Source organism: Balaenoptera musculus, chromosome X, assembly GCF_009873245.2.
Source record: "Balaenoptera musculus isolate JJ_BM4_2016_0621 chromosome X, mBalMus1.pri.v3, whole genome shotgun sequence".
In the NCBI taxonomy this organism is placed as follows: domain Eukaryota; kingdom Metazoa; phylum Chordata; class Mammalia; order Artiodactyla; family Balaenopteridae; genus Balaenoptera; species Balaenoptera musculus.
Window position 1 is genome coordinate 96,992,104 of NC_045806.1, and position 72,089 is coordinate 97,064,192.

Consider the following 72,089-nt stretch of genomic DNA (forward strand, 5'->3'; position numbering starts at 1 on the left):
GTATGCACTAAGACTCTCCACCCCTCTACCATGTATAGACATCCTGTAAGATATAGCCTTAGCAGCCAGCTAGCCTCTTTCTGTGCCATCTTATATAAAACATACTTGAATTGTTGCTCTGCCATTGAGAATAGACTTCTATAACTCCACTCAAGAAAGATAGTCCTTATTTTCAAAAGGTATTAAAGAAATGAAGAGTATCTTACATTGGTACAGCTATTATGAAAACAATAAGGAAGTTCCTCAAAAATTTAAAAATAGAACTACCATATGATCCAGCAACCCCCCCCTTCTGGGTATATATCCAAAGGAAATGAAATCACTATCTCCAAAAGATATCTACACACCCATGTTCACTGAAGTATTATTCACAGTAGCCAAGATATGGAAACAACCTAAGTGTCTGTCAACAGATGAATGGATTTAAAAAATGATATATATATATACAATGGGATATTATTCATAAAAAAGAAGGAAATTCTGCCACTTATGACAACATGGATGGACCTGGAGGACGTTATGCTAAGTGAATAAGCCAGACACAGAAAGACAAATACTGTATGATGACACTTACATGTAGAATCTAAAAAAGTTGAACTCATAGAACAAGAGAGTAGAACAGTGGTTGCCAAAGGCTAGGGAGTGGGGGATATGGGTAGATGTTGGTCAAAGGGTACAAACTTCCAGTTATAAGATGAATAATTTCTGGAGATTTAATGTACAGTATGATGATTATAGTTAATAGTACTATACTGTATTACCAGAAATTTGCTAAGACAGTAGATCTTAAGTGAGGTGATGGATGTGTTAATTAATGTCATTTTGGTAATTGTTTCACAATGTATATGTATATTAAATCATCATGTTGTACATCTTTTAAAAAATCACATTGTACAACATAAATATATACAATTTTTATTTGTCAATCATACTTCAATAAAACTAGAAAAATTAAATAAATAAATGGATCTTACATTTTATGTATGAAAAATCAATAATATATATAAACAATGACACCAAAAACAGAAATTAGGGAATCAATAAATTATTTTAAAAGTCTTTTTCTTATAGATTCATTATGTGTTTATTGTAAATAATAAATTGCTCTGATAGATTTCAAATGTGAATCAGTTATATATGCAACTTTTTAGAAATGTTTCTAACACTTAAAGTGAGGAATAACTTAAGAACTATGTAGAACATTTGACGATCTTGATATTTCCATTTCTCTCACACTCCACGTCCAATTTTGCTCCTTCAGTATATACTCCAAATCCAACCACTTTACACCTTTACACTATACTGTTCCAAACAACCATCATCTATCACCTGCATAACGGGTCTCCCTATTTCCTGCTTCCACTCTTGCCCTCTACTGTCTTTTCTCAAAACAGCAACCAGAGTGATTCATATTTAAAACATAAGTCAGGGTCTTCCCCGGTGGTCCAGTGGTTAAGAATCTGCCTTCCAATGCAGGGGACGCGGGTTCAATCCCTGGTCCAGGAACTAAGATCCCACATGCTGTGGGGCAACTAAGCCCGCGCACCACAACTACTGAGATCACTCGCCTCAACAAGAGAGCCTGCGAGCCGCAAACTACAGAGCCCGGCGCCCTGGAGCCCACACGCCACAACTAGAGAGAGAAGACCCGCACATCACAACTAGAAAGAAGCCCGAGTGCTGCAACGAAAAGCCCACACACTGCAATGAATAAAAGATCCCTCATGCCTCAATGAAAGATCCTGCGTGCCGCAACTAAGACCCGACGCAGCCAAAAAAATTAAAAATAAAAAATAAAATAAGTCAAATCATCACTTCACTCCTCTGTTCATAACCCTGCAAATGGCTTCCCATCTTAGTCACATAAAAAGCCAAAAATTTCATGATAGCTCCTTCCTAGCCATGCACAATTTTCCCACCTCCCCGCCCCCAACCTTTAATACTCTGGCCTCCTGTTCACTAAGACACCAGCCACTCTCCCAACCTCAAGGCCTTTGTATTTGGTTTTCTCTCCCTATGACACTTTTCCACCAGCTTTCTCCATAGCTGATGCCCTCATCCCCTTCATGCCTTTGCTCAAATGTCGCTTCTCATCAAGGCATTTCCTGACCATCCTATTTAATATTACAACCTCCATAAACACAACTTCTTATCCCCCTTCATATTTTTTTTCTCCATAGCACTTATCACTTATACTATTTATTTTACTTACTTATTTTGTTTATGGTCCATCTTCCCTCACTAGAATGTAAGCTCCATGAGGGCAGGGATTTTTGTGTTCTTTATTCACTGCTGTATTCACACAACCTAGAACAGTATCTGGCTCAGTATGTGTTTATTGAATAAGTTAATGAATGAATGAAGCACATGAGATGACGCTTCTGACTAGGAGCACTCCTTTCCACATATGTTAATATGGAAATATTCTCTGGGTTGTTCTTTCCCTCTATCACTAGGCATTATTCTTAAGCATATTCCTGAAAAGTGTCTAAAAGTTTCCAATAACACCAGACACAGCAGCTTGATTGCTTTTAGGCATTGACCATGGGAGCATCTAACAACTGTGAACTATAATGAACTCAGTTCACATACTTGCTTCTGATGGCAATCCAAAGTGCTGACTTCTGTCTTTACAGAACTATGTGGTCCTATATTTTGCCTTCCTATATTAATAATAACAAATTAAATAAATGTGCAATTGTAGTGTCAACTACAAATTGGCACTCGCCATTGGCACTTGCCATCTACCTCTACAAGGATTAAGTCAGGTGCTGCTGCAGATGCTGATTTTCAACACCCCCTGAAAGGAGTTCAGGGGGGAGAGCAGAAATGAGGCACTCTGTGCTCTGGGAAAAACTGTCTGAACAGGTTTTCAGATAGTTAGATATTTTTAGGAGCCAATTTTATGAGCCCAATTCTTGTATCTCCTCATATCCAGAAAAACACTAAAATCCTTCATGGTGATGACTGCTCTTCGTGACTAGCAGAAACCTTCTGCAAAAAAATATGCGCTCGATTGCAGGTACTCCCCCTTCACCAAAATCACATATATACTGACCTTCCCCACTGCTTCTTTGGAGCAGTTTCTCAGAGCTATCTGGGATGCCATCTCCCAGGCTGCAGTCCTCATTTTGCCCCAAATAAACCTTAACTTGCAACTCTCATGTTGTGCATTTTTTTTATGTTGACAGTTATTATGGCGACCACGAAGGGACCCAGAGTTGACATCTCGCCTTCACCTGAACTCTACGAGGAACTGGAGCCTTGGTACCAGCAGAGGCCACTTGTGCCCACCTGCCTCCTTGGAGAGTCCAGACGAATTTGGGTAAGTCTCTCCTGGTTCTCAGATCTCCCATATTTGTTGATGATCCTGAGTTTTATTTGGCGGTGTAGCAGGTACCTGCCTCCTCCCAGTTGGAAGATATTGGGGGGCCCCTGGTTGAAAGATACGAGGGAAATACCCAGTGGAAAGATACTGGGTAGGGCTTGGTTGAAAGATACCAGGGAATACCCGCCCAGGTGAAAGATACTGGGGGGGGGCTGGTTGAAAGATATCAGGGTTTGCCCAGTTGTAGGAGACTGAGTGGTCTGCGCTGAGTGGTTAGGTAAGAGACTGATCTGATGCTTTTCCTCAGTTCAGCTGCCTTAATAGAATTTGTCAGGATAGAAATGAAGATATTACATGAGAGCTTTGCTCCAAAGAAAAGGGACAAGACCCCTCCCGGCCGGTTACAGCTTTCTCAGGTGACTGAGAAATTTACAGGAATGGTGGAGGCAGAGTCCTCATACCGTGCAGTGGTCCCATAGGGAAACCCATTCATTAATTAAACACTTGCTCGTCCAGAGGTTGCAGATAAGAATTAGCCACTCAGCGATCCGAGCACCCGCGGTGGTCTTAGACCACCAAAGGGAGAAACTGAGACAAGTAAGAGGGCTGAAACGACTCTGGGGTGATGCCTAGAGGAGTTAAGCCCACTACACAACTTCATTAGTAAACTTTATCCCTGAAAAATTCAACTTTAAGATAGGAAATAGAGCCTCTCAAACACAGAAACAAGGGGCGTCAGAAAGCCAGCCTCTGACTAACACTCCAGCCAGGTTTATGTAGGTACAAAAACTCATACTTGCAAGTACCTACTTAATTGGGGAACTTATACTAAAGGAGATCTCAACCTAAAAAGACCAGATTGGGGTTCTTTTGATATTCCAAAATTAATATTTTTGCACACACAGTTAGGAAAAAAAAAAAAAGCTGGACGTAAGATCAAACAGACTGAATGGAATGCTTACTTTGATTGGTATCTAGAAGCTTCTAAAAGAGGAAATGATAGAGTAACTTCTTTGCAGGAAACCGATAATTAATTACTTGAAACTATGTCAGACCAACTTTTCAAAACCATTAAAAAGAAAGCAAAGGGGGTATCTACGAAAATTATGAACCTTCAATTGCACCAGTTAAGTACACAATGCCAGTCGAAGTTTAACCGACCCCCATTTAATTCCCAACCAGTAGAGAAAGCTAGCTTGAAGGAAAAAAAAAAAAATTCTCTTCAGAATTCTGACCCTAAGGGAATAAGTCCTACTAGGAGAACCTGATTTTCTCTCCCTGTGCCTTGAGACCAGAGGTCTCAGGAACACTTGTCTTATCTAGACCATCTCTAATTCCTGAGATTGAGAAGAAAAAAAAAACTGGAGGAAGCCTTTTAAAATTGTTTCTTATTCCAACTGTTATTTATAAACTAGTGAGTTTTATATTATGATACCTGATTCATGACTAAGATAGAAAATGCAGCTAGATCTCTTGTGTCTGTCTGGATATATGTATGTCTCAGTATGTGTCTTTGTCTTTGGATAATATTGCTGTGGTTAATTTGTAAATGAGCTCTATTTAATTGGCTTAAAGAAAAGTAAGCGCTTACAAATCAAACAATTCTAAATACAAGAGAAATTAAGCTAAATAAATTTCAGGTTCACATGAACTGGGAAATATTCAGTATTAAATTAATATTTGGTATTAATGTTTAAGTTTGTTGATCTAATTAATGTAGACATGTTTCTAGAGTCATCAGCATTAAGTATAATACTTTTATTATGCCTAGGTGTAATATAAACTAAATAAAATCTTGTTATATCTGTTACAAATTTGTCAGCAAGGAAAGTAACTTGATGTGAAGAAACTTGTTAAGGAAAGAAAACGTAAATGAGATAAGAGCTTTCAGATAAACTCTATTAAGAATAATTTTGCTTTAGGAATGTCTATCTAAAATAGTGTCTCCAGATTCTGGTAACTTGCAATTCTATAGTTGTGCTAAATTAAGTGATGGAAGCTTATTGAATAGCTAGGTCATTCCCAAATAAAATAAGATACTGAAACATTAATTACTGAACATTGGCTTACTTTCACAGAGAAACAAAAGGTATTTAGGACTATTAATGAATATGTTTGGTGCCACTTTCTCTAAAGAAAGCAAATGTTTTTAGAAAATATCACTGGTATTTATGTTCACCAATCTACAGAATGCTAACATAGAAGACAGTTCATAGTTGCTTAAGGAAAGTAAGATGTGTGTTTTCAGTAAAGAAGGCATGAAGAATGGAATTACATTTTATTAAGGGAAAAGGAAGTAGGTCTGACTTACAGGTGGCTGTTTCTGAATGGGAAAATAAAATGCTGGATATAGAAAGTAACAAAGGGTTTGTGGAAAGAGGACCCTGAGAAAAGAGTTTTGTGCATGGTCAGGATTGACTAAGTTTAAAATAAATTTAACTGAGTAAATTAATTTTAAAAGTAAGCTCAAAACTTGAATTTGGCTTCCCTCTCTTTTAAGAGAACAAGATTTCTTAAAATGTTGAACTGCCTTTGATAACAGATTTCAAGTTTTTTTACCTTTTAAGTGATCTGTTCTGTATTTGCCTTTGAAATCTTTTATTGTTACTTTGGCTAAGTGAATAACTATTGTTTCACAGTGACCTGTGACCCTACCTGACTGAGTGTTCTAAATCCTTTTTTGACAAAACTTCCTAAATCAAATTCTAATGAAGTCCTTTTGACCTCTAGCTAACTTTAGGATGCTTCAAAGTGCCCCTGAAACATCCCAAAGAGAGATTATAAACTAGGTTCATTTGGTACGTTAAGTTACATGGGAAGTATTGTCAAATGAGTAATAAATCTTCTTAGGTTTTAGTGTAAGGTAAATGTTATTAATATAGATATTCTAGAAATTACATGGAGTTCCTAAAATTCTGACATATCCTGGTAAAATGTTATCAGTCATAATTCTAGTTATTATCTTAAAGTGTTGTATGTCACAGCATTAACCAAGTTGCTTTGTCAGTTGCATTGCATTGTAAGCAGATTTTAAACATGCCTTAAGTCTTTTGTCATTATAGACACGGTTTCACTCTGATGCCTTTGCAAAAATGCTTCCTCTTCAAGAAGATTTATAGAAAGGACTTTTGAATAAATACAAGTTTCTGACTTTCAGACCATAATGCTGAACTGGGTAAGAGACTAAAGAATTCTAATGAAAAACCTGATGGCTTCACAAAGCTGTTAACGAAAAGGATTAGTTACATAGGACTGAGTGAACTGGTGAATATGGTTATAAATTTTATGGCTTCTATCTGAAAAATTACTGGTTTAAATCTGCGTTTTCCAGGTGTAAGGAAAACCTTCCCCTCAAACTAATTATGACTTACAGTAATTGGTAAATTATACCTTTGTAAGCAGAATTGAAACATTTATCTTTTTTATCTGTTCCCTCCAGACATTGGAAACTCTTAGGTTCCCATCAGCTTTATCAGATAAATTAGGAAGGCTACCTCACTAGTAGGTATAGAAATCTCAAGGTATTTTGGGGACCTTGAAAAAGGAGGAATTCACCTAGATTTGTTAGGTGAAATCTGTGATAAGCCCTTGGTGTGACTTTCCTAGCCCTGAGAGGTCTTTTAAAAGTCCAGTCTGAGACTCCTTATAACAGTTTCAGCAAGCAAAAAGCCTATATGATCAATTATAGTTATATAAATCATCAGGCCAAGTTTATTGAGACCAGACTTATTTTGCAAACAAATTAGTCTTAATTTGGTTATATTTGGTAGAAATGAGGGTAATTTTAGAGAGAAAAAGATGTTTCAATGAATGTTAAATCCCAGTTTTGTTAATGGAGGTCTGTATTTACTAACTTCCCAGATAGTTCCTTGCTGTTATGTTATATTGATGTAAAGTTAAATTGAATTATTAAAAGGACACTCTAAGTTTGTTTCTGAAGCTTATCTCAGTAATCTATCTTTGGACGAAAATCAGAATCCCCGTGACTTGCAACCAGGGGATTATGCATACTGGAAGAGACATAATCTAAAGGACTATCTCCAACCTAGATGGAAGGACACTTATCAGAGGAGAAATTACACTCACACTGGGACAAGAAGAAGATGACATCAGAAGTAGACAGGTTGCCCAAGATCCTAGACCTGACTTGTATGATCGTTTATAATATTTTCTTGACTTCTTAGAGCTTTGTATATGAATCAAATGTTTTCCTATCATGGGCACGATCCTATGCTAATTTTAAAAATCAATCCACACTACTGGGTATATACCCTGAGAAAACCATAATTCAAAAAGAGTCATGTACCACAATGTTCATTACAGCTCTATTTATAATAGCCAGGACATGGAAGCAACCTAAGTGTCCATTGACAGATGAATGGATAAAGAAGTTGTGGCACATATATACAATGGAATGTTACTCAGCCATAAGAAGAAACGAAACTGAGTTATTTGTAGTGAGGTGGATGGACCTAGAGTCTGTCATACAGAGTGAAGTAAGTCAGAAAGAGAAAAACAAATATCGTATGCTAACACATATATATGGAATCTAAAAAAAAAAAAAAGGTTCTGAAGAACCTAGGGGCAGAACAGGAATAAAGACGCAGACATAGAGAATGGACTTGAGGACATGGGGAGGGGGAAGGGTAAGCTGGGATGAAGTGAGAGAGTGGCATGGACATATACACACTACCAAACGTAAAATAGATAGCTAGTGGGAAGCAGCCACATAGCTCAGGGAGATCAGCTTGGTGCTTTTTGACCACCTAGAGGGGTGGGATAGGGAAGGTGGGAGGGAGACGCAAGAGGGAGGAGATATGGGGATATATGTATATGTATAGCTGATTCACTTTGCTATACAGCAGAAACTAACACACCATTGTAAAGCAATTATACTCCAATAAAGATGTTAAAAAAAAAATCAATCCAATTGTTGGGTTTGTGGCCAATTACCTGTGTCTAGTACTTTTGGGTTATCTTGGTGGATTTCTCCCCTCCAAGGCTCTAATTGGATGGCCCTTAGGAAATTTATTCTAGAGGAAAGAAATTATAGTCCTGTTCAGCAGATTCCCTCACCTAGCCAATTAATAATACCTGCTCTGACCCTGGCCATAAAAAATGAATTTTCCTCTAAAGTTACTCAAGCTCAATCAGAGCAACAAGCAATATTTCAGCCAAGGAATAAAACCTCCCACAATTATGGGATGGATTTATGTGTTAACAACAGGCTGCAGTCATTTAAGTTTTAACGCCCCCCTTTATCTTGGGAACAATCAAATTATACTAAGGATAACCAGCCTAGTAACACTAGGAAACTGGGCTGGGAGCATTATGGACCGTGTCAAAATATAATTTCCCTTAAAGATAAGGATTGGTACAGAACAGACTAAGTCAGACGACCTGAGGATATACTGGGCTGCACCTAATGGAAGTTCTTGGCTTAATTCTTACTTATGACTTTAATAATACTGCTAGCTATGTTATTTGTATTTTGCTTGTTTTACAAGATTGTTGTTTCTGGCATTACCAAATGTGTGACTGAGTCTCCAACAAAAATACATAGTTTTATATGAGATCAATGATTGTAATAGTGTAACTCTGGATATGGAAAGATACAACAAGAGGGAATTTTTCTTGGACCATAACAGATTAGTAAGACAGGTGGTCCAGAGCTACCTTTAGCAATTGTTTATAAGACCTAGTCCAGTAATAGCACACTGAGTGGCCTATCTTCGCCAGACCTAGGAATGAGCCTTCCTAGCACTGTGGGATGAAGTGGTCATGAAATACCTCCCAAAGCATTGTCGAATTTATGACCATGAGGGAGCCCTGTCAACTACAAATTCGCACTCGCCATTGGCACTTGCCATCTACCTCTACAAGGATTAAATCAGGTGCTGCTGCAGATGCTGATTTTCAACACCCCCTGAAAGGAGTTCAGCGGGGAGAGCAGAAATGAGGCACTCTGTGCTCTGGGAAAAACTGGCAGAACAGGTTTTCAGATAGTTAGATGTTTTTAGGAGCCGATTTTATGAGCCCAATTCTTGTATCTCCTCATATCCAGAAAAACACTAAAATCATTCATGGTGATGACTGCTCTTCGTGACTAGCAGAAATCTTCTGCAAAAAAATATCCGCTCAATTGCATGTACTCCCCCTTCACCCAAATCACATATATACTGACCTTCCCCACTGCTTCTTTGGATCAGTTTCTCAGAGCTATCTGGGATGCTGTGTCCTGGGCTGCAGTCCTCACTTTGCTCCAAATAAAACTTAACTCACAGCTCTCACACTGGGCGTTTTTTTAAGTCAACAGTAGCTTTACAAGTGTGCCATAGAGAGGAATCTGTGCCAATGATTCCTTCTTATTCCTAAGTGTATATACCCAGAGAACCTGCTCTCTGTTACTTCCTGATAAGGAGCAATGGAGAGGTCTGAGAGCTGAATTTCTGTTCATGGGGTGCAGTTCTATCACTAATTTTTTTCTTTTGTCACTGAAAAACCTGGTATACATACAGTGATTGTGTATGTGTATACAGGCTTTTCATTTGAACATTTTGTAACATATTTTAAATTGAGTATTCAGTTCAGAGACTAGTCAAATTCTACATGTAGAGTTAAATAGACTCTGAATTCTCCCACAGGAACTAAGGTAGTGAAGTGTAGCAGAACATGCCACCCCAAAATATGCCTCTTTGGCATATAAATTATTTTGAGCTAATTATTTTGACAAACAGCAGACACAGGAGATGCTCTGAAAACAGAGAAGTTGCTCTTTTGTAAGGGAAATTTACATTTATAGAGTAAATCTCCACTTGTAAGTGTCTCCCTTTCTGTACCAAGAAGGAAGAAAGACTAAATCACAACAGAATCTTATCAATGGAAAAGGTACCTACTTAAATCTGCATAACAAACCTTACCCTTGTTTACTGTGTTTTCCTGGTCACCTCCCATAACTGGTTCACCCCACACCCAACATCTTTCTTTTGTCTTTAACTGAAGATGGTATTTATTGAAGGTGATGACTTGGCCATCTTGGGGAGTTACTCAGTTTTCCTGGTATCCCCCATGTATACATGAAGTATACATGTTAATAAAGTTCTGTTTGTTCTTCTTTTGTTAATCTGTCTTTTATTACATGGGGGACGGTCTCATCCAAGAACTCGGAAGGGTAGAGGGAAAATTATTTTTTCCTCCCCTACAGCAGCTGTAAACAATCCACCAGTTTTTAGGGGAAAGGGAAGCCTGTAGGAAACCTTTGCAGGTGAGAGGAGTTAGTAGTAGTTTGCTGTATCCTAGTGACAGTATCCCCATTTACTAGTTAGGTAGCACTATCACCAAAGTATGTGCACAAATAGCATTACACATGCTACTGCAGAATTATGAGTCATGAAAGTAAAGCAATAGCAACATCTGGAAAGCAAGCATTGGCTCTTATCTAAACCAAAGAATAAGCCCAAGGGCCCTTATAGCTAAATCCAAAAGCTAAATGTGAATGTACTAATTTGATATCCTTTGAAGATGTTACAGTTCCTTTATTTCTTACTTGTTTCTGTGTTCTGAAAAATGAAAACCGGAAGATGCTACATCTATTTTAAAACATCAGTTTGGGATGAGGCAAGATGGCGGAAGAGTAAGACGCGGAGATCACCTTCCTTCCCACAGATACAGTAGAAATACATCTACACGTGGAACTGCTCCTACAGAACACCCACTGAACGTTGGCAGAAGACGTCAGACCTCCCAAAAGGCAAGAAACTCCCCCCGTACTTGGGTAGGGCAAAAGAAAAAAGAAATAACAGAGACAAAAGAATAGGGACGGGACCTGCACCAGTGGGAGGGAGCTATGAAGGAGGAAACGTTTCCACACACTAGGAAGCCCCTTCGTGGGCAGAGACTGCGGGTGGCAGAGGGGGGAAGCTTCAGAGCCACGGAAGAGAGCGCAGCCACAGGGGTGCGGAGGGCAAAGCGGAGAGATTCCCGCACGGAGGATCGGTGCCGAGTAGCACTCACCGGCCCAAGAGGCTTGTCTGCTCAGCCGCCGGGGCGGGCGGGGGCTGGGAGCTGAGGCTCCGGCTTCAGTGCTAGCCGGGAGGGAGTCCGGGAAAAAGTCTGCAGCTGCCGAAGAGGCAAGAAACTTTTTCTTACCTCTTTGTTTTGCAGCGCGCAAGGAGAGGGGATTCAGAGCACCGCCTAAACGAACTCCAGAGACGGGCGCGAGCTGCGGCTATCATCACGGATCCCAGAGACAGGCGTGAGCCGCGGCTATCAGCGCGGACCCCAGAGACGGGCAGGAGACGCTAAGGCTGCTGCTGCCGCCACCAAGAAGCCTGTGTGCGAGCACAGGTCACTCTCCACACTGCCCCTCCCGGGAGCCGGTGTAGCCCGCCACTGCCAGGGTCCCGTGATCCGGAGACAACTTCCCCGGGAGAACGCATGGCGCGCCTCAGGCTGCTGCAACGTCATGCTGGCCTCTGTCGCCGCATGCTCACCCCGCATCCGTACCCCTCCCTCCCGCCGGCCTGAGTGAGCCAGAACCCCCGAAGCAGCTGCTCCTTTAACCCCGTTCTGTGTGAGCGAAGAACAGACGCCCTCAGGCGACCTACATGCAGAGGCGGGTCCAAATCCAAAGCTGAACCCTGGGAGCTATACGAAGAAAGAAGAGAAAGGGAAATCTCTCCCAGCAGCCTCAGAAGCAGCGGATTAAAGCTCCACAAACAACTTGATGTGCCTGCATCTGTTGAATACCTGAATACACAACAAGTCATCCCAAATTCAGGAGGTGGACGTTGGGAGCAGGATATATTAATTTTCCCCCTTTTCCTTTTTTTGTGAGTGTATATGTGTATGCTTCTGGGTGAGATTTTGTCTGTATAGCTTTGCTTTCACCATTAGTCCTAGGGGTAGGTCCGTCCGTTTTTTGGGGTTTTTTTTTCTTTTTTTCTTTTTTTTTTTTACTTAAAAAAATTTTTTTTCCTAATAAATGTTTTCTTAATAATTTTTTCCTTATTTCCTATTTTTAGAAATTAAAAAAAATTTTTTAATAAGTTTTTTCATATTTTTTATTTTAAAAATTAAAAAAAATTTTTTTCTTAATAAATTTTTTCTTAATTTTTTCTTATTTTTTATTATAAAAAATTAATAAATCTATTTTTAAAAATTAAAAAAAATGTTTTTCTTAATAAATTTATTCTTAATTTTTTTTTCTTATTTTTTATTATACTAGTTTTATTTTACTTTATTTTATCCTCTTTTTTTCTTTCTTTCTATTTTTTTCTCCCTTTTATTCTGAGCCATGTGGATGAAGGGCTCTTGGTGCTCCAGCCAGGCATCAGGGCTGTGCCTCTGAGGTGGGAGAGCCAACTTCAGAACACTGGTCCACAAGAGACCTTCCAGCTCCACGTAATACTAAACGGCGAAAATCTCTCAGACAGCTCCATCTCAACATCAAGACCCAGCTTCATTCAACGACCAGCAAGCTACAGTGCTGGACACCCTATGCCAAACAACTAGCAAGACAGGAACACAGCCCCATCCATTAGCAGAGAGGCTGCCTAAAATCATAATAAGGCCACAGACACCCCAAAACACACCACCAGACGTGGACGTGCCCACCAGAAAGACAAGATCCAACCTCATCCACCAGAACACAGGCACTAGTTCCCTCCACCAGGAAGCCTACACAACCCACTGAACGAACCTTAGCCACTGGGGACAGATACCAAAAACAACGGGAACTACGAACCTGCAGCCTGTGAAAAGGAGACCCTAAACACAGTAAGATAAGCAAAATGAGAAGACAAAAAAACACACAGCAGGTGAAGGAGCAGGGTCAAAACCCACCAGACCTAGCAAATGAAGAGGAAATAGGCAGTCTACCTGAAAAAGAATTCAGAATAATGATAGTAAAGATGATCCAAAATCTTGGAAATAGAATAGACAAAATGCAAGAAACATTTAACAAGGACGTAGAAAAACTAAAGAGGAACCAAGCAAAGATGAAAAACACAATAAATGAAATTAAAAATACTCTAGACGGGATCAATAGCAGAATAACTGAGGCAGAAGAACAGATAAGTGACCTGGAAGATAAAATAGTGGAAATAACTACTGCAGAGCAGAATAAAGAAAAAAGAATGAAAAGAACTGAGGACAGTCTCAGAGACCTCTGGGACAACATTAAACGCACCAACATTCGAATTATAGGGGTCCCAGAAGAAGAAGAGAAAAAGAAAGGGACTGAGAAAATATTTGAAGAGATTATAGTTGAAAACTTCCCTAATATGGGAAAGGAAATAGTTAATCAAGTCCTGGAAGCACAGAGAGTCCCATACAGGATAAATCCAAGGAGAAACACGCCAAGACACATAGTAATCAAACTATCAAAAATTAAATACAAAGAAAACATATTAAAAGCAGCAAGGGAAAAACAACAAATAACACACAAGGGAATCCCCATAAGGTTAACATCTGATCTTTCAGCAGAAACTCTGCAAACCAGAAGGGAGTGGCAGGATATACTTAAAGTGATGAAGGAAAAAAACCTACAACCAAGGTTACTCTACCCAGCAAGGATCTCATTCAGATGTGATGGAGAAATTAAAACCTTTACAGACAAGCAAAAGCTGAGAGAGTTCAGCACCACCAAACCAGCTTTACAACAAATGCTAAAGGAACTTCTCTAGGCAAGAAACACAAGAGAAGGAAAACACCTACAATAATAAACCCAAAACATTTAAGAAAATGGGAATAGGAACATACATATCGATAATTACCTTAAATGTAAATGGATTAAATGCTCCAACCAAAAGACACAGACTGGCTGAATGGATACAAAAACAAGACCCATATATATGCTGTCTACAAGAGACCCACTTCAGACCTAGAGACACATACAGACTGAAAGTGAGGGGATGGAAAATGATATTCCATGCAAATGGAAATCAAAAGAAAGCTGGAGTAGCAATTCTCATATCAGACAAAATAGACTTTAAAATAAAGACTATTACAAGAGACAAAGAAGGACACTATATAATGATCAAGGGATCGATCCGAGAGGAAGGTATAACAATTGTAAATATTTATGCACCCAACATAGGAGCACCTCAATATATAAGGCAAATACTAACAGCCATAAAAGGGGAAATCGACAGCAACACAATCATAGTAGGGGACTTTAACACCCCACTTTCACCAATGGACAGATCATCCAAAATGAAAATAAATAAGGAAACACAAGCTTTAAATGATACATTAAACAAGATGGACTTAATTGATATTTATAGGACATTCCACCCAAAAACAACAGAATACACATTTTCCTCAAGTGCTCATGGAACGTTCTCCAGGATAGATCGTATCTTGGGTCACAAATCAAGCCTTGGTAAATTTAAGAAAATTGAAATCGTATCAAGTATCTTTTCTGACCACAACGCTATGAGACTAGATATCAATTACAGGAAAAGATCTGTAAAAAATACAAACACATGGAGGCTACACAATACACTACTTAATAACGAAGTGATCACTGAAGAAATCAAAGGGGAAATCAAAAAATACCTAGAAACAAGTGACAATGGAGACACGACGACCCAAAACCTATGAGATGCAGCAAAAGCAGTGCTAAGAGGGAAGTTTATAGCAATACAAGCCTACATCAAGAAACAGGAAACATCTCGAATAAACAACCTAACCTTGCACCTGAAGCAATTAGAGAAAGAAGAACAAAAAAACCCCAAAGCTAGCAGAAGGAAAGAAATCATAAAGATCGGATCAGAAATAAATGAAAAAGAACTGAAGGAAACAATAGCAAAAATCAATGAAACTAAAAGCTGGTTCTTCGAGAAGATAAACAAAATTGATAAACCATTAGCCAGACTCATCAAGAGAAAAAGGGAGAAGACTCAAATCAATAGAATTAGAAATGAAAAAGGAGAAGTAACCACTGACACTGCAGAAATACAAACGATCATGAGAGATTACTACAAGCAACTCTATGCCAATAAAATGGACAACCTGGAAGAAATGGACAGATTCTTAGAAATGCACAACCTGCCGAGACTGAACCAGGAAGAAATAGAAAATATGAACAGACCAATCACAAGCACTGAAATTGAAACTGTGATTAAAAATCTTCCAACAAACAAAACCCCTGTACCAGATGGCTTCACAGGCGAATTCTATCAAACATTTAGAGAAGAGCTAACACCTATCCTTCTCAAACTCTTCCAAAATATCGCAGAGGGAGGAAAACTCCCCAACTCATTCTACGAGGCCACCATCACCCTGATACCAAAACCAGACAAAGATGTCACAAAGAAAGAAAACTACAGGCCAATATCACTGATGAACATAGATGCAAAAATCCTCAACAAAATACTAGCAAACAGAATCCAACAGCACATTAAAAAGATTATACACCATGATCAAGTGGGGTTTATTCCAGGAATGCAAGGATTCTTCAATATACGCAAATCAATCAACGTGATACATCATATTAACAAATTGAAGGAGAAAAACTATATGATCATCTCAATAGATGCAGAGAAAGCTTTCAACAAAATTCAACACCCATTTATGATAAAAGCCCTGCAGAAAGTAGGCATAGAGGGAACTTTCCTCAACATAATAAAGGCCATATATGACAAACCCACAGCCAACATTGTCCTCAATGGTGAAAAACTGAAACCATTTCCACTAAGATCAGGAACAAGACAAGGTTGCCCACTCTCACCACTATTATTCAACATAGTTTTGGAAGTGATAGCCACAGCAATCAGAGAAGAAAAAGAAATAAAAGGAATCCAAATCGGAAAAGAAGAAGTAAAGCTGTCACTGTTTGCAGATGACATGATACTATACATAGAGAATCCTAAAGATGCTACCAGAAAACTACTAGAGCTAATCAATGAATTTGGTAAAGTAGCAGGATACAAAATTAATGCACAGAAATCTCTTGCATTCCTATACACTAATGATGAAAAATCTGGAAGTGAAATTAAGAAAACACTCCTGTTTACCATTGCAACAAAAAGAATAAAATATCTAGGAATAAACCTACCTAAGGAGACAAAAGACCTGTATGCAGAAAATTATAGGACACAGATGAAAGAAATTAAAGATGATACAAATAGATGGAGAGATATACCATGTTCTTGGATTGGAAGAATCAACATTGTGAAAATGACTCTACTACCCAAAGCAATCTACAGATTCAATGCAATCCCTATCAAACTACCACTGGCATTTTTCACAGAACTAGAACAAAAATTTTCACAATTTGTATGGAGACACAAAAGACCCCGAATAGCCAAAGCAATCTTGAGAACGAAAAATGGAGCTGGAGGAATCAGGCTCCCTGACTTCAGACTATATTACAAAGCTACAGTAATCAAGACAGTTTGGTACTGGCACAAAAACAGAAATATAGATCAATGGAACAGGATAGAAAGCCCAGAGATAAACCCACGCACATAGCACATATGGTCACCTTATCTTTGATAAAGGAGGCAAGCATATACAGTGGAGAAAAGACAGCCTCTTCAATAAGTGGTGCTGGGAAAATTGGACAGGTACATGTAAAAGTATGAAATTAGAACACTCCCTGACACCATACACAAAAATAAACTCAAAATGGATTAAAGACCTAAGTGTAAGGCCAGACACTATCAAACTCTTAGAGGAAAACATAGGCAGAACACTCTATGACATAAATCACAGCAAGATCCTTTTTGACCCAGCCCCTAGAGAAATGGAAATAAAAACACAAATAAACAAATGGGACCTAATGAAACTTAAAAGCTTTTGCACAGCAAAGGAAACCATAAACAAGACCAAAAGATAACCCTCAGAATGGGAGAAAATATTTGCAAATGAAGCAACTGACAAAGGATTAATCTCCAAGATTTACAAGCAGCTCATGCAGCTCAATAACAAAAAAACAAACAACCCAATCCAAAAATGGGCAGAAGACCTAAATAGACATTTCTCCAAAGAAGATATACAGATGGCCTACAGACACATGAAAGAATGCTCAACATCATTAATCATTAGAGAAATGCAAATCAAAACTACAATGAGGTATCATCTCACAGCGGTCAGAATGGCCATCATCAAAAAATCTAGAAACAGGGGCTTCCCTGGTGGCGCAGTGGTTGAGAGTCTGCCTGCCAATGCAGGGGACACGGGTTCGAGCCCTGGTCTGGGAAGATCCCACATGCCGCGGGGCGACTGGGCCCGTGAGCCACAATTGCTGAGCCTGCGCATCTGGAGCCTGTGCTCCGCAGCCAGAGAGGCCGCGACAGTGAGAGGCCCGCGCACCGCGATGAAGAGTGGCCCCCACTTGCCGCAACCAGAGAAAGCCCTCGCACAGAAACGAAGACCCAACACAGCCATAAATAAATAAATAAATAAATAAATATTTTTAAAAAAATCTAGAAACAATAAATGCTGGAGAGGGTGTGGAGAAAAGGGAACCCTCTTGCACTGTTGGTGGGAATGTAAATTGATACAGCCACTATGGAGAACAGTATGGAGGTTCCTTAAAAAACTAAAAATAGAACTACCATATGACCCAGCAATCCCACTACTGGGCATATACCCTGAGAAAACCATAATTCAAAAAGAGTCATGTACCAAAATGTTCATTGCAGCTCTATTTACAATAGCCAGGACATGGAAGCAACCTAAGTGTCCATCATCAGATGAATGGATAAAGAAGATGTGGCACATATATACAATGGAATATTACTCAGCCATAAAAAGAAATGAAATGGAGGTATTTGTAATGAGGTGGATGGAGTTAGAGTCTATCATACAGAGTGAAGTAAGTCAGAAAGAGAAAAAGAAATACAGTATGCTAACACATATATATGGAATCTAAGGAAAAAAGAAAAAGAAAAAAGGTCATGAAGAACCTAGTGGCAAGACGGGAATAAAGACGCAGACCTACTAGAGAATGGACTTGAGGATATGGGGAGGGGGAGGGGTGAGATGTGACAGGGTGAGAGAGTGTCATGGACATATATACACTACCAAATGTAAAATAGATAGCTAGTGGGAAGCAGCCGCATAGCACAGGGAGATCAGCTCGGTGCTTTGTGGCCACCTAGAGGGGTGGGATAGAGAGGGTGGGAGGGAGGGAGATGCAAGAGGGAAGAGATATGGGAACATATGTATATGTATAACTGATTCACTTTGTTATAAAGCAGAAACTAACACACCATTGTAAAGCAATTATACTCCAATAAAGATATTTAAAAAAAAAAAACAAGAACAATAAAAAGAGAGTAATGTAGCAACAAAAAAAAATAAAATAAAATAAAAAATAAAACAGCAGTTTGGTATATAAGGCAGGAATTATGGCAAACCCTTTTTGAATTAAAAATCAGAACAAATGGTCAATGCTACTTAACAAAAGTACTTGATCATGAATATATTTTCAGTGAAATATTTAATGAAAAAAGGAGATAATTGATAACTGTGATTATTATTATGTGGTACTTTGTACGATAGTAGCGAAACCAAAAAATGTTCCCTCCTATTCATTTGCAGAAGGTTCTTAACAAAGAGCTCATATATGCCTAAGGATATTTCAGAGTTGCTGAATATGCCTAAATATACAACTAATAATTCTTCACTGAGCTTGTGAAAATAGATAATTTATCTGAATATCTGAATGCAGGAGAGTAACAGACATGATGCAGTCCAGAAAATGAAACAGTCACATTAATGAGGGGTGTAGATCTCTCACTGAATGCATTCTTTTACCCCCAAAACATAAGCTATTTGATATCACAGTTGAAAATATGGCAGAACTGAAAAATAGTTTTCCTATTTAAAAAATATGTTTCTTTGAATTTTATAGGAATGAAACTTTTAAAATGCCATGTCTGAAAGATGGCTTCAGGGATAGATAGTAAATTATGAAACCTGAACCAAGTGCTCAGGGAATAAGGATGTCTTCACCAAATTGATTTTCTTATGAAATGTAGCTAAATTCATTTTTGTTCAAATTTTTGTTGAATAAGAATATTCTAAAGAATATTAATAAAACCAAATTCAATTGTATTAGATTAATGAAAACCAAAACAAGCTATTTTTTTATGCTTGAACGTGTGGTACATTTTCAGATTGTCATTTTGAAAAATAATCACTCTCCAGTAGTCTAGATATAGAAGGTGAATTTGTGTGTTTACTTGTGTTTTCCTATTTTCAAAAAATAGGAAAAAAAACCCCTCAGACTGGAGATTTATTGTGATGTTTCATTTTTTTATGAAAATGCAAAATAACCTGCTTAATTAATTGGAAATTGTAGTTAGGTAGATAATGGGAATGTAAGATTTCCCATATATAAAGAAAGCAGGTTGATAGAAAGAAATTTGAATATTTGATACTTAGATATTTTTATCCTTTCACTTTCCAAATTCAGCTTTGTGTGTTTTCTGCATGCAGCTATGACAGAAGCTATGTGCCCTGGCCCCAGCTCTGGGTGTTGGTGCAGGTCAGGCCACATGCCGAGTGCTAAACAATTCACCAGCTGTGTATCAGAGTGTGAGCACAGGGGGATCTGCCACAAACTATTCCTATTCATCACATGGGAAAGATGAGAGACCAAAAAAAAGAAAGAAAGAAAGAAGGACAAGAAATGCATATTTTTCTGAGCTCTACTCTTTAGGAAGGATCTCAATTACATCTTTTCTTTGTCTGAGCTTAAATAATGGAACTCATGAACCTGCAATCTTAATGAGAAAAAAAGGCTAGGGGTGGGGGAGGAGATACCGTGTCCAATGTAGTGGAAAGAGAAGAGAAGCGAAGACAATAGTTTTAAACAGATGAGAACATGTGAAGCATGTTGCTCACGAAAAACCTTACCACTACTTTGTGAAGATTTGTGAATTAATCTACCAAATATCATTATGAAATGGATATTGTTTTGGTTTTGTTTTTAATTTTATTTATCTATTTATTTATTTATTTATTTATGTCTGGGTTGGGTCTTCATTGCTGCACATGGGCTTTCTCTAGTTGCAGCGAGTGGGGGCTACTCTTCATTGCGATGCGTGGGCTTCTCATTGCAGTGGCTTCTCTGGTTGCAGAGCATGGGCTCTAGGCCTGCAGGCTTCAGTAGTTGTGGCACTTGCACTCAGTAGTTGTGGCTCGCGGGCTCTAGAGCGCAGGCTCAGTAGTTGTGGCACACGGGCTTAGTTGCTCCGCGGCATGTGGGATCTTCCTGGACCAGGGCTCAAACCCGTGTCCCCTGAATTGGCAGGCGGATTCTTAACCACTGCACCACCAGGGAAGCCCTGAAATGGATATTTTTAATGCCACAGAATAAAATACAAGGGATAAGAAAGGGAACCAGCTTAACTGATTATTTACCCAATTTCATTTTTTGGATGCATTTATTTTCACCTCCCATTTATTTGAGGGTATTTATTTCAAAATGGTAGCAAAATTATCAAACTAAATTTAAACATCTTGGCTAACTTTTCTAAGTTTTAAGATGCTCTAGGTATGTTTTGACAATTAAAAAAGAAAAATAAAATATCCCACCACCTTCCTCTTGTAACAGGGAAGAACAAAACCTGACTCCATGTTGGATCTGTTTCTTTTACTTTGACCTTTGCTTTCCATTACTTTTGTTCTGTCTATAGCTATAGACATACATAAGGGCCTGCCTCGGGGAACCCTGCCCCTCTGCCTGAATGTTAAACTAAAGTGCCTTTGTTGAGCTCACAGGGAAACACCGCGACCTTGCCCACCTGTGAATGGCTGCAGAAAAGAAGAAATTAACACATCCCCTCCCCAAAGCTGGCCAAAACCAGGAGATATTTTGCAAGACTGATGGCCTTTTTACTTTACTTCCTCACCTCCTCCCCCTCTCTGTTCTATAAAAGAAACTAGCATCCAGACCCCGATAAGACAATATTTTAGGACCCTAGTCAGCCATCTTCTCAGACACCCAGCTTTCCGAATAAAGTCGTTATTCCTTGCCTCAACACCTTGTCTCCAATTTATTGGCCTGTTGTGCCACGAGCAGAGAGAGCTTGGACTCAGTAACACTCTCAAAAGGTTACCTTGATAGGCAGTATAATGTGACTCAGGAAACTAGTTCTCTAGTCTTATTCTGCCAGTTCCTTCCTAGCTGTGTGTTGTGAGACAAAGAGCTAACCTCTCTGGAGCTAGATTTCTTTGTCTTTAAAATGACAGGGTTGGACTGGACCATCTGCAGGGCTCTTTTTCCTTTTTTTTTTTTTTTTGTTGTTGTTGGCCACACCATGCAGCTTGTGGGATCTTAGTTCCCCAACCAGGGATTGAACCCAGGCCTTCAGCAGTGAAAGTGCCAAGTCCTAACCACTAGACTGCCATGGAATTCCCTCTTTTTTCCATTTTAAAATTCGGTACCTTTTAAAAATTATTATTCCTATTTTTAAGCTGCACCTACTTGGTACAGAACAAAAGAGAGACTGGAAGAAAATGAGTTAGATAACCAAAATCAATTTAGGCAAGGAAAAAAAATTGTAGGCTTGAATTATCCAAATACACATAAATGCCCATAAGAGATATATAATTTCTTGAACTTCTGTTTACTTCATAGCATATAATTACATTATTTTGTAATGCAATTAATAATATTCAAAATGCCTCCATTTTGAAGAAGATTAATTTTAAATCTTTTACTAAAAGGTCACTTCTTTTACAAGTACAAAACATTGCTAAAAACACTTAAATGGCCAATATGATATTTATCAGTAGCACCATTTGAGGCAGAATTGCTTTCCCATATTCCTAGCAAAAGGGCATTTTCAAAGTCACACATGAGATGAAACTTCCATACTCTTCACTCGTGATATTTAGTTATCACCATGGGATATATTTTTCTGGTATTTTGGTATAAAAAGCATTATGACATCTAAAGAAAAGTTGATGCTTTTTGTGACTTGAATTTCAGGGTTTAAAAAAATGCTTCTTTGCCATCATGAAAATGGGTAATGCCAAGAAACAGGTCTTAAATGTGTTACACCTCAATGTTAGAACTAATTTACAAAGAGGCCATTTTGTAAGTTTGTATTTGTAAATGAATATTTGTAACCAGTGGGATTCAGGACACACTACCCTAAATATGGCACCTTGGCATATTGAATTTTTTTTTATTGGAGTATAATTGCTTTACAATCTTGTGTTAGTTTCTGCTGTACAAAGAAGTGAATCAGCTATATGTATACATACATCCCCTCCTTCTTGGACCTCGCTCCCCACCCCATTCCACCCATCTAGGTCATCACAGAGCACTGAGCTGAGCTCCCTGTGCTATACAGCAGGTTCCCACTAGCTATCTATTTTAAAAATGGTAGTGTATGTATGTCAAACCTAATCTCCCAATTCGTCCCACCCTCCCCTTCCCCACCCCCCCCCCCCCCGTGTCAGCACATCCATTCTCTATGTCTGCATCTCTATTCCTGCCCTGCAAATAGGACCATTTTTCTAGATTCCATATATATGTGTTAATATGCAATATTTGTTTTTCTCTTTCTGACTTACTTCACTCTGTATGACAGACTCTAGGTCCATCCACATCTCTACAAATGACCCAATTTCGTTCCTTTTTATGGCTGAGTAATATTCCATTATATATATGTACCACATTTTCTTTATCCATTCATCAGTTGATGGACATTTAGGTTGTTTCCATGTCCTGGCTATTGTAAATAGTGCTGCAATGAACATTGGGGTACATATGATTTTTGAATTATGGTTTTCTCAGGGTATATGGCCAGTAGTGGGATTGCTGGGTCATATGGTAATTCTATTTTTAGTGTTTTAAGGAGCTATATACTGTTCTCCTTAGTGGCTGTATCAAATTACATTCCCACAACCAGTGCAAGAGGGTTCCCTTTTCTCCACACCCTCTCCAGCATTTATTGTTTCTAGGTTTTTTGCATATTGAATATTTTAAACTGAAGGAGTTTGAGAAAACAGCAGAAACACAAAGGTCACTCTGAACTCCACCCCCACCCCTCCCTGCCACAGCCCCTCCCCTGAAACAGGTCATAAAACCTTCATATGAGGCTGTGTCCTCCCTATACCCAGAGGAAAGGACCCATCCTGTTGTAGGAAGGGGGACCCCCTTCAAGGGCCCGAGAGTGGGCTCTTGTCTAACACTCAGAAATGAATTGTCTGAGGAGGCACATGTGCTGACAAAGCACGAGACTTTATTGGGAAGGGGCACCCGGGCAGAGAGGAGCACGATAAGGGAACACAGGAGAACTCCTCTGCCACATGGCTCGCCGTCTCAGGCCTTATGGTAATTGGGTTAGTTTCCGGGTTGTCTCTGGCCAATCACTCTGATTCAGGGTCCTTCCTGGTGGCACGCACACTGCTCAACCAAGATGGATTCCAGCAAGAAGGATTCTGGGAGGTTGGTAGGACATATGGACTGGAGTCTCCTCTCTCCTTTTGACCTTTCCCGAATTCTTCCAGTTGGTGGCAGCTTGTTAGTTCCGCATTCCTTACCAGGACCTCCTGTTGTAAGATAACTCATGGAAGTGGTAACTATGGTGCCTGGCCAGGGCAGGCAGTTTCAGTCAGTGGTTCCCCTAACAATCCTTTTCTCCAAAGACAAAGGGATGCCAACAAGAATCTTAACAAGCAGATCTTGCTAAATTTCCCTCACTTTACTACAATTATCTACTGTTAAATTAATTAAAAAGAGAGGCCATTATATTGAGGTGGCTCTAATGCCATGGCATCCTACATAAGCAAACCAAAATCTAAGCCAGTAAATGCCTCAAGGTTACAAAATCAAAATGCTAAGAACAACCAATCACAAATAGCCAACCAGGTTTTAAGCTATAGCAGATGAAATAATTTCCTTTTTTTGATTCTTTCTATAAATCTTTTCCCTAGCTCCTGTTGGTGGAGTTCCCCTAACCACTTCAGGTTCAGCGTTGCCAGATTTGAATGGATAAATGCTCAGAAAACTCTTAAAATGTTTAATATACCTCAGTTTATCTTTTAACACCTCATACTCCCTAACCTATCATATTCCTCCATGACTGTCCACTCTTCACTAAACCTAGCATAAAATACTCAGGTCTAACTGTGTATTTAGGTCTTTATTTCCTTATGAAAGCTCCTGTGTCGTGTAAAACTTATATTAAATAAATTGGTATGCTTTACTTCTGTTTATTTGTCTTTGTCAGTTTAATTTTCAGACCCAGCCAGGGATCCTAAGAAGGTCACGGAAAACCTTTTTCTGCCCTACATAACTTTATTTTCTTCAATATATAATTTCTATATATTTATTTGTGACAAGAGTCTTTCTTTTTCTAACCCTACTTTGAACATTCAAGCATAGGAAATATTCATGTGGAAAATTAGGTATATTTTGTAAAAATCCTCAAGAATAAATAAAATTGTTAAGTACTAATTAATAGGAAAATAATATTTATTGTATTTATTTATATGCTAGGCACTGCACCATATATTTTACATATATTTTCTAATGTGAAAGATGGTTTACTTGCAAAGGAGTTATATCATGTACAATAAAAATTTTAAATTTTAAACAAATAAATTTTAAAACTAGATATGCAAAAAACATTCCATCTGCAAATTAACTACAGAAATCTGCATTACTGCATACTAGTAGAAAAAACTTTGTGGTTTTACTGCATACCAGGAGAAAAACAATGCCATCAAAGACATTAATTAATGTATTATCAAAGACATTAATTTAAAATAATTCTATTGAGTTGGAAAATGGTGAGTTAAAAAATAAAGGAGCTTATTTACAAATGGTCAAAAGGCACAGGAGATGGTCAACATCACTCATCATCAGGGGAATGCAAATCAAAACTACAGTGAGATATCACCTCACACTCAGTAGGATGCTGCTATCAAAAACGAGCAAAAAATAACAAGTGTTGGTGAGGTTTTGGAGAAATTGGAACCCTTATACACTGTTGACAGGATTGTAAAATGGTGCATCTGCTATGGAAAACTGTACAGAGTTTCCCCCAAAAATTAAAAATAAAACTACCATATGATCCAGCAATCCTACTTTTAGGTATATATCTAAAAGAATTAAAAGCAGAGTCTCAAAGAAATATTTGTACACCCATCCATCGCAGCACTTTTCATAAGAGCTAAGAGGTGGAAGCAACCCAAATGTCCATCAACAGATAAATGGATAAACAAAATACATCCATGGTATATACATAAAATGGCTTATCATTCTGTCTTAAAAAGGAAGGAAATCCTGTCACATGCTGCAACGTGGATGACCCTTGAAGACATTACCTAAGAGAAATAAGCCACTCACACAAAGACAAGTACTGTATGATTCCACTTATGTGAGGTACCTAAAGTAGTCAAATTTATAGAGACAGAAAGTAGAAAGGTGATAACCAGGGACTGGGGAGAAAGGGAAAAGGGGAGTTGTTTGATGGCCATAGTGTTTCGGATTTGCAGGATGAAAAAAATAACAATGTGAATACATTTAACACTATTGAGCTATGTACTGAAAAATGCTTCAGATGGTAAATTTTATGTTAAATATTTTTACTATAATAATAATAATTAATTAAACAGTTTACATTTCTAAATCAATGTTTTTATAATCTGTTTTATTAAACAGAATGAAATATAGAATAATCTCTAAAATCTTATTTTTGCTCTTCCATGTAAAGTATATGCCAGTAAATCAACTATACTTCAATTAAGAAAAAAAAAAGGATATGCCATTATGTCAATCTTTAAACAATTATCCTAGCTAAGATAAAAAAGCATTGCATATTTAAATTGATGAATATATATCCTCCTAAAAACATGGAAACAAAATAATGTTGTCCTTTTAGGAAGAAAACTAGTTGAAAGTGATAAAGTTCTGGTGATCTGATAGGAAGATAGTTGTGATTTTCAATTTGGATATTGTATAAAGTCTATGTAATAAAGGTGAAGATTAATTCAAATCCAAATAGTTTCTAATGTATATCAGAAAGATCACGGACTACCCATCATAATCTTCTCACCACTTCTCAGATAAGTGGTGTTCATGTAAGAAAGTGACACTTAAGGAACGGAGAACATAATGTATTAGTCTCCATCATTCTGTAGACAATTAAATGAACATAAAAGGACTCCCAGTAATGTGATAGATCAAATGTTAATATCCATAACCTTTAGAGAGCTCCTAAGGTCAAGAAAATATAAATATCCCAGTCGAAAAACAGGTATGGTACATAAACATACTTTGCAAAAGGAGAAGTAGCAAATAGCCAATAGACATGAAATAACAAGTCAGCCTCAAGAGCAATAAAAAAATAAAAGAATTTTTATGCAAATATGGTCTTAGCTTTGTCATGTTGACAGAAATTTGTTGTAAAGTTCATACTTTTTTTTTAAAGATTTTTTTTGATGTGGACCATTTTTAAAGTCTTTATTGAATTTGTTACAATATTGCTTCTGTTTTATGTCTTGGTTTTTTGGCTTCAAGGCATGTGGGATCCCAGCTCCCCGACCAAGGATCAAACCTGCACCCTTGCATTGGAAGGCAAAGTCTTAACAACTGGACCACCAGGGAAGTCCTGTAAAATTCATACTTTTAAGTATATTTTGGTGAAAATATTCTGAAGGACATTAAAATTATTGGATATCCTTCAATCTAGTTGTCCTAGTTGGGGGGATTTATTTTAATGAAATAAATAGAGACGTGCACAAAAATTTTGTATGCCTCTGTTTATCAAAGTATTATGCCTTGTGCAGCATAAAATTGGAATGAAGTGGGGCTTCCCTGGTGGTGCAGTGGTTGAGAGTCTGCCTGCGAATGCAGGGGACAGGGGTTCGAGCTCTGGTCTGGGAAGATCCCACATGCCGCGGAGCAACTGGGCCCGTGAGCCACAATTACTGAGCCTGTGCGTCTGGAGCCTGTGCTCCGCAGCAAGAGAGGCCGCGACAGTGAGAGGCCCGTGCACCGTGATGAGGAGTGGCCCTCGCTCGCCGCAACTAGAGAAAGCCCTCGCACAGAAACGAAGACCCAACACAGCCAAAAATAAATATAAAAATAAATCAAAAAAAAAAAAAGATTTATAAAAAAATTGGAATGAAGCTAAGTGACCAACCAAAGGGGAATGGTTAAATAAATTCTGATACACATATGCAATGAAATACTATACAGCTTTAAAAGAATATTTAATGGCTTAAGAAATTATCAAGGTGTTTAGATTTAGAAACTAGATAAACTGTATTATATTTTATGCTACTTTGCTACCTATTTTATTTTATTTTTTAATTAATTTATTTTTATTTATTTATTTATGGCTGCATTGGGTCTTCATTGCTGCACGCGGGCTTCTCATTGCGGTGGCTTCTCTTGTTGCAGAGCACGGGCTCTAGGCATGCAGGCTTCAGTAGTTGTGGCGCATGAGCTTAGTTGCTCGTGGCATGTGGGATCTTCCTGGACCAGGGCTCGAACCCATGTCCCTTGCATTGGCAGGCGGATTCCCAATGACTGTGCCACCAGGGAAGTCCCTAAAATACTACCTATTTTAAAACAAAAATATATGCATCGAAAACCCCAAGAATATTAAATGTCAACAGGTGTCTAAAAAAGTAGATACCACTAGGTGGTAGAAGGGATGGTTTTTAAAATTATGTGTAATACACTTTTCTCATATAAATATATATTACTTATTACTTTTATCATTTTTTAAATGTACATGATGGGGGAAGAACAAATTAGGAATTTGGGAGTAACACATATACACTTCTATATATAAAGTAGATAAACAACAAGGACCAACTGTATAGCACAGGGAACTGTACTCAATATTTTGTAATAACCTATTGGGAAAAAGAAATATATATATCTGAATCACTTTGCTGTACACCTAAAACTAACACAACATGGTAATTCAACTATACTTCAATAAAAAATAAATTAAAAAAAACTTAGAAATAAAATGTATGTGATAATGTTCCTTTACAAAATCAGAAAAACTGAGTTATTTTTAGATGCACATTTGCCCTATGAAGTCTTCCCTACCAAAGCCTTTCTTCACCTTAGAAAACAGAATATGTTGAGACATAATTCACATACCATAAAATTCACCCACTTAAAGTGCATGTTATATTGATTATTGAAAGTGTGGTATTGAAATTTCCAACTATTATTGTCAAATTGTCTATTTCTCAATTCAATTCTGTCAGTTTTTGTTTCATGTATTTGGGGGCCCTGTTGCTAGGTGCATATGTGTTCGTAATTGTTTCTCTACACCTTCATACCCTAAGAGAGAGCTGTTATTCCATCCTCTGTGATTCTACAGCACATTGTTCATTGGTGTGTTATATCACTTTTCACAATTCACTGTCATTTTTATAATTTTTGTACTTGTCTCTCTCCCTACTGTGTCTCCACTATCTGCATGGTAGAATTTAGTAAAGTACAAGAGAGATAATAAGTAGTCAATAAATGTTTAATGAATAAATGAATGAACTAATCCCCTTGTTTTGTATTTAGCCTCAAAGATATTCTTGTTGTGCTTAGCATTTTGAGTTAAAGGTAGTGATACTCAGCATTCTCAAATGCAACTCCAAAAAGTGCAACTGACACTTGAAAATGTCAAATTGAATTTGGCTAAAATTCCCCCCCTCAAATTTCTTTATACATTTCAGTATATGTTATATGCAATTCAATTGTGTGGGAAAAAATTAGTATAACTGTAAATGTTGAGTTCTATTCTTTTGTAACTTCTACTTGTATATATTTACATAAATTATTTCATTTCTCTTGTTTTTCAGAGTTTAAATTCCCCCACCACTAATGCCCCCAGTGAAATGTCAGAAGTTAGAAACTGGAATAGAAAAAAAAACCTATAAGAGTAATAAATGTTGGGGGCTTCCCTGGTGGCGCAGTGGTTGAGAATCTGCCTGCCAATGCAGGGGACACGGGTTCGAGCCCTGGTCTGGGAAGATCCCACAAGCCGCGGAGCAGCTGGGCCCGTGAGCCACAATTACTGAGCCTGCGCGTCTGGAACCTGTGCTCCCCAACAGGAGAGGCCGCGATAGTGAGAGGCCCGTGCACTGCGATGAAGAGTGGCCCCCGCTTGCCGCAACTGGAGAAAGCCCTCGCACAGAAACGAAGACCCAACACAGCCATAAATAAATAAATAAATAAATAAATAAAAATTAAAAAAAAAAAAGAGTAATAAATGTTTGCCCCATTTATTTCTATTCTATTTGCTATCTATCATTAGCCAGTCTTGTAACCTAGAATTGCAACATAGCAGGAAATAACAAATGATTTACTTTCTAGGAAAACACTCATTGTGCAATTTTGAAAACTGTGAACATGAACTTTGATAAAAGTTCAAAGAGTTTACTGTAAAAATTGTATTATTTTCTTTAAAAGTTAAGTAATCCTCTCCTTCTACGATTGTACACTCATATACCTAAATATTTGAAAACCTGCTAGGCTACCTAATATGTAGCAAAAAAGAGTAGTTATGAGAAAACGTTTTTTTAAAAATCTAACTGTATAATTAGTAATTGTTAGAAATATTAGCCTTTAAATGAAAGTCTCCTCAGAACCCTTCTGTTTGAAACCTATCTATGATGCCGAGCAAGGCCCTGTGGGGCTCCTTGGCACAGAGGCATTTTTGTCCCCCATCTCTTGTAGGCAAGACTCCAACCTCCATGACCTTCCCTGAGTTCCAAAGGGCAGATTCGAACAGTTGCTAATCAAGGGAGGAGCAGCCACGAAACCACCTGAGGCAAGATTAAAGGGACCAGAGAAGCTCATCAAGATTAAGAGACTACCTGAGACCCTGCACACACCCTAATCTTGTCAGCAACCCTACCGTTTTGAAACTCTTGCAGAAGAAAGAAGAATGCAAGACTGTTACTGCTTTGATCCTTATAGCATACCCCTTATAGCCCTGACTATAAGACCTCTCCCTATTCTCCAGGGAGCGGGGCACAGTTCTTGAGGCACTAGCCTACTGTGTCCCCCCTTTGCCTAGCAAAGAAATAAAGCCCCTCTTTCTTTCTCCTCCATAACTCCGTCTCTGTATTTCTGTTTGGCATTGGGACACAGAGAGCCAAGATTTTAGCAACATGTACAAAACATAATTTGTACAAGATTATAACCTGTATTTTTTCTTGCAGAAAATTCAGCAACTAAGTTCAAAGAAATCATTCCAACAAAGCAAGATGTTTGTGAAACCGAGCAGGACCCTGTGGAGCCCTCCCTGGTACAAATCCTTTCCATGTCCCCCATTTCTTGTTTGTAAGAAATAGGCTTCATTCAGCCTCCTTGACCTTCCCTGAGTTCCAAGGGCAGATTCAAACAGTTGCTAATCAGGGAAGGAAGGGGGATGCAGAAACAAAGGAGGAGAAATCAAGAAACAATAGTGCAGCCTTAGGGTACAGTCCTGGTTCCTCCTAAGGAGTATGCATAACAATATCTTTGAGTTCTTCTGCCGGAACTAAGGCCCCCATACAGGTGGAGGATGGCAATTGCAGGATGAGGGTAAGACTCCTGGAGCACCACCCTGTTACCTCACCACCAACCAATGAGATGAAAGTCACACACCCTGAAGCCCTCACTGCAAATTTTGACTATAAAAACTTCTCCCCGAAAACCATCAGGGAGTTCGGATTTTTTGAGCACAGTTCATACGTTCTCCTTGCTTGGCCCTGCAATAAACCTTTCTCTGCTCGAAACTCTGTCGTTTCAGTTTGTTTGGCCTCACTGTACCTCAGGCACACAAACTTATGTTCGGTAACATTTGAATTGTGTTCTATTAAAGCACATGATTTAAAAATCAATTAATGTAGGACTTCCCTGGCAGTCCAGTGGTTAAGACTCTGCGCTTCCACTACAGGGGGTGCAGGTTCAATCCCTGGTCGGGAAGCTAAGATTCCACATGTTGCATGGTGTGGCCAAAAATAGATAAATAAAATAAAAATCAATTAATGTAATCCACCACATCAAACAGGCTACAGAAGAAAAATCACATGATCATATCAGTAGATGATAAGCAAAAACCTCTCATAAAATGGTTTTTAAAAATATGGGTAAAATTACCCCAAGAGAGTATTAACTACTAGGACTGTAGTGATAATCACAAAATTAAGGATGTGTCCCTGAGGTTAAGTAGCAACAACATTAGGCAGGCATTTAAAACTATGCATGTAAAGATTTTTTTTAGTTACATAAGCAAACCCTTATCAATCTTGGGGGAAAGCAAGGAATAACATTATGTGTGTGTGTGTGTGTGTCTGTGTGTGTGTTAGGGAACTGTTGACCGCCTGCCTTGGCCAGGCATGATGACAACTGCTTGACGGAGTTGTCTCACAACAGGAGGTCCCGATAAAGAATGTGGTGCTGCTGCCGAAAACTAACCAAAAACTACCCAGAGAATTCAGGAGGGACCAAAAGGAGGAGGGAGATGATATGTCCTGCCAACCTCCCAGAACCCCTCGTGCTGGAATCCATCTTGGCTGAGAGATGCACGTGCCACCAGAAAGGACCCTGAGTTAGACCAAATATGGGCCAAGCAAGATAACTGGCCAGAGACAATCCGGAAATTAACTCCATTACCATAAAACCTGAGAATGCAAGCCACGTAGCAGAGCAGTTCTCCTGGGCTCCCTTACCCTGAACTGCTCTCCGCCATGTATGTATATATGGTCTTTTACTATGTAAGTTTTACCTACACAAAAATCTTTTATGTGAAAGTATAGCTAGAAGGAAATATACAAAATGTTTAGAGTTATCTTTGAATATTTAGTTATTTTTCTTTTCTTTCCAACTTACTTTTTCTGTTTTCCAAATTACATATATGAATGAAATCGATAATTTAAACGTACAATTTTAAAAGTTGTTTTTTTTTTGTTTTTTGTTTTTAAAGGAAGAAATAGGAGGGACTTCCCTGGTGGCACAGTGGTTAAGAATCTGCCTGCCAGTGCAGGGGACATGGGTTTGAGCCCTGGTCCAGGAAGATCCCACATGCTGTGGAGCAACTAAGCCCCGTGAGCCACAACTACTGAAGCCTGTGTGCCTAGAGCCCGTGTTCCACAACAAGAGAAGCCACCACAAGGAGAAGCCTGCGCACCGCAACGAAGAGTAACCCCCGCTCGCAGCAACTAGAGAAAGCCCGCGTGCTGCAACGAAGACCCAACGCAGCCAAAAATAAATAAAATAAAATAAATTAATTTTAAAAAATAATATATTAAAAAAAAAAGACTCCACGCTCCCAATGCAGGGGGCCCAGGTTTGATCCCTGGTCAGAGAACTAGATCCTGCATGCCGCAACTAAGAGCCTGCATGCCCCAACTGAAAAAAAAAAAAAAGATCCCACATGCTGCAACTAAAGATCCTGCATGCTGCAACGAAGATCCTGCATGCAGCAACTAAGACCTGGAGCAGCCAAAGAAATTAAATAACTTTTTTTTTTTTTAAAAAAAGGAAGCAATAGGAGCTTGCTTTAAATATTGCTGGGACATATATTTGGTTACTCAAGGATCAACTAATTACCAACCAAACAATAAATTATGTTCATGTTAAAAAAGATATAACCTAGAATTGGAATGACTGTATTCCTAAAAGTACCTGCTAAGAACAGTATAACAGAGTTCTTTCCCTAAAGAATTTAACCTTTAAATCAAGGTAATTTGTTATCGTACTCTGCCAGGAAAATCTGACTTAGAAAGGATAGCTAAGTGTATGTAAATTAATACCTAATTTCTTACTGAAATATAATGCTTAATCTCCAGGTACATAAAATCTTCTATGCTACTATCACCTCTCTAGATGGGAATGATTACCTATTTGTTCCTTTCTTATCATGCCTACTTACTACTTTAAAAACCCAAGAGACTGATATTGGTCTCTAGATTGTATGACTGAAATAATTGGGCAGAGGAGTCACCACTGTTTGTTTTCCTTATACTCTAACCTCAGATTTAGAATGAACGTCAGAGGTCACTGATTCTAACCCACTGAAGTAGTCAATAATCTAGCTTCTGCTTCAATATTTCCAGTGTCCATACCTCAATTCAAGGCAACTTATCCTGTTGTTGTAGTTTTGTCCCATTATTGTGGTTTAATTATTAGAATATCTCTGTACAGTGCAGAAATTGGTTTTCCTGTAAATTTCATCCACTTGGGTTAGTGCTGCCCTCTAGTACTAGACAGAATAATAAATTCCTCCCTCTTCCATAGGATTATTTCAAAACAATTATGCTCCTCTGAGATTTCTGCTCTATAGGCTAAACATCCGCAATTTCTTCAATATTGCTTCACATGACATGATTTAAATCTCCTCACAAATCTAGTTGATTTTCCCTGGTTTCAATCTAGTTCATCAGTTCATATATGGTGGCCAATACTAAAGGAAAACTTTCCCTTATAATGGATATTTATTTCCCTTATGAAACTGAGTTCCCCTGTCAAGTCTATGATTAACCTCTCTATCCAAAGCTCTATTCCCTTTCTTGTCCCGCACCTGTTCCTCTCAAGATTGAGGAGTATCAAAGAAAAGGGGAGATTGAAACTGAGCAGGACCTTACGGAGCCCTCCCAGGTACAAAATCCTTTCTGTATCCCCCCTTTCTTTCTGTTTTTTTTTTTTTTTTTTTTGGCTGCACTGTGTGGCTTGTGGGATTTTAGTTCCCCAATCGGGGATTGAACCCGGACCAGGGAATTCCCCCACCTTTCTTGTTTGCAGGGAAAAAGCTTCAGCCTCTTAGACCTTCCCTGAGTTCCAAAGGGCAGATTCAGTTACTAACTAGGGAAGTGACGGAGTGAAGAAAAGCAGTCAAGAAACAACAGTACAGCAAAAGAGCAAGTCCTGGTTCCTCCTCAAGGGCTATACTTAACAATCTGGTAAAAAGCTCTGAGTTCTTCTACAGGAACTAAGGCCCCCGCCCAGGTGGAAAATGGTAACTTCAGGCTGAGCACAAGCATGTGGACCCCAGACTGGTTGGAGCCAGAAGGCTGATGATTGAGATTCCTGGAACACCACCCTGTTACCTCACCACCAACCAATCAGAAGAAAGTCACACTCTCTGCAGCCCTCCCCCCAGATTTGCCTTTAAAAACTCTTCCCTGGGAGTTTGCATCTTTAGAGCATGAGCTGCCTGTACTCTTGTTTGGCCCTTGCAATAAACATTTCTCTGCTCCAAACTCCAACCTTTTTGTTTGTTTGGCCTCACTGTGCATTGGGCACATGAACCTGGGTTTGACAACACTTATACTGGATATTTCTATTGATGTCAGTAGGAACAGGGTTCTTAATTGGATGTGACAAACTCTGGTTGCCTCAAGCATAGAAGGAATTTATTGAACATCAGTTGGGTAGTTCAAGGACTAGCCAGGGACTCTAAAGAACTAGGCTCAAGAAAAAGGGCAGGAATCAACGTTGGACAAAGAATGTTGCCTGCCATTTCAGTAAACAAAGGATGTTGCAGCCATAAAGCCATCAGCAGCCACAGCGGGGGCCCCCCAGTGGCACACCCTGAGGGGAATTCAGGATGGAGAAAAACAGGATACTAGCCCTAGATAGTTGAGATGTATATCAAAGGAATAATTTCAACGACCCCAGACTCTTGCGTCTTCCCATATATAGAAAATCATCAACTTGAGATGTCTGTTTTTTGTGATTAGCAGTAATCTTTTTTTTAAAGTATAGATGTATGTCCAAAATGCTTAAACCTCAGATATTGTCTTTTTGTTTTGTTTTTTTTTTTTTTGGCTGTGCCGCACAGCTTGCGGGATCTTAGTTCCCTGACCAAGGTTTGAACCCACACCCTCAGCAGTGAAAGCGCAGAATCCTAACCACTGGAATGCCAGGGAATTCCCAGCAGTAATCTTTTGATGTCCAACTACATGTGTGTTTTTCAGCAAAAACTCCTATATATCCTGGCTCCTCCCTTATCTCTTTTGAACAGTCCCTCAGAACTATATGAGAGGCTGCCTTCCCTGAATAAAACATAATTCTCAACATTTAGGTTGTGCGTTTTTTTTCAGTCAACACGAGAGGCTAGAAAATCAGAATTGCGACTAAAATCACACCTCAAAATTAATCTGATGAGACCACCATTGCCATACACTGATACTGAAATTTGCACCACTGCCGTTGCTGCCCCTAGAAACTGGCTATTGTGGCCATAATGAATTCTACACTCTCTTTGTTGTACTAATGCCAGATTCCATGTAGGCCAAGTCTACGTCATTTTTTTGCTCTAGTTGCTTGAGAATTTTCTTCGGCTGTAATGGGAGACAGGATCTGCCTCCCAATAAGAATCTAAAGGTAGGATTTCCCCCAAAATAGGAAGGAGCTTCATTTGCTGGACAGGTGACTTATGTTTTAAAAGCCTCATTTTAGCTTCTGTGTGGAGATTAGACACAATAAACCAGGTCAGAGTAAGAAGATAAGTTAGGAAGCTATTTCAATAATCCAGGCAAGAAATGATGATGGCTTGAATCAAGATGGTAGTAGTAGAGGTGGTGAGAAGTGGTGATGAAATTCTGGATATATTTTGAAGGTAGAGCTCACAGGATTTGCAGATGGACTGGATATAGGGTGTGATAGAAGGAAAATAGTCAAAAATGACTTCAAAACTTTTGTGCTGAGCAAATAGAAGAATGGAGATGCCATTTATTGAAATGGGGCAGAACATGGGAGGAGCAGGTTTTGTAAGGTAATGTTACCAAACGTAAGTTTGTGTTCCGGCCAAACAAACCAAAACATCAGAGTTCGGAGCAGAGAAAGGCTTATCCCAGGGTCAAGCAAGGAGAATGGGTGGCTTATGCTCAAAAACCACGAACTCCCAGGTGGTTTTCAGGGAAAAGTTTTTATAGGCAAAATTTAGGGTGAGGGCTGCAGGATGTGTGAGTTTCTTCTGATTGGTTGATGAAGCAGTAACAAGGCAGTGTTCCAGGAATCTTGTGCTCAGCCCCAAGTTACCATCCTCCACCTGGGTGGGGGCCTTAGTTCCTGCAGAAGAAGGCAAAGCTATTGTTATGGATATCCCTTGAGGAAGAACCAGGACCCTCCTTTAACTGCTGCACTATTGTTTCTTTATTGTTCCTCCTTTGTTCCTGCATTCCCTTACTTCCCTGATGAGCAACTGTTTGAATCTGCCCTTTGATATTCAAGAAGGTCTAGGAGGCTGAAGCCTTTTTCCTGCAATAAACAGGGACAGAGAAAAGCTTTTGTGCCCAGGAGGGCCCCACAGGGTCCTGCTTGGTTTCAGTAAGATAAGAATTTGGTCTTGGGGGAGGGGGTGGGAGAGAGACGGACTGGGAGTTTGGGATTAGCAGATGAAAACTATTATATATAGAATGGATAAACAACAAGGTCCTACTCTATAGCACAGGGAACTATATTCAATATCCTGAAATAAGCCATAATGGAAAAGAATATGAACAAGAATGTAGGGCTTCCCTGGTGGTACAGTGGTTAAGAATCCACCTGCCAATTCAGGGGACATGGGTTCGAGCCCTAGTCTAGGAAGGTCCCACATGCTACGGAGCAACTAAGCCTGTGTGCCACAACTACTGAGCCCACGTGCCACAACTACTGAAGCCCATGCGCCTAGAGCCCGTGCTCTGCAACAAGAGAAGCCACCGAAATGAGAAGCCCGCGCATCGCAACGAAGAGTAGGCCCCACTCTCCGCAACTAGAGAAAGCCCGTGAGCAGCAATGAAGACCCAACGCAGCCAAAAATAAATAAATAAATAAATAAAAGTGACAGCCATAAAAAAAAGAATGAAATATTAAAAAGAAAAAGAAAAAGAATGTATATATATGTATAACTGAGTCACTTTGCTGTACAGCAGTACAACATTGAGTCATTGCTGTATAGCAGTACAAATACAACATTGTAAATCAACTATACTTCAATAAAAAATTTTTAAAAAAAGAATTTGGTCTTGAAAAATTAAATTTCTGATGACCATTGTATATTTGAGTAGAGATGTCAAGTAGATAGTCAGTTATACAAACTTTCAGTGGAGAGGTCTGAGCTAGAGATTCAAATTTGGAAGACATTAGTTGTATAGCTACTTTTGAAAACCATGAAACTGGATGAAATCACTGAGGCAGTGTATGTAAATAGAGAAATTGTCTAAGGACTGGGCTCTGGCTCCACCATTCGAAGCAGTTGTTCTCAGAGTATGGTCCCTAGACCAGCAACATCAGCAACACATGGGAACTTGTTAGAAATGCACATTTTCCTACCCTATTCCTGACCTACTGAATCAGAAACTCTGGGGGTGAAGCCCAGCAAGCTGTATTTTAATAAGTCTTCCAAGTGACTCTGATATATGCTAAAGTTTGAACACCAGTGGTTTACAGGTCAGGGAGATGAGGAGGGACCAGAAAAGAAAACTGAAATGGAGCAGTCAGTAAGGTAGGAGGAAACCCAGGAAAGCGTGGTGTCCTAGCAGTCAAGTGAAGAAAGCGTTTCAGGTAGTAAAAAGCAATCAAATGCATCAAATACTGCTGGTATATCAAATAAATTAACCAGTTCCAATCTTTTTGGAGGATAAACTATACTTCATACTGCTGACCTCCACTGGATTCTTCTAATAAATCTTCCTTTTTGTTTAACCTAGCTGAAATAGGCTTCTATTATTTCCAACCAAAAGATCCTTGACTAAAAATACCCAATTGTCCTACAATTGATTTGGAGAAACAACATTCAGAACTGTACATTTATCCTTATGTAGGAGGGGACCTAGTTTGAACCTAAGTCTATTTGACTGAAAGCAGAGAAAAAGTTACACAAGGCCAGACTTATTAAATGACATTCTTATTTTTTAAAATTAATTAATTAATTAATTTTTTAAACATCTTTTTTGGAGTATAATTGCTTTACAATGGTGTGTTAGTTTCTGCTTTTTAAATGACATTCTTATTTGTCAGATGACAGAAGCAATTTTTATGCAAAGTAATTTTATGAGAGATCTCTCTCACGTTGTCACCTGGCCCAATTTCTACTAGACTCAATTCTGAAACATAGAGAGAGCGGGGAGGGCAAATTTAAAAACAAAAACAAAACAAAACACCACCAGTACTGCCAACAACAACAAAAAAAACTGGAAAAAAAATGTTCCAGTAAAAGTCTTTAATACATTGGGGTTCTAGAAGTATCACTTTGGTATCCCTCTAATAGATGTGACCCAGAAGAAGGACAGAAGTTCTACACTTTAGCATGTGGTTTTTAACTTCTTAAGGTTTCCAAATTCCTCATTTGTAGCAGGAGATGATGGAGACTGAGACATCAAGAAAAGGACTCCAGAGGAAGAGAAAAAGAAAGAAATAGCAGATTATGTATGGCACCTAACTGGATTGTTTGTGGTTACATTATGAAAGACCCCCCCCCCCCAGGAAATATTAAGGGAAACATTCTTCAGGGAGATGGATATATTTCAAGAATATACAGAAAGAGAAACCATTGAAATTTGAGTTATTGCTATTAATGTAAGTCTTATTAATACCCACAGGCTGAAGGTGAGGCCTAAGAAAGCTTGTGTAATACACAGGAAGTTTTTCATTCGTTAAGATTTTACCTTTATTATACATTTATTTCTTCTCGTATTCAAGACTCATTTTTCCAATTGCACTCTTAATTCCATTCTTTCTGTCTCCTCTAGCATAGGAAATGTGTCCATTGATTATTTCCTATTCTTTTTTCCTTTATTTTTAATGCCTCTCTTTTCCCTACCTCCCTTCCCATAACCTAAAACATGTTGAACTAAATCTTTTCCATTAACAAGAAGCACTCTATTTCACCTTGTGGAAGTAGCTGTTAAAATCATGAGTTTGAGTGTAGCTCCAGTATTTACTAGCTATGTGTCCTTGGGCAAATTTTGTAATGCCTCTGTGCCTTCATTTCCTTACCTGTAAAAAAAAATAATATTAGTTCTTACTTTATGGGATTGTTAACGCAAGTTCATGTGCCCGATACACAGCGAGGACAAACAAATTGAAACGTCAGAATTTAGAGCAGAGAAAGGTTTATTGCAAGGCCCTGCAAGGAGAAGCGGTGGCTCATGCCCTAAAAAGCCCCGAGCTCCCCGAAGGGGTTTCAGCAAAGCACTTTTAAAAGCCAAGTGAGGGAGGGTGGGGTTGCCAGGTATGTGATCAGCTTGTGCACAGTTCTCTGATTGGCTGATGGTGAGGGAGCAGGGTGGTGTCACAGGGGTTAACATTATCAGTCCTTAGGCTCCAGGAGGCCTGGGGCTATGTGCTCATGGTCATCAAGTAGTTAACATCTTCCATTTGTTGCGGGGTGGGGGTGGGGTGGGGGGGGTGGGGGTGGGGTGGGGGTGGGGTGGGGGGGGTTTACATCTGCAAAACAACTCAGGAAATGTGCATCAAATACTATTATCTAGGTACTTCAGAGAGGAGCTAAAGCAGAGGATATGGGGGAAGGCCTGTCCTGGGAAGGTCCTCATGGGGTCCTGCTCGGTTACAGGGTTATCATGAAGATTAAATGAGTGACTAATAAAGCTCTTAGAACAGTGCCTGGCAGATAGTAAATGCTATATTTGCTAAATAAAAATTAATTAATTAATTGATCAATCCTCAACTTATAGTCTGTTAGAACTCTGCTGAAGGTTAAAAAATAAAACTCTTTTAAAATTTATTTATTTATGGCTGTGTTGGGTCTTCGTTTCTGTGTGAGGGCTTTCTCTAGTTGCGGCAAGCGGGGGCCACTCTTCATCGTGGTGCGCGGGCCTCTCACTGTCGCGGCCTCTCCTGTTGCGGAGCACAGGCTCCAGACGCGCAGGCTCAGTAGTTGTGGCGCACGGGCTTAGTTGCTCCGCGGCATGTGGGATCTTCCCAGACCAGGGCTCAAACCCGTGTCCCCTGCATTGGCAGGCAGATTCTCAACCACGGTGCCACCAGGGAAGCCCCCCCAAAAAACTCTTAATTGCTAAATTGAATGAATTCAGTTCTTAGCTAATTTGACCTTCCAGCAACACTTGACCCAGTGGACTGTTAAGTTCCTCTTGGAATTCTCCCTTTATTTCCTGGATACCACTTTCCTGGTTTTTCCCATAACTCTGATATTTTCTGTTCAATTTCCTTTGTAATTTCCTTGGGGTTCTGTCTTTGATCCTCTTCCCTTATCACTCTATAACTCAATAAATCTGATAGGAAAAAATTGTTCCAAACCTTTCACATAATATAAAAGTCCTCCATAATCTAATCTCTGCTGATCTCTTCAGATTCACCTTTCAGTACCCCACCACACGGAATGGCTTGCACTTTCCAAAGTGTGCTGGTAGTGATGCTTCCTCTGCCAGGAAATACCCTTCCCACCGCTAAAATTATTCCCTAATTTTTCAAGTCTTAAATGATTTTTTCCTGATACACAAGGTGGATTTTCTCCTTTGTCTCATATATATATTTTGTAGCTACCAGTATCCCCAGAGCCTAACACAGTAAGGAGTTCAGTATTTGTTGTATGGACTGAATTATAGCACCTAAATTAATATTTTGCATGTATTTATTGTTTTCAGGCAACTGTATATGCCTTGAGAAAAAGGCTGACCTATTAACCTTTAGGATCCTGGTGCTAAGCAATGACTTAAATACAACAAATAATTAAATAATTTACATTTTTAAATCTCTTCTGACATTTATGTTGTGGTTTCTGTAACAACTTGAACAAGTTTTCAGCTCTCGAAAATTATTAATTTGATTTTTATTTCCCCTGAAGAACCAGTGACACAGGGTTCCTCTAACATTTAAAAGTAGTGTATACTGAGCAGTATTAGGCAATAAGAGCAACAATTACATTTTTCTTAAAGAATGTCATGGATGCACCTTTAGGGAAGTCATGAAAAAGTATGTGGCACTGTATGCCTGTGGATGAGTCTAAACTGCTAGATTTGTGGTAGCTCTTCAAATTTGAGAGAAACAGGGAACCAGTCCATCACGTCAAAAACTTAAGGTTTTATTCGCGAGGAATGCCAGCCTCAAAGAGGAGAAATGGGGTTCTTCTAAGAGCTATGAAAAGCAAGGATCAAGCCATCACAGAAAAAAAAAAAAAAGTGTCTGACTGAGCGGTGGATGCACAGGAGAAGAGACAGTTTTTAAAAAGCGCGGGAAAGAAATGGGCAGGTCTTCTTTTTTTTTTTCTGGTGAGCCAGGTTCCTGATTGGACACCTGGGAGGGTAGATTCCAAGCTCTACCCCCTGGGCCTTAGCAACAGCAAAGCAAAGGACTGTGATTGGCTGACGAGTTTCGCCTGCCTGAGGAAACCGTGAGGGGGCACCACAGTAGATCACAGTGCGGTGCCGCCTCGCTGAGGAGATGGCTTCGGTTTCCGAACTAATATTTCATGGAAAGGTGCTTACAGACACCAAAAATAGAGGCGGGATGGACTTTCTAGACATGTCCCTAGGTATGTAGATCCCAGATCCCAGCCCCTGCTAGTCGGGGCTGACTGGAGAAGGGCAGGCTGGAAGCGGCGCTGTGAGGCACAACCCCTGGGTGAGGAGGCTTCCCCTCTGTGCCAGCACCCGCCTCCATGTAGATAAAGCACCGGCCCAGCCTGCTGGCCCCTGCCTCTCCTCTCTGTTCCCATTTTCCGCGTCAGGTCAGCCCTGACCTCTTAGGTGGGAAACTGGCCAAAGCTGACAGAAATCGCGGAGTAGAGATTGCGGGAAGGGGTCAGGTGTGGGAAATAAAAAGCCGGCTGTGTCCGTATATTTTACGCTCTTACGGAATGATAGCAAGTTACCCGCCCTTTCACAGTCCCTCGCTCTTCGCTGGGTGTCACAAAGGACTGGATTCCAGGGGTTGGAGAAGCAAGGCTAAGGCTAATTTGTGAGGAGTGGCGGTTGAGCAGCCAGACTGGGCAAAGGCATGGTTTATTTGGTTGCCTGCTTGTTGACTGGTGCCGATTCAGCATAGACCGCCTTTGCCTTCTGCTGGTGCTCTCTAGTGTCTCACCTCAGACCTCTACTCGCTCTCATCCACTTAAAAATGGGCAGCGGGAGGGAGGGAGAGAGGACGGACTGCTTAAATGAGGCAGGGTTAGCGGTGGGTGGGGGTGGGGCAGCACCCAGCAGAGGAGGAGAAAACCTTAGCCATGGCAGGGTGCGGAAGTGGGGGCGGGGGTGGGGTGGGGTGGGGTGGGGTGGGGGGGGTGGTGGGAGTGGGGTGGGGGGGTGGGGTGGGGGGCTGGGGGTGGGGTGGGGTGGGGGGGTGGGGTGGGGGGGTGGGGGTGGGGTGGGGGGTGGGGGTGGGGTGGGGTGGGGTGGGGGGTGGGGCAGCACCGAGCAGAGGAGGAGAAAACCTTAGCCATGGGGGGGGGGCGGGACGGGGGTGGGGTTGGCGGGGGGGAGGAGCAGCACAGCATCAGTGACTTTAGAAATGAGAGGGGGAGGAGCAGGGCAGTGAGGGCCGACTTGATATGGAGGGGAGGAGCAAGGGAGGGTCGAACTTGAAAATGGGAAGAGCAGTAGGAAGAGGTTTCACCTTAGAGATGAGGGTGGGAGAGCAGAGCAGGGACAGCGGAACTTAGAAATGGAAGGGCACGGAGCAGGGAGGGCTGATCTTATAAATGAGGAAAGAGATGAAGGACAGACTTCAGAAATGAGGAGCAAGGACAGGGGTTCAGACCTAAAATATGAGACAGGGAGCAGCAGTAAGGGCAATCATTAGAAGTGGGGAGAAAAAAAAGTGGGGAGAGCAAGGAGCAGGGAGAGTGGACTTTAGGAAAGAGAGTGGAAGAGGAAACGGGGAGGGCAGACCTCAGAAATGAGCAGAGCATTGCAGCCAGGAAAACCTCAGAAGTGGTAGGGAGCAGGCAGAATGAACCATAGAAATAAGGAGGGTGAGAGAGCAAAGCAGGGAGGGTGGACTTTTGAAATGAAAGTGGATTGCCTTTTTATTGTTGAGTTCTTTATATGTTGTGGATACTAGAACCTTCTCAGATACATGATTTACAAGTATTTTCTCCTATTTTGTGGTTGTTTTTTCACTTTCTTGAGTGTCCTTTGAAGCACAAAAGTTTTTAATTTTGATGAAGTACAATTTATTTTTTTCTTCTGTTTTTCATGCTTTGGTATCATATCTAAGAAATGATGAAGATTTACTCCTGTATTTCCATCTAAGAGTTTTCTAGTTTGCACTTTTATATTCACATCTTTGATTCATCTTGAGTTAAATTTTTGCAGATAGAATGAGGTAGGATCGAACTTATTTTAAATTCTTTTGCATGTGAATATCCAGTTCATTTGTTAAAAAGACTATTCTTTCTCCTATTAAATGGTCTTCTTGGTGGGATTGCTTTCTTAACCATTTTTGGGTAGTTCATTGCTAGGGTATAGAAATAGAATTTATTTTTGTGTATGGATCTTGTATTCTGCAACCTTGCTGAACTTGTTTATTAGCTCTAATATGTGTGTGTGTATGTGTGTATCCTTAGGATTTTCTCTATACGTGATCATGGCATCTGAGAATAGGGATAGTTTTACTTCTTTATTTCAGATCTGGTTGCCTTTTATTTCTTTTTCTTGACTAATTGTCCTGGCTACAATTTCCAATGAAATGTTAAATAGATGTGGTGAGAGCAAATGTCCTTAACTTGTTTCTGATCTTAGGGGAAACTTGTTTCTGATCTCAGAGGCAAAGCTTTCAGTCTTTTACCATTAATCATCATTTTAGCTGTGGGTTTTTCATAGATGCCTTTTATGAGGTTGAGGAAGTTTCCTACCCTCCCCCTTTGCTTCTGAGGGGGAATGGCCATGAATAGTACCTAAGAAATTTTCTTGTTTTTCTTTTTTTCTGCTTTCACATGTTTCTAACAATCTATTTCATGATCGGTATCAACAGGCTTTACTCTTCTAAGACATAGACCTTGTGGATTCCACACTACTGCTTGCTCCCCACCCCCAGCTCCAACATGAGTTCCTAAACATTTTGTGGCATTAAAATGACTTTTTAAAAATAGTATTTGGTCACTGGGGAGGGCTGGGACTATGGTCAGGCAAGTGAGGCACTTGCCAAGGGTGCAGAATTTAAAGAGGCACCAAAATTTCAGTGATCAAGATAAATAATATTTTTAAAATTAATGTTTATTGGAGTATAGTTGATTTACAATGTTGTGTTAGTTTCTGTTGAACAGCAAAGTGAATCAGTTATACATATACATATATTCACTCTTTTTTAGATTCTATTCCCATATAGGTCATTACAGTATACTGAGTAGAGTTCCCTGTGCTATACAGTAGGTTCTTATTAGTTATCTAACTCATATATAGTAGTGTGTATATGTCAATCCCAATCTCCCAATTTACCCTACCCCCCAAGATAAATAATATTTTAGTAAAATATTTTTAAAAACCAAGGTACAACCCTCTGGCAGGTCACCTATTTTGGTAAACAGTTTTTTTCTTTTGTAAATAAAGGAATTGGAGTGAGGCAAGTAAGGCAAAGTTGTTCAAGTACAGGGTCTGATCTGGTCTTTTTTTGTTGTTGATATTTTGTTCATCAGGGATTGTTCTTGCATTGATTTTCATTTTTGAAAATATTGTGTTAAATATTACTTTTACCTTGCATACTGAGTTTTTTGGAGCCTCCTTAAATTTTATGCCTGAGGTAAGTGCTTCACTTGCCTTATTCTAGGCCCGGCCCTGTCACAGGGACTCTGAGTGGGGGGAAAGTCCCAGAACTGAGGGCAATTTATAGCACTTAGGTAAACCCAAATGGTTTCTGCACTTTCCTTTGTGTTGATTTCATTGATTGGTGTTTAACAGATGCTTATAGAGGTAAAAATATAAGCTGATAAATAGCCAAAGCAATGAGTTTCTCTCAAAATTCAGAGAATTAGGGGTCACATTTGCAGAGCAGCCTGGTCCCCCAGATTTAGTGGTTGTTTGACCTTGTGCAAGTTTCTTTATCTCTTGGAGCCTGAGTTTCCTCAGTTGAGTAGTATCTGCATCATAGAGTTGTTGAGGATTAAATGAGATACTACAGGTAATGTGCACAAACATGTGGAAAAAGTTGAGTAAATGTTTGCTATATGTCCTTCAGAAAGTGGACCTACAGCCTAGCCTCACTTTTGGGTAGCTGGAGTAGTTACCTACTCTCTCTCTCTGGATTTGGATATCAAACTTTAGAGATGTAGCCGACTTGAGAGAGGTTGAAAATCATTTGGTTGTGGGATGGGGTTTAAACAGTAGATAATGTCAAGCTTTGGGAGACTGAGGGAGGTGTTTGTTTGGTTTAACTTGGACAATAGCAGATTCAACAGATTTAGGAGGCACTGTCATTACAGTAGATGATTAGAGCTAGGAGGATACTGGAGAATGTAATTTGGAAAAGATAGGCTCAAATCATGGTTGGAAGGCCGAGGAAAGATGTCGAATTGAATATGGTAAGTTAGTTGGAGGCTGCATATGATAGTAAAATTTCATAATTTTAGGGTTGTAAAAAAATCTTAAGAGGTCACTGGTTCATGCTCTTAAACATTGGTTCTCCATAACCATATTTATACCATTTCAAACAAATGAGTCCAGGTTTTGATCTTTTCAGTGGCAACAGGCAAAACTTTTGATTAGTCATTTAAGGCTCTTCCAGTTTGAAGCCAAGAAAAATATATCATAAAGAGCAAATACATGTTGTTTCTATAAGTTGGTGAGAAATCTATACTTTTCCAATAAATTTCCATTAAAGTTTTCATTAAAGTGAAAAGATTACTTTTAACAATATATATATCTTTGTCTTTGGATAACTACGCATATGCATTAGAAAAGCAATTTTATATTATTTGTATATTACATATATAATTTGATATTATTTATACACTTATATATTATATAAAATATTATATTATTTACATTGAATGCAAGGATATTGCTTCCATTGTAATAAAATAGGAAAAGGCTCTACAAATTTATTTTCATTTTTGTCCCTAACAAACATTCCCAAAAGGTATTACAGTGGTTTTTTTTAGAAATAAAAGGCAAAAATAATACCAGAATTGGAACTGGCAACAGCAGGAACTTAATGAGAACTGCACCTCCCTGTTCACCACTTCTATCTACAGGAGCCTAAGGCAAAAATACAGTAGTTAGTGTGTGGATGATTATTTTCAAGGTTAGGATATACCAGTGACATCCTTTTCATCTTTTTTTTTTTTTTTTTTAAAGATGGAGCCAATGTTCTGACTCAATAGCTGGAAACAGCAATTTCTTTTTTTTTTTAATTTAATTTAATTTATTTTTGGCTGCATTGGGTCTTTGTTGCTGCGCGCGGGCTTTCTCTATTTGCGGCGAGCAGGGGCTACTCTTTGTTGCAGTGCACGGGCTTCTCATTGCGGTGGCTTCTCTTTGCAGAGCTCGGGCTCTAGGTGCACGGGCTTCAGCTGTTGTGGCATGTGGGCTCAGTAGTTGTGGCTCGCGGGCTTAGTTGCTCCACAGCATGTGGGATCTTCCCAGACCAGAGCTCGAACCCGTGTCCCCTGCATTGGCAGGCGGATTCTTAACCACTGCGCCACCAGGGAAGTCCCCTTTTCATCTTTTAAACAGAGTTTCATTTACCTGTGTTACAGACTGTCAGGACAAATTTCTGCTGTCTATTGTGTAGCTTGTTTTCCTGTACCCTACTTTGGTGTGCTTATCTCCCCTTGTACAAGTGACCCTTTTGCACAATTGATGTGAAATTCAATTGTGGGATAAGTATAACAAAAATGGAAAAATAACAAAGAGAAAATTGAATTTCTTATTAGTTAAATGAATTTTATATAGCAGCTGTGGGTGTAGTCATTAAACCGGAACCCATATTACAGGGCTGCTTATATTTTAAAGAGAAGCCAGTACTATCACTTATGAGTCTAAATTAGGTGAAAGCAGTGACCATTTTTAAGAAAATTTATATGTCAACACCATAACAAAATCCTTTGTAGTCTAGGTCAATGAATGACCTTAAGGTATGGCTAAATAAGTGGGAAAATAATGTATTATTGACTCAGAGAGTCTCCTTATTGTAGATTTGGATGGATACCGGAGCATATTTCTACCTTCTCTCTTCTAAAACAGTTACCATGAGTCAAAATATCTTGATGCTGTTGGCCAGGTAGCAGATATGAAACTTATACACATTTGTTGAACTTTGACAATCTCTGTAAAACCTATTTGCGAATGACATTTTTATAAAAATCCCATCTTGTATGAAATGTACAATGTTTTGCTTTCTGTAATACTACTGCTATTCGCTACTCTTTCTCTGACGTTTGTTCATTCATATTACTAGGGAGTTATGTGACATTTGGATTGAGTCAAACTGAGACGGGAAAATGCTTCCATACAGTAATATATTCAAAAGGAAAGGATTCAAAAAATCCTGTGGGATTAATGTAGCACTCTCAGGATGACCTTAAAACTGAAGTCTTTATAATGTTATGTGTAAGCTAAACTAATGGAGAAGGATTTGAATTTAGGGGAAGAGGACTCTAGGTATTTCCAGAGCCATTTTATATACTTCACTCATGAGTTTAAAAGAATTATGTGAGTTGCAGGGTGGTTTGATTCAAAGCTCAAATGGCTGAAGTCCTTTTGGGCAAATAAGGCCACAGACAGGATTTAAAGCCATGCCATAGGAATCAGGGGGACAGGGCAAAATGGGTGCTTGAATACTGGATTAGAGGTTGCTATTACATTAATTGAATGCTAAACTTGACTTTGTGCAATTAATTTCAAATAGAATTGAAAGGAAAATGCTATTTTAGTAGGAATACCACATTCAAATGAATGGTCACTAGCCTCAGTGCTGCTGTTTTAATTCTGGGGAATAGCTGAGCTTTCAAAGGAGGAAGTGTAATGTAGTGGCAAGGGTCTTGGACTAGAATCTGTTCTAGCTTGTTAACAGAATAATTTTCTGCCCTCAAGTAAGTCATGCAATCTTCCTGAGTCTGTTTTCTTCTTCTTTTTGGCCACGCCACATGGTTTGTGGGATTTTGGTTCCCCTACCAGGGACTGAACCCGAGCCCTCGGCAGTGAGAGTGCAGAGTCCTAACCACTGGACCACCAGGAAATTCCTGTTTTCTTCTTTAAAAGTGAGGCTAATCTCTGCTGACCTTTAAGTGTGGGGGCACAGTATATATCAGACACTTAATAATTGTTTGTTCAATTTATTATCTTATTTATTGAGTGTCTCATATATGCCAGGTACTGTGCTAAGAGCTTTTATGTGGAAATGCTCTGTAAACTTTAAAGTATTATTCAATTTAAAGGTGTTATTTTTTTTCTTTAATTTTTTGGCCATACTGTGCAGCTTGTGGGATCTCAGTTCCCCAACCAGGGGAATGAACCAGGGATGAACATGGGCCAAGGCAGTGAAAGCCCGGAATCCTAACCAATAGGCCACCAGTGAACTCCCTTAAAAGTGTTATTATTAATCCACATGGTTTACCCATTGAGCCATCCCTGTCATAAAGCATTGGATAAATATTTCTCAACTGTAGCTGTAGGTCGGCATGAGCCTTGAGAAATTTTCTATTTTGTTTAATCCTTATGCAATTCTGAGACAGAACTTGATGTTATTTTTGGTCACTCTGAGGACAGGAAAAGTTTAAAGGCACTGCAAATTGAATTTGAGTGCCACAAGGCAGAGCACTCCCTCATGTGAAAGCACTTACTTCATTGTGAAAGATACCAGTGCTTCATTTTCTCCTCTCTGGAAGTTTTGCTTTCCTATATGGGAAATCACCTATCTCATTGGGTGTCTGTAGGCTGGATACTGATTGTTTCAGGGCTGATGAGGGAGAAGGGTTGGAGATTCAAAAATCTTCCTGTGGTGTCCTGTAAAATGTTCTGATAGTGCACTCCCTTATACAGTTGACCCTTGAACAACACAGGTTTGAACTATGCGAATCTACTTTGTTGACTGAAAAAAAAACGCACAACCTAAAAGTTGAGAATTATGTTTAATTTGGCAGACTTTCTGAGGAATTAAGCCCAGAAGACAGCCTCTCAGATAGCTCTGAGGGACTGCTCTGAAGATGTAACAGGGAAGAGCCAATTCTGACTCCATGTTGAATCTGTTCCTTATACTTTAACCTTTGCTTTTCGTTGCTTTTGTTATTATAATCACTGTCTATAGCTGTAAGCATACATAATGGCCTGCCATAGGGAACCCTGCCCCTCTGCCTGACTGTTAAACTAAAAGCCCTTTGTTCAACAGAGAGACATTCTGACCCTGCCCACCTGTGAATGGCTGCAGAAAAGAAGAAATTAACACATCCCCTCCTATTTTGCAAGATAAATGGCTTTTTTACTTTACTTCCTCACCTCCTCTCCCTCTCTGTTCTGTAAAAGAAACTGGCATTCAGACCCAGATAAGATGGTTTTTTGGGGACACTAGTCTGCCATCTTCTTGGTCTGCCGGCTTTCCGAATAAAGTCGCTATTCCTTGCCTCAGCACCTTTTCTCCCGACTTATTGGCCTGTTGTGTGGGAAGCAGAACAAGCTTGGACTCGGTAACAAAGAGGTAAGGGAGGAGCCTGGATATATGGAAAAACCGGGCAGTTGGAACCTCAGAAGATAATTAATTAAATTATCTAATTAAGATAATTAAATTAATCAAAAGATAATAAAGTTAATTAAAGAAAACCAGCCATCTGCAGTTAATGAATTTAGTGCTTTTCTATATATGGGAAGATCCAAGAGTCTGGGCTCATTCCTTTGATATGAACCTTAACTATCTAGGGCCAGTATCTGGGTTTGTTTTCTATCCTGGATCCCCTCAGGGTGCACAGGGGGGCTGCAGTAGCTGACGGCTTGTTGGCAGCAACATCCTTTGTTTACTGATATGGCAGGCAACATTCTTTGTTCACAACTTATACCTGGATTTGTTTTAATGGTAAATACTATAGTCTACACCATCTCTGGTTGATTGAATCCACAGATGCGGAACCGCAGATATGAAGGAACCATGGATACAGAAGAACCATGTATAGGGAGGGACAGCTATAAGTTATATGCAGATTTTCAACTGCAGGGAGGGTCAGCACCCCTAACCCTCATGTTGTTAAAGGGTCGACTGTACTGTAATGAGAAAAAAGTCTATACAGAGATTTGTACAGATTTTAAATGTAGAATACAGGAGAAACAACAGAGGAAAAATTAAAAAGAAAAGGGAATGCATAAAGAATACAAGGAACAGGGACTTCCCTGGTGGCACAGGGGTTAAGAATCCGCCTGCCAATGCAGGGGACATGGGTTCGATCCCTGCTCTGGGAAGATCCCACATGCCATGGAGCAACTAAGCCCGTGCGCCACAACTACTGAGCCTGCGCTCTAGAGCCCTCGAGCCACAACTGTTGAGCCCACGTGCCACAACTACTGAAGCCCGTGTGCCTAAAGCCCTTGCTCTGCAACAAGAGAAGCCACCGCAATGAGAAGCCCGAGCACCGCAATGAAGAGTAGACCCCGCTCGCTGCAACTAGAGAAAGCCCATGCGCATCAACGAAGACCCAACTTGGCCAAAAACAAATAAATAAAAAATAAATAAATTAAAAAAAAAAGAATACAAGGAACAGAAAATTAAAGACTATGTCTGCAGGAAATATTACAGCCAATGGCTGCTGAGAGGCAGACAGAACAAAGGCTTAAAATAGGATTGTCAAGAAATGATACTCAGTTGATTATTGGGCTTTACCCTGATTTTTACCTTTGGAGGTTTCAGCTATTTCAAAGAAAATCAGAATCAGGTTTTTGGAGACCTGAGGTAGGACTAGTACTAAGCAAAATAATAAAGGAGTGGTTAATCTTTGGTATCCGTTACCTCTTTGCACCCTTCTCAGCTCCCCCTCTTTCTTCTAGTTTCTCTGGGTCCTTCCAAATGCCTAACTTGTGCAAATTTCTAAAGATACCTTGACCTAATAAGCTTTGATCCACTGATAGAACATCCAACCTTTAGACCTTTCCATCCCAGAGGTTAGGAGAGATACTTTAGAGCAGGTTGTACCTGTCTCTCATCCTTCAAATCGTGCCATGTAAGTGCTCTCCACATGAGTGCATAAGAACATGCCTGACTGCAAAGTAAAGTGTGATTGCTTCCTACTATTACACTAATCTTGGTTCCTCACCTCTTTGGTATCTCATGTGAATGTCCATTGCCCTTGTTTTCTTTCTTACTTTTCAAGAAAATAAATGCAACTAATTATCTAGCTCTTACATATAGTCTTACAAAAGTGTCATCTTACATATAAGGATGACACTACTTCTCTACGTTTCTCTGAAACTAAAATAACATTTAGTAAAATCATTTAAATGATTTCCCCCTTAAGCTACTATATTCTGAGAGTATTTTATTTTTGCATAAATGAAGTTACTATAAATCTGTTTAACAGGAATTTTTCTCTTCATTGTTCCAGGAAACTAACCCTAAAATGTCTGCATTGTTTGATCTTTGTTATGGTTTTACAAGTTCATTATTATTATAGTGTTATTTTTCAGGGCTACCGATTTTTTAAATATTCTGAAATACGATGAGGTAAGAATATAGATTATTCTCTTGAGACACATTGTTGTAATTCAGCTTTTTCCATTGTCTCTATTTTTTTCTGTGTTTTCTAATACAGATGACATTATAATGTGTAGAAAGATAGACGGTGTAAACACTGAAGAAAGAAAGAATGAGACACAGAACAATAAAACAAGTACCTCAGTTTCAATACAGCAATCAGATGCTGATAAGCATCGCCAGCAGAGAGGTAAAGTATACAAAAAAATCACACGTGGTAAAAAGAGTCTGAAATATTTGTGAGTAACTGGGGAAGCAAATTCACAAACTTGGAATGTGTTCTAAAGTTGCATTGTGTTGCTAGTTTTATCTTTCTTGGAAATGTATGCATACAGGCTTGGTAAAAATTTATGCCATGACAAATGAAAAAAATTTTTTTTAATTTATATGAGTTACTTCCTTAAGAGAGAGCAGGATAAGAATGAGAAATGTTTTGTACTTGTTCCCAAGCCTGTCTAGATGGTCCAATTCCACTTTAAGGAGGCAATACAGAAGGGTTAAGAGTATGGTTAATAGCCTGAGCACCATGGCATCCACATTTTGAAAAAATAAATGCTGTAGGGCAAAGAGAGTGCAGAAGAACATGAAGAAAGCCCTTTGTATCCCTAATCACATTGGTCAGTGCAGTGTGCATATTTTAATGTGAACGTGCTGTGCATTGCCATAGTAGAGAAGTCTTTTCAACAATTAACGATCTCCATGGTCTAGTGAACAGGTTGGAACCATCTTGACATTGTGTGTACTCTGAGCCCCTTCCAGCTGCCTACCCATGTTCCTTACAGTCTTTGTTTGAATCCTTCAGTGGCTTAGCAGGTTCTGAGAAAAGGAGGGATGGTGGTTATTATAGGGGCAAAGCTGCTAAGAACGGTGAGGGGGCCAATCTCATGTTTCTGACTAAATGTAAAATTGATCTTCGTGAGCCTTTGGAGAACTATATTCTCTGATCATTCCTTAAGCTGTCTTTACACCCAAATCAAAGCAGATGATTGAGGCAAATATTCACATGATTAATACAAAACAGACAGTTTCTCTGCATCTCTCTTTTTTCTATTAGAGTATTCTTTCAATGAATTTCAGATAATATGTCCAACTTTGGTGGCATATGAAACCAAATTTGAGGTGCTGTATACAGAGAAGACTACTATATTAAGGTATACAAACAGAAATAGTATGGCAAAGACTGTTCTAGAGTTCACTGAGACTCTCAGGTGATATCAGATTAATGAAATATCAAAAGTTTTGCAAATACCAGTGCATAGCTTGAAAACAATGAGATCACAGGTATTACTTCTGAAAGATATGTTGAATTTACTGACTGAAAATACAGAAAATAATTATTTTTTTAAAGGATACTCAAGATTCAGAAACAACGTTGAGGAAAGAAATGATAAAAAGCCAAACCAAGAACCTTTTGGATTCGGGTCTGGACAAAGCTCTTTAAACAGGCAGCCTTTAAAGAAGCAGGTAAATAAATACCAAGAATTAACCAATATAAAGGTCCTAAATTTAATATATTTCTTAATATTAAGGATTATTTAAAATTCTGTTAAGAGCGGGGATTGTTTCTTAGTACTCCCCCATGCTGCCTGAAGCATAATTTAACTTCAATATTTGTTAATTGATTTTTCCTCTGTAACTGTTTTTTTTTATTAAGTTATTTTATTTATTTATTTTTGGCTGTGTGGGGTCTTCGTTGCTGCGCGTGGGCTTTCTCTAGTTATGGTGAGCGGGGGCTACTCTTTGTTGCAGTGAGTGGGCTTCTCATTGCAGTGGATTCTCTCGTTGTGGAGCACGGGCTGTAGGCGCGCGGGCTTCAGCAGTTGTGGCACATGGGCTCAGTAGTTGTGGCTTGCGGGCTCTAGAGCACAGGCTCAGTAGTTGTGGCGCACGGGCTTAGTTGCTCTGCAGCATGTGGGATCTTCCCAGACCAGGGCTCGAACCCATGTCCCCTGCATTGGCAGGCAGATTCTTAACCACTGTGCCACCAGGGAAGCCCCTGTAACTGTTTTAATAAACATTTATTTTTGCTATTTTCAATCACTGCTAGAAATTTTGAATTTATAAAATGCCAAAAGAGATGATTGGTTTCATGATTTGTCTTGTATAATCATTCTCATTTTTGTCCTCGTATAATAAGAGTTGTTGATCTTAAGTTTTAGTATAAAAACAGTTTTAGTAGACTTGTGAATGAATTGTAAAAACTAGAAGTCAGATGACATTAGTGTATGACATAAACTCTGGAACCAACAGATGGGACTTACTATAGCTGTACATTTTATGGTGGTAAATACATCACCTCTAAACTTGTATAGATAAGCCAGTCACTGGACAGAAATTTGAGAGGTGCTCATATCCAGATTCATAAGTTAACATTGATACTATGGTTTCAGCTTGCCCTATAAAGTGATTCTTCTTAAAGTGCTATGTGGTCATTTAGTAAAAAATGTTGGTTCTGGGAGCTTAAACCATTTTTGCCAAATTATATAAATGCAAATTTTGGGGGAAGGAGAACATGTTGCATATTCAAATATTTAGAGGATTGATTTAGCAAATATTAATTAAATGTCTATTCTAGGCACTATGCAAGGTACCAGAACAGCCCTGCTTCAAATATTATATGTGGTGGTGGGAAAAAAAGATAAGAAAGAAATTTAATGCCAGGCAGTTTACAATACATGTTCTAATAGGGTATAAGTTATATATTGTGGGGATGCAGCAATTCATTCTGATTAAGGGGATTTGTGAAAGTCTGATGGAGGAGATGGTATTTAATCTGTAAGGTGAGAAAGTTTTTGATAAAGTTTAGAAAGAAGGACATGAGCTTACATTACAGTATGAAACGCATAAATGAACTAAGAATATTGTAAAATAGTATTTTCAAATTGAAAGCATCTTTCTATTTCTGATACTTTTCAGATATTTGAGACTGTCATTATAGCAGAACTCACTGGAAAAAAGTACTCTGCAATAAAGAAATGTATTAAAATTTAAACATAATTATTCTACCAATAAATTGAATAACAATTACAGCTTTCAATCATGCTTTGAAATTCTAATAAGCTAGTTTTGTATTTCACAAGATTTAATCCTAATATCAGTAAAACACAATTGTATTTATTCAACACAACTCTTTTTGATAGTTTCTGTTGTTTATAAGGAAAGTTTCTGTTTTTGATAATTTCTGTTGTTTTCTAAAGGTAGAAATCTGTGGTATCCAATTTGATGAAATTATTTTTTATATAAACATGTGTAAAAAGACTACAAGTTCCTTTGGAAAGGTACTTGGGTTCATATGGGTCTTTAGGAGATAGGTCTCAATCCTTCCTGCTGACCCACTGTGTTCCCAACACTAGTGACTTAGAAAAGGAAATGTACATGTGCATTCCACCCAATCTCCTTATTTATGTTTTGCAGTGGAAAATCTGGAGTGTGACTATGGCTTTATGCTTTAACAAAGCAGCAGATTTGTCATATTTTTTATTTTACTAAAGTTTTTTTTTTTTTTAATTAACTAATTAATTAATTAATTTTTGGCTGTGTTGGGTCCTCGTCTCTGTGCGAGGGCTTTCTCCAGTTGCGGAGAGCGGGGGCCACTCTTCGTCGCGGTGCGCAGGCCCCTCACCATCGCGGCCTCTCCTGTTGCGGAGCACAGGCTCCAGACGCGCAGGCTCAGCAGCCGTGGCTCACGGGCCCGACCGCTCCGCGGCATGTGGGATCCTCCCAGACCAGGGCCCGAACCCATGTGCCCTGCATTGGCAGGCAGATTCCCAACCACTGCGCCACCAGGGAAGCCCTTTACTAAAGTTTTATGTGAATAATATTCTTTATGCCAATACCTCCCCTGCCTTTTAATAGTTGCATTCAGCTTCTGGTAGTGTTATACTACAAAGTCACAATGTCAGAGCTAGGGCATGTTTTGTTTGCCAGGCACTATTTGCTAGTGGAAAGCTTGTTTTCTTAGCATGGTCCATACGACTTTGTCCACTTACATTTATGTAGCATCATAGAGATTTGTCAAGGGTTTCGTTATTTCCATTTGACTGATTCACTCCACTGACCTTTTGATTTAAAAAGTGAAAAGGTAGAAAGACTGAGTTGTTGTCAGGCCAGTTTACTTTAACAGTATTAAGCCTACTTTCTGCTTTCTTTATAGCTACCTATCCCCTCACTTATTTGTCTTTCTCTCTAGAATTAAATATTAATTTATATAGAGGAGATAGATAATTTATTGTAAGTTTTTTTTAATTGAAGTATAGTTGATTTACAATATGGTGTTAGTTGATAGTTTCTTTTTCACCTGATCCTGAACAGGTGAAGAATAAATAGTATGATTTTGAACACTTTCTTGTGGTTCTAAGGATTTGTGCTACAAAATATTAAATATTCTGTCTCTCAACTATAAAGTCACAGAATTGGTTGTTTCTTTAGGTAAAACATAGATCCAGAAAATGGTAGGTAAAGTATGACCTTGGAATATATTCAAATTCACAAAGCAATTAATTTTCCATATTTAAAACATTTTATTAAAGTTTTATATGCATAATATTCTTTGTGCCAATGCCATGAGAGATCAGAGCTTTCTACATATTAGTTCTGAAAACTGTTTAGTCTTTAAAGGTAGGGGCAGTGGAATTCTAAAAAAAGAGTTGCCCATAGAAATGGTCTTAACAAAATATCATTATGAGTTAATGAAATCAATAGGGTATATGTTTCATTTGTTTTTCAAAATTGCGGTTCTTTGCAGGAGAAGTGCAATGAAAATTCTAAAGCCCAAGCAGTGATGAATCAAGGCCAATCAGAGAGGAACCAACATCAATCGGAAGGATCTCAAGGCCAATCAGAAGAAAATCCACACTATTCAGAGAGATCTCGAGGCCACTCAAAGAGGTCTCGTGGCCGATCAGAAAGATCTCGTGGCAAAGAAAAGAGATCTCATGGTCCATCAGAAAGATCTCGTGGCCGATCAGAGAGATCTCATGGTCAATCAGAAAGATCTCGTGGCCGATCAGAGAGATCTCATGGTCAATCAGAAAGATCTCGTGGCAAAGAAAAGAGATCTCATGGTCCATCAGAAAGATCTCGTGGCCGATCAGAGAGATCTCATGGTCAATCAAAGAGATTTCATGGCCAATTAAAGAGATCTCGTAGCTATACAGAAAGATTTCATGGCCAGTCAGAGAGATCACGTGACCACTCTAAGAGATCCCATGGTCACTCAGAGAGATCTCATGACCGTTCAAAGAGATCTAATGTCCTATCAGGGAGATTTCATGGTCAATCAGAGAGATCTCATGACCAATCAGGGAGATATCAAAGATACTCAGCAGTAGAAATTGAGTGTGAATCTAACAGGTAAAAATATAATGAATACTTAACTATTAATGTGTTGAGTGATGTGGAAATGTAAAGGCATGCTTTATATATCTATATTTTAATGGCTAAATATGTATTTGTTGAAACAGAATTGAACTGGGACAAAGATATTAATAGAATAGAGGTGTGTATTCATGGCATCAATATTCTTTCAACTTACTGATGCCCTCTAGCTATCATCCAGTTTCCCAATTACCCTAATTAAGTTGTTCCATCTAGGTCAGCTTCCCTGGAAGAGCTCCAATGTACTCAATCTTTCCTACTGAGCCTTTCCCACAATCAAAATATATTGACGCAGTGTCCCATTCTCTTTGAACTTTCCAACCTGCTAGGCTAGCTAATCTAACAATGAACTATGCTAGATTGATAATATATAATCTCTGATAATGAATTCCTCTGTTTCCCTCCTCTACCTCCTTTCTAAAGAGTCTTCAAGGAGCCCTCAGCAGACAAATAATAGGTGTATCTTCGGGCAGCTGAACTTTTCTGCTTTCCACAAATCAGAACGTAGGAGAGGTCTAGCTTATGCATAGTTGCAACCCTAGCCTAAATATATTTTGAATATTGTGTATATTCACTATTGCCTTATAAAACTGTTAGGCTAGGTCTGTCCGCCCTAACAAAAGAACCAGAGAAATTTAACAGTATTGCAGATTGTTTGAGTTTTAAAAACCTCAAGACATTTTTATTGTAATTGGCTAGGTAATTGAGTAAAAACATTATTTTTAATTTAAATTTCTCAGTGATTGCCTTCATTTTGCATTGCCTATAAATGTCTAGTCAAATACTTTAGCTCATATTAACTGCATAGAGTTGCAGTTTTCAGCTAAAAAAATTATTTCCAAAATGTATATGTGGGTTATTGTGTATATAGACAATGTCTGATGTAGGCACCGTTTTAATGCTAAAGGCCCCACCCTACTTATATTAGCAGTATACAGTTTGCTATAAAGAAATTAACATATGTTTAACACTGATGATAAGCAATTATTTCTACATTTATCAGGGATTTTCATGTTTTGCTTCATTTTACACATCCATTTTTGTTTGTCAAGTGGTATAACACTTCCACTAAGGCACTGAAATTCCACTTACTGTTTTCCAATGACATATTCTGTCATTTTACAATGCATTTTAAAACATAATGAACAATTCTGTTCAGATTTTTCTCCTTTATCTTCTATTATTATAATTTTTTTTGTATCCTTAGCACAAGTAAGTAATTCTTGCTTGGTTAAAGTTATCAAATGTAGAACTCTTACTAAAGAACACATAAAGTACAGAAAATTAATATACTTTGATAATTGATCCCTTAGAGATTAATTCTTCTACTCCATAACTTTCCATTCTAATATATATATATATATGTTGACCAGTTAGGTTTAATAATATCCTTAAGACCTGGAGTTGGCGTATGCACCGCTCAGGCTAGCTTCACCAGAAGACAAAGACAAACCAGAAATGCTAAACTTCTGCCTTAATTTTTAAGGCATTTCTACCTTAAAAAAAAAAATAAGTCACCAGTGTAGAAGCCCAATGTGGTCTGAACAAAAGACAGGTAACTAGGCAAGCATCTGGAATAAAATATGGTAGCATATTCGGAATATTGTTTATTTATGGGGACTTACAATGACTTTTTTCAATTTTGAAAAACCAGTATGATTCTTTACAGTTCTAAAGAGGATTTATTATTGTAAACAAGGTGTGAATTTGTATTTTTGATGCCCCCAAGATACCTGATAACAATTTCAGCTTTTGCTCCTTTTTCCTGATTTGGTAATTATATCCACAGTCAGATGTCTTCCTTGGCTAGAGTAATATGTAAATAGTGAAGCTTAACAAAATAAAAACTTTTTTGTAACCTCCGCTAAGTAGCTTACAAGAAATGAGTGGCAAAATCTGTATATCTTTGCATTAGCTGGGCTGTCTACCTGATGAAAGCTTTTCTAAACACAGAAAATAGCTTCAGAGGAAATGAGGTGCTTAGTTTTGGAGTGCTTGCCGTTTAAACTCCAATTATAGAGTGATAACTGATATATCTCATTACCACTACATCATTCCAAGTAATTCTTGAAGTAAATTCAAATCTGATTATAATCGACAAATCAGATCTTTGGATCTTTCAAAATAAATGATTGCTTTTTAAAGTATCACCATTTATGATTCATATCAGGACTTCTGCAAAGAAAAAAAGGAGTAAATTCTTACGGAGACAGATGCAGCAAAGAAATGATATAATGAACATGAATCGAAGTGTAAGTATCAGCACTTTCAAAGTTATAGCAGAGAAACTGTGTGGTTTTACAGATTTTCATTTGAATAGGCTTTCTTCCTGCGTCTTTGTTGGCATCTACTTATATTGATGATTAATATATTTTAAAACCTGTTTACCAACATCAAATGTAGGAAGAAGCCACATATGTCATACATGTCTTCATGAGTCAAGTGTTTCCAGCCTTTTGGATAATTGCTTGCACAAAAACGTTTCCTGCTCCTCTTCCATTACCCCCCATCCTTCCTTATATTATTTAGCTTCTAAGTGGGCACTAGACAAAACTGAGAAAGAATGATACAAATAAAACTTATTAGTAGCACGTACGTAGTATTTTAAACAATCTTTTACAACCGTTGAATCCTCAGGACATTGTCTTTATTTTACTATTTATTTACTGAAGATCTATGAACAGCAATTACAAGAAATGAAGTAAATAGTATGTTGAGTAAGCCAATTAAGTCCATTTTGCTGGAAACTTCCATCTTTAATACAGAACATGTGTGTTTGACATAAGTATTTAGATGAAATTGAGTAGATGTAGCTCCTACATGAAACACCTAATACTTATCCCTACACATGACACTCTGGTATTTCTTCCAATACTTCTACCTGCAGGAAAAGACAGGCTAGCTTAAATAGTAGTGTGATATACTGTAAAGAGGTCTAGTCTGGGTCTCAGAGAGTTGGCTTACCTGCCTGGCTAATCCACTTACTAGCTGTGTGTATGACCATGAGCAAGTCACCTCCCCTGCTGTAAATCTTAGTTTTGTTCCCCTGTAAATGAGATTAGAATGAAAGATATCTATGAGATGGTTAAAGCAATCTAAGTATTATGGTCTAGTAGTTAATGACAGGGGCTTCGGATTCACACTTGGATAGAATCATGTTTCTACCACTTAATTTCATATTTGATCAATTCTAAGACATGCTTTTTTTTCCAGTTTTCAATATCTCTGAAATCAGGAAATGTCCTGCATTTAATGGTATAGTTAAATTGAAAACTTAAAATCTTTTTAGTGGTACATAAAATAACAGTACATGTTACAATCATGGTATCTTAGATTTGATGAAACATGGTGGCTGAGGAACCTTGGGCAAGTTCCTTTGAGCCTGTTTTCTCAGCTACAAAATGGGAACAATATTGACCTCGTAGGTTGTTGTGATGATTAATTGAAATATATGTAAACATTTTAGGCTAGAAACAGGATTGTGGTAAGCATTCTATACATTGGAATTCTTATTATTTTATCATTACTATGATGATGAATCTATAATATTATTCATTATAATCATTCCTTCAGTGTTCATTGTGGCAATATTAACATGATAACCGTAAAAGTTCTTACATTCTAATTAATTTTATGTGATTCAGTTTATATATATATATAAAAAAATATATACACACATACATATATATGTATGTATACACACTCGTTCATTATTGAAGGGATTTTCAATGTGAAGTGAGAAATCCCCACTGGAATATAAGGGCAAATATGAATATTCTTTAAATAGGAACAAAACCTCTAACAGGCTTCCAGATGCAGTTAAAACCTCACAGGTGTTTCTGTTTGTCCATTCATTTCTTGAATCTGACTTCAGTTCCTACCTTTCTATTAAATTTTACTATCAAAAATTCGGATTACTGGACTGAATGTCAATATTATGACATAGTATGAGTGTGTTTCATGTTTGGTAATTGCAATCATTGTTGCTTTTGTTGTGGTCATCCATGTACAATGCTTGGTGTCAGTCTATTTATCTCTTGTAAAAATAAAATATAGTGTGTGTGTGTGAAAAAAAAAAGAAAAAAAAATTTATTAGTTTCTTGTCAAATTCAATGGCCTTTTCTCAGTCCCCTTCTTCCTCTAGTTCTTTGTAGTATTTCAGTTATTCATTCGGCAGTTATTGAGCTCTTATTATTTGCCAGAAATGTGCTATGTACTTGAGAAAGAATCTTTACTAAGGAAGTAAGAAAGAACGGAAGGAAGGGGGAGAGAGAGAGAGAGAGAGAGAGAGAGAGAGAGGGAGAGGAGCATAGTATAAATACTTAGAGGTATGCCCAAGGTACTATGGCAGCATGGGGGAGAGAATCCCAAACCAGCTAGGGAAGTCAAGGAGCATCCTAGAGGAGGTAGTGTTTGAGTTGAGTCCTAGAGGCTGAGTAGGAGTAAGCAAAGCAGAAAAGGTGGAAAAGGCATTCCAGTCAGAGGAAACATCATGTGTAAAGGTATAGGAGTGAAAGAAAGCATGGCATATTTTGTAAGCTGCAATTAGCTTAGTTTGGCCAGACTGCAGTGGTTTTTAAACTGTGTACTTCAGAGTTCTAGGGGTTGTGAAGAGGTGCCTCAGGAGCCAAAGAAGGCAGTTTTGCTTTTCAGTATTTTACATATTGGGATACCAAGTAAGATTTTGTTGGAACTAGGGATTCTTTCACTTTAAAAATTAGTTTGAAACTCATTGAGCTCAAGTGTAGAGTGTGTGGGCAGAACTGTTGAGGGGTGAGAGTGGAGAGAGTCAGGAGCCGGATCATGGAGCATGGGCCATGCTAGAGTAGGGATTCTATACAGAGCGCAATGCAGAACTACTGAGAGACTTTAAGGAAGGAAATGGCATTGACCAACTTATTTTAGAAATAATCACATTAGCTAATATCTCTCCCAGTAGTTTCCAGTTCTAATTCCTACCCTTTTTTTCTGTATTTCCATGGCTCCTATTCTCACTTCTCCAACTTTGGCTTCTCTACCACCTAGTTTAAGCTCTTGGATAATCTGCCATGATTACTACTGGTTTCCATATACATTATACATCCATTCTAGTGGCGTTCTTATCTTTCTTAAGTTCTTGGGAAGCACCCTGTTAACTAGTGTTGCCAGTAGAGTATGGGGTAAGGGTATGTGAGGCTCTGTTTAACTCATGGAGTCATCGTCATTAGACACACATACGTCTTGAATTCAAGGCTGCCTTCAGTAGCATGTTTACTTGTAAACATGAATATCTGCTTCCAACCTAAACATGAACTTTCTAACAAGAAAATATTTGCTCTGTAAACATTAACTTTTAAGAATACCTCCATGTGTTATTCTGCTTTTATAATCTACTGGCTCTACAGATTTCTTGGCTGCTGTATTATTTGTAAGGCTCTTAATACCAAATCCACCTCCAAACTGTAACTGTGGCTAGGACTTCATATAAAAACAGCTGGACCACCAAATACCAGCTATATATAACTGGATGCACTGAAACCAGTTTAGTTATGGAGTGACCTGGGCCAATTAACATTTGAATGGAATGTTTTGATTATGCTTTGGTTTTTCTCATTGACCACACGTAGGTGTAAACTATGTTGTCACAAAGTAATTACAGGAATAAGGGATTTAAGTTAATTATTGAAAAAAATCCTAACTTTCACTTGAGAAGTGTGTTGGGGTAGAAGTGAGACTTTCTCAAGGTCACAAGTCTATTATGTAAAGATTATAAGGACACCTTGTGGATTTTATCTACAGTTATTATGTTCCTCCTTGATGCAGACAAGTAGTGTGTGTATCCAGGCTATATCTAGATCTTGAGAGTTTTCTTCTGGGTCACTACTAGAAGTCATTTGATCTTTCTGAATCTCTGTTTCCTTATTTGTTATGTAAGGGGGTTGGACTGCTTGATCTCTAAGGGTCCACTGTCTTTGACATTCTTGCATCTGTGAATGGGGGAGAAAAATCTGAAATTGAATGTTAGACTGAGGATCAAGCAAAAAGACTACTGTCACTGAAATGTTAGTCAATTTAAAGTATAGAAAATAAGCACCTATGCTGAGTAAGGAATACTTTGGCATGATTGGTTTCAACTTTTCCCATTTAGATATCACCGGAAAATGATCACATCACCTATGAAAATTTTCAAAGACGTGGAAGGTAATTGCAGACAGACATCTGTACTACTAAATTTAACTGGTTTTAGGAGAAAAATGAAACAAAAGTGAATAAATATAACTTCTAGTAGGGGCCTCTAGAATCTGATTCTGAACAATCCATAAAATTTCTGTAAACAATCCTAACGTAGAACCAGAAAATTCTGGCTCGATTTTATCTTTTGGTTTGAGATTCCCCTGCATCATTTTCCTATGGTGAGTATAAATGTCTTGATGTTGTGTCCTTTCTACTTAAGGCATGCAAGAATTGTCACCTGGAAGAATTTGGAGCCATTCCTCATTTTCAATCTTAAGATTAAAATCCTTCTGCTCTTTAATAATAATATATATTAAGTAAATTTCAATATTCCAAATGATCTTACCTTTAATCATGGAGGACTTTGGCCAGTGATTGATTATCAGGAGTATTTGTGTATCCTTTCAGAACTACAGCAGAGAAGGGAAGATTGCTATTACACTCCCTTTAAAATGGGTCTAACCAAAGGCATCTGTGGAAGGGTTGAAAGAGCTGTGGACATAGAAGCAGATTAATAATAATAGCTAGCATTTACTGAGTGCCTGTTATGTGCTAGGCACTGTGCTAAGCACTTTTACATTTGTGATTTAATTTAATCCCCAACAATCCTGTGAAGTAGGTATGAACATTTCCATATTACAGATGAATAAAATAAGCTCAGTAGAGTGTATTGATTTTCTTGAAGTCATACAACTAATAATATAATTCAAATTTTGAATAATAACGTTCAAATTTGGCTTGTGTGGCTGCAAAACCTGTGGGCTTTCTGTTCTACGATACTGTCTCTCTACAAGTACAAGTAAAGATGAGGTTAAATTCTTTAAAAGCCTAGAGTATTAGTTTTCTACTACTGCTTAAATAAATTACCACAAACAGCAGATTAAAACAGCACCCATTTATTATCTCACAGTTCTATAGTTCAGATATCCAGGTATGCTTGGCTGGTTTTCTACCTAAGGTCTTACGAAGGTGAAAACAAGGTTGTGGCCCTGGCTTGCTCTCTTATGTGGAGGCTCTGGGGAAGAATCTGCTTCCAAGCTTATTCTAGTTGTTGGGAAAATTCATTTCCTTGAGGTTGTGGGAATGAGGTTTCTATTTCCTTGCTGCTGTCAGCCAGCAGCCCCTCTGCTTCTAGAGGCAGCCTGAATTCCCTTTCATGTGGGGCCTCCTCCATCTTCAAACCACCAACAGCATGTCATGTTTGGTTCACTCTTTGAATTATTCCAACTTCCTCTTTTGCCCCCTCTTTTGTTTTTGTTATGTGATTAGATTAGGCCAACCCAGATAATCTAGCATAATCTACCTAAAGTCAATTTATTAGTAATTTTACAAATTATAAGATCTCTTTTGCCAGATAAGGTAATATATTCATGCATGTGCTATCATATTCACAGTCCTGAGAGAACTCTTTGGGGGCCATTTTTAGAATTCTGCCTACCACATCCAGAATGTTACACTTACCTGGTTTTAAAATTAAGAATGCAATATATTTTGTTCAATAAGTCAAAAAACATGTACACATTCTATGATATGCTATCCAAAAAGTAAAGAAAAGGAGAGAGAAATTATGATTAAAAGTTAATTAGGAAACCAATATTTATTTAATTACTCAGAGCACTCTCTCTCTTTTTTCCAAATCAAACACTATTTTTGGTCCAGTTGGGTCCTAGTAGGAGCAGTATTTATAACCAGAAAAAAAAAGCAACAGTGAAAAAATACTTGACTTATTTAAGGCCACTGATCACAGCAACTTAGCTGACACTATCAAGATAACCACATAGCATTTGGGCTTTTGTTCTCTACCTCTGATAGAATGTGACTACAGGCCATGGTTTGAATGTTTGTGTCCCTCCAAAATTCATGTGATGGTGTTAGAAGGTAGGGCCTTTGGCAGGTGAATAGGTCATAAGAGTGGAGCCAATGGGATGAGTGCTTTTCTAAAAGAGACCCCCACAGAGCTCCCTTGCCCACTCCACCCTGTGAGGAGACAGCTAGAAGCTGGCAGTCTGCTATCTGGAAGAGGGCATTCATCAGAACCTGACCGTGCTGGCACCCTGATCTTGGACTTCCCAGCCTCCAGAACTGTGAGGAATAAATTTCTGTTGTTTATAACCAACCCCCCCAGTCTATATATTTTGTGATATCAGCCCAAATGAACTAAGACATTACATGTGGTAAACGTTTCCCCTTGAACTATTTAGCCATCCATTAAAAACCAAAACCAAAAACTTCTGTACTGTTTATTTACATGGACAGCTGTTATAATAATACAAAGCAGAAACCACACCCACTAGCAGCCATTCAAAGTATACAATTCATTGGCTTTTAGTATATTAACAGAATTGTAGCACCATCACCATAATCTAATTTTAGAACATTTTCATTATCCCCAAAAGAAACTGTTTGTACCTATTAATAGTTACTCCCCCTTCACTCCCTTCCCTTTCTGCCCCCCTGCCCAAGGTAACTACTAATCCATTTTCTCTGTATATGGAGGCACTGGCTATTTTTGTTCCAAAATGCCTATAGGCATGACCGTACTTAAATAATAGTAAAACTGCTTTGGCATTTAAACAGCAGAAAACCTCATCTAGTGGTTTTGAAGTGACAATATGAAAAAGGCTAGATTAATGCCTACATGTGATCCTCTTGGATGCTGTAGTCCAGATTCAGTACTTGTAATCTTAATACTATTAAAAGGAACCTTGAAGATTCTTGAATATACTTTCTTAATTTTATAGCTGGTGAAAATGACACCTAGAGACGTTAAGTTGAATGGCTTAACATTACTCAGCTAATTAATGGCTGTCAAATATATTTTAATTGAAACATTATGCTTAATTGACAGACGCATGAGACATGAGGTTAAAGTTTCATTCCTAAACACTATGTGTACTGCAACCAAGAGTTCTCAGCACCAGCCCAAAGGAATACACCTGAAATGTAACTTCAACAAAATCGGTAATCAGGTAAATATAATAGAGTTGCATGATAGTGTTGTTCATGAGATGGTAAAGAATTCATGTCTCTTTTAGGTATATACAAGGGTATCTTTTATCTATAGGAAAAAATGTGTTTAACCAGAGCCTATTTGGAGCCCCCAATACACAAGAAATTTCTTCCCTGTAGTCCATCTTTGTAAAAGACACAGAGGTCAACGAAATAAGCCAACCTCAATTACTTATTTTTTAAATGAACTTCAAGTTACACATGGATTTAGCTCGATGTACTATGTGTTTACATCTGTGGTGGCCTTCAGGCTCAACATGGTTCTCGCTTGCCAAGAAGACAACCATGTTTACCAGACTATGTACTAAAGCAAAATAATATACTAATGTATTTTTAGTGATTTTCACAGTGGGGGTTGAAACCAAAAGAGTTATCTGCCAGCCTTCAGTTAGCAACAGGTTAAATTAGCCAGAGCATCCTATTCCATACACATTCAGATTAATTGTGATTTGCTTAAAAGTATATGACCTATAAATGGAAAATAGGCAGTATAGAGTAATGGATATAGCTCACTTGGGCCTCAGAGCAGTATCAATCTGGTTTCTGATTTAGGTTTTGGGGTGGTGTTGAAAAGGATATTTCTTGAAGATGGAGAAAGAAACTTAGGCTCAGTGGCAGTCTATAAAAGGATGAAACTAGAAGTTAAGTCTTGGGAGATCTTTGAGATATTTTATCTGGTTATAGACTAAATAACACCAATTGGAAATCACTTGGGCATAGGGGTATCTTCACAAGGCAGATTACCAAATTCCTGGGCATAGTTGAGGCATTTAATCTCCACCCCATAGAAGTAAACCTGACCCTCATTCCTCTGTGGAAGCTTACCCACTTATTCTGTGGGGTAATAGTATGCTTTCTTCCCTACCTCTTCAATTAAAGCTCTTTGATGCCACTGTTTAGCCTGTAAGAACCAAGAGGTGGCCTCAGTGATATACCATAGACCAAACTACTTCCTGCTTCCAGGATCACAGAAAAGAGCTCTGTGCAGTTTCTTCAAATTCACTCTTCCTTTTGTCACTCACAGTCTTCTCCAACCATCCCCTGTCTACTTTTAGTAACCAAGTTTCATGAGTATTTTGTAACATTGTTAACGTTCTGAGGTCATACAGTTTTTCTCTCCTTCACAGACTAGGCTTTCGCTCAATGAGAGATTCTCTGTGCTGAAAAGGAAGAAAGAACCAGGAACAGTTGTCAGTTTTGAAGACTAAAAAGTTTTTCCTCTTAAAGATTTGCTGTTAACAGATATTGTAGTGAATTTTATGCAAGAGCATACATATTTTTTCAACATTTAACTTTTTATTGCTTTTGTTGATGTATTTTTCCTTAGGTAAGCTTTGATGTGAGTAATCTGTCAAAACTAAGTGTTTACATAAAAGAAAAAATGTTTAGCTTTGTTTGCATAAAAGAACAGAAAGGTGAGCAAGAAGGAAGGTGATTTACAGTGAGAGATTTTAGGAAAACAGCTATTTTTTCAGAATTACATGTCTTTTTGACATTAGAGAATTTCTTGCTTTGGTTTGATTTAGTCTTTGAGCTCTAGAACCCACATATGACTCCTAAGTAGACTATTTTGACAGTAGAGCAAAGTAATTGATATCTTTTATAACTAAATATTCTGTGCCTCAAAAGTCAGTCAGTAAGATTAAATTCTACTCTTTGATTTTTAAAATGCTAAATTTGTACCTGAGCTTTTACATTTTTCTAGGAATTTATGCTTTTACTTTTGACAAGCATTTGTAAGAACTTTAAACTGTTCTACTGTCATTTTTTGTGAACACATTAAAGTTAATAAAGTTTAAATAAAAATGTGACCTTTTTCCTGTTCATTAATACTTGGGTCCAAAGTAATAATGATCTTGGTACAGATTATCAAAGTGTAATTTGAACCCCATCTGTGTCCAGTTAAGCCTATTGCTATATAGTACACTGAAAAATTGGTTTATAATTATTTGGTATTTATAATTATGTTGGTGGGTTTTAGCTTAATTTCATAAAGTCTGTCTTCGTATTTAATAGTTGTTTGGGCAAGGAAAATGAAATACAGTATAGAAATATAGAAGAAGTTGGGTTCTAATCTGGCTCATTTATAGCATTGCTTTCTGAACCAAATTAGCAGATGGTAAAGAGTCTCTTACTAATGACATTATGTTGGGAAACAAAACAATCATCACTTTGATTTAAAGTGTGTATACTTCAGGGCTTCCCTGGTAGTGCAGCGGTTGAGAATCTGCCTGCCAATACAGGGGACACGGGTTCGAGCCCTGGTCTGGGAAGATCCCACATGCCGCGGAGCAAGTGGGCCCGTGAGCCACAATTACTGAGCCTGCGCGTCTGGAGCTTGTGCTCCGCAATAACAGAGGCCACGATAGTGAGAGGCCCGTGCACTGCGATGAAGAGTGGCCCCCGCTTGCCACAACTAGAGAAAGCCCTCGCACAGAAACGAAGACCCAACACAGCCATAAAAAAAAAAAAAAAAAATTCAAATTCTCCAGAGAATTCCCCTCTCAATTGCTGTTAGTTAGGGTAACACTAGCTGCAAAAACAAAACAAAACCCAAAATAATAAAACAGCTCAAACACAACAGAATTTAAAAAATAAATAAATAAATAAAGTGTGTATACTTTGCTGTAGTTTTGCTGCAAATTCCTAATTTTGAATAGAGAGAATGACAAAGTACAACCTTTGTAATGTAATTTGTATTAAGTGATTTGGAGAAAGAATGTTTCTTCTGATCACAAAAACAATACATGTTCATTGAAGAAATTTTAGAAAACACAAAATACCCAAAATACATGTAACAGCTGTAATATCTACCTCCATGTTTCTTTTCTTGACACTAAGATTTCTTCCACAGTAAAGCTTTCCACAGTGTCGGTCCAGTTCCCAATTGCTAGACATTTAGGCTGTTTCTAGTTTGAATTTTTATAAATTAAACTTGTGATGAGCATCCATGTACCTATATCTTTGCAATACATCCCAATTTGTTCCATATGATCATTTTCTAGAAGTAGAATTGCTAAACAAAATAGTACTTATTTAGAATGTTATACATATTGATAAATTTCTGTACAGAATATGTACAGAATAGGAAAAGGCTTGTCTTCTCATACCCTTATCAACAGAGAATATGGGCTAGATATATACTGTTTTCAGTGTCTTGCTTAATGATGAATAATAATGGGTAAAGAGAAATAGCATAAGCCAATGAACCTAGCAATGTTTTCTAAGAACCAAATGGTCTCTTTTCTATATTAAACAGCAGCTGTATAACTCACAACTCTCTCCCTCTGTACCTTGAGCAACATTGAAGTACAGGAGCATAAACAACCAGTTTGATCAATGCCAAGAGAATAACACTCTAGCTATTTGTCAGTGCATGAACAAAGAAACAGGCTGACTGAATTTTCCATTTTTGCCCCATTTGGCACCAACCATAGTATTAATTTTCTAAGTGAGGTCCTCAAACCAGCTGATCATCAACATCGCCTAGGAACTTGCAAATTTTCATGCCTCACCCCAGACCTATTAAATCAGAAACTCTGGGTGTGGGCCCCAGCAATCGGTGATGCATGCTAAAGTTTCAGGTTGTACAGTATACCACTCCTTAGTGGTAACTAAAGTTCCTACTGAAGAACAGGTGAAATTATAGAGCCTACCCCCATCTCCCTCTCTCCATCTGTTTCAGTCTTTCTGCTTTTTACTTTCTGCATATGTCAAACACCCTCCCTCTCTCCCCTCTACTACATATCCACTCTAATACTCTATCCAGCATATAATAGTAGATGTTGGAGGACCCTCGGCTGGGCTGCATCTACAGAGCTCTATTAATGCAGCCACCTTCATCTGATCTCAGGTTTCTGAGAGATGGAGCCTGGGATGTACCAACTGATTACAGTCTATTGGTTGAGGAAGGGGGAATTATGGTAGAACTAGAAGTGGCAGAGCTGCATTTGAACCCAGATCTCTCAAGTTGCAGGGCCCATACTCTTAACCTCTTTAGCATTCAGGTCTTTGCTTCAATATTACTGTCTCTTTTGGGATGTTCTTTCGCTCCTTTGCTGACTGTGGATTCTGCCCATTCTTCAAACTGCAGCTCTGTTATGATAAATGGGCTTAAATGAGGGAAAACACTACAAAGCTGTCTATGCGTGATTTCACCTCTTTGTGATGTGATCCCTGGCTATGCTCTTATCTCCCTTCCTTCCAGTTTTCTTCTCCCACACACCGTTCCAGCCACACTCGCTTCCTTGTTATGCCTCTAACAGTGTAGGTATGCTCCTCCTCAGAGCATTTGCACTTGCCTTTCCATCAGCCTAGAACACTTTTCCCCCTAGAAGACTCTTCCCCCTAGACATTTGCGTGGCTTCCTCCCTCTGGTCATTCAGGTTCCTGTTCAAAAGTCACTTCTTCCACCACCTCAGAGGGACCTTCCATGACTACCTTTCTAAAATAATACTGCAACCACTCTGTCCCCTTATCATATTTGGTTTTTCTTCACACAATTTATCGTTATCTAACATTTAATTATATCTTCATTTGTTTATTGTCACCCTTACCTTTAAATGTAAGCACAAGGGACAGGGCAAGGACTTTCTTTTTTTTCCTCACTCCAGTGCCTAACAAAATAACTTGGTATATAGAAGGTGCTAATAAATATTTGTTGAATGAAAGTCAGCATCATGGAAAAAAATGCCTTTTGAATGAAAACCAGAATAGTGTAAAAAATGCATTAAACAAAGTTGGCAAAAATGCGTTATCATGTGTTAGAATTTGGGAACTACAGGAAACTGGTGTTTTCCTACATCCATTTTTCCAGATTTTACAAATTTTCTAAAATAATCACATTTTACCTATATCAGAAAAAATACATTAGTGGGTAAAATAATAAGTCATAAAAATGTTTAAGTTGTTTTTGGTTTGTATATCTGGTGTCTGTAGTTGTGTGTGTTTTTTTGGTTGTAAATCTGGCAGAAAAATTTCCTTGCTCCAGCTGAGTGTTGCCCCCTCAACCAGCAGATGGCAGCATTCAACTTGTAGTTAAAAAATAGCCTTTCACTAACTTGCAAACCCCAGAGAAAAGGAGAGACAGAGACAGAGACAGAGACAGAGAAAGGAAATAGGGGGGAGGGAGGCACCTTTACGGTTAAAGAAGTTCTGTAGTGTTTGGATACTTCAGAAAATGAACATTTGTTTGAAGCTGGAAAACATTTTATCCTTACAGCACAGTTTCCCAATTTAATTCAGACAGATGATCTTCAGGCTATTTAAACAACTATCCTGAAGAGGAATGATGGCATAATTTTACATTTCCCAGAGTCACACTTGGTAGCTGTAGTCAAGACCAGCCTTCTGTGGCAGCTGCTTTCAAAGAGTAATTTTAAGACCTCTGAACTATTACTCTCCCATTCCTGCAGCTCTAACTAATGCTCCTCAAAATTACTTCCCTTTGCCAGGTAACTGAGGTACATTAAACACTTGTCCCCTTTTAAAACTTGGTTATCCCCAGAGGAATTTGAATAGTCACAGAATTTCAATGTTATAAAGTCATAAAATCTAGTTTTTTCTTTCTTGGAGAAAGAAATCTGAGACTAAGGACTTAAACAACTT

The 72,089-nt window shown here is 38.5% G+C and overlaps 1 protein-coding gene across 1 annotated transcript; it reads left to right on the forward strand.

The window, feature by feature from the left end:
• Positions 1-3,196: 3,196 nt before the first annotated feature.
• LUZP4 (leucine zipper protein 4) lies at positions 3,197-57,240 on the forward strand. The gene is given in 7 exon segments (XM_036839311.1): positions 3,197-3,325; positions 49,779-49,836; positions 51,943-52,074; positions 53,233-53,348; positions 56,629-56,967; positions 56,969-57,137; positions 57,140-57,240. Coding segments are annotated over 7 exon segments (1,044 nt in total).
• Positions 57,241-72,089: the final 14,849 nt, after the last annotated feature.